The sequence below is a fragment of the Mytilus trossulus genome, chromosome 7 (genome assembly GCF_036588685.1).
Source record: "Mytilus trossulus isolate FHL-02 chromosome 7, PNRI_Mtr1.1.1.hap1, whole genome shotgun sequence".
Classification (NCBI taxonomy): Eukaryota; Metazoa; Mollusca; class Bivalvia; order Mytilida; family Mytilidae; genus Mytilus; species Mytilus trossulus.
The window spans coordinates 16,145,756-16,217,844 of record NC_086379.1 but is presented as its reverse complement, the minus strand read 5'-3'; the positions used below and the strand labels follow the sequence as shown (position 1 = coordinate 16,217,844).

General features: G+C 30.9%; 1 protein-coding gene across 4 annotated transcripts; it reads left to right on the top strand.

Moving 5' to 3' along the window:
* The first annotated feature begins 14,203 nt into the window (after positions 1-14,203).
* Positions 14,204-66,232, top strand: LOC134724703 (pro-neuregulin-1, membrane-bound isoform-like). 4 transcript variants are annotated; one of them, XM_063587880.1, is made up of 9 exons: positions 14,204-14,754; positions 31,747-31,921; positions 33,074-33,183; positions 49,317-49,400; positions 51,682-51,784; positions 58,583-58,650; positions 60,863-60,965; positions 63,529-63,688; positions 64,564-66,232. In XM_063587880.1, exons 1-9 carry the CDS (start codon positions 14,310-14,312, stop codon positions 65,368-65,370), a joined length of 2,055 nt encoding a protein of 684 aa, XP_063443950.1. In that variant the 5' UTR covers positions 14,204-14,309; the 3' UTR covers positions 65,371-66,232. The 4 variants fall into 4 exon arrangements, with proteins under 4 accessions (XP_063443950.1, XP_063443949.1, XP_063443951.1 ...); XM_063587879.1 differs by lacking the exon at positions 58,583-58,650 and adding an exon at positions 57,023-57,099; XM_063587881.1 differs by lacking the exons at positions 14,204-14,754; positions 58,583-58,650 and adding exons at positions 22,899-23,051; positions 57,023-57,099.
* The last annotated feature ends 5,857 nt before the right edge of the window (positions 66,233-72,089 follow it).

The following is a 72,089-nucleotide window of genomic DNA, read 5'->3' as shown; positions in this document are numbered from 1 at the left end:
CATTCAAAATAAACTGGAAATCTGGTAAATTGCATTCAATATAAACTTGATATCTTGTAAACCGCATTTAGTATAAACTGGATATCTGATAAACTGTATTCAGTTTAAACTGGATATCTGGTAAACACATTCAATATAAACTGTACATCTGGTAAAAATATTCAGTATACACTTGATATCTGGTAAACGTATTCAGTATAAACCGGCTATCTGGTAAACTGCATTCAGTATAAACTTGATATCTGGTGAACACATTCAGTATAAACTAAATATCTGGTAAATGCATTCAGTATAAACTAGATATCTGGTAAATGCATTTGGTATAAACTGGATATCTGATAAACTGTAATCAATTTAAACTGGATATTTGGTAAATGCATTCAGTATAAACTGGATATCTGGTAATAACATTCAGTATAAACTGGATATCTGGTAAACGTATTCAGTATAAATTTGACATCTAATAAACTGTATTTAGTATAAACTGGCTATCTGGTAAACTGCTTCAGTATAAACTGGATATCTTGTAAACTGTATTTAGTATTAACTGAACATCTGGTTAACTGCACTCAGTATAAACAGAATATCTGATAAACTGCATGCAGTATAGACTAGATATCTGGTAAACTGCATTCAGTATAAACCAAATGTCTTGTAAACTGCATTCAGTATGACGTGGATATCTGGTAAAGTTTATTTAGTATAAACTAGATATCTGCTGAACTGGATTCAATATAAACTGGATATCTGGTAAACTGCATTCAGTATAAACTGTACATCTGATTAACTGCATTCAGTTTGAATGGGTTTTCTGGTAAACTGCATTCAATATAAACTGGATATCTGGTAAACTGCATTCAATATAAACTGGATATCTGGTAAATTGCATTCAGTTTTCAGTATAAAGTGGACATCTGGTTATCTGCATTCGGTTTAAACTGGATATCTGGTAAAATTCATTCAGTATAAACTATCTGGTTAACTGCAATCGGTATAAACTGGACATCTGGTACACTGCAGTCAGTATAAACTGGACATCTGGTAAACTGCATTCAGTATGACGAGGATATCTAGTTAACTGCATTCAATATAAACTGGACATGTTGAACTGCATTCAATATAAACTGGATATCTGGTAAACTGCTTTCAATATCAACTGGAAATCTGGTAAATGGAATTCTGGTAAACTACATTCAGTATGAACTGGAAATCTGGTAAACTGCATTCAGTATAAACATAATATCTGGTAAACTGCATTCAGTATGACGAGGATATCTGGTTAACTGCATTCAATATTAACTGGACATGTTGAACTGCATTCAATATAAACTGGATATCTGGTAAACTGCTTTCAATATCAACTGGAAATCTGGTAAATGGAATTCTGGTAAACTGTATTCAGTATAAACTGGATATCTGGTAAACTGCATTCAGTATGACGTGGATATCCTGTAAAATTCATTAAGTATAAAGTTGACATCTGGTCAACTGCATTCATTATAAGCTGGACATCTGGTTTACTGCATTTGGTTTAAACTGGATATCTACTAAAATCCATTCAGTATAAACTGGATATCTGCTGAACTGCATTCAATATAAACTGCATTCAGTATAAAATGGAATCTAGTAAACTGCATTCGGTATAAAGTGGACATCTGGTTATCTGCATTCGGTTTAGTCTGGATATCCAGTAAAGTACATTCAGTATAAACTGGATATCTGGTTAACTGCATTCAGTATGACGTGGATATCTGGTTAATTGAATTCAATATAAACTGGACATGCTGAACTGATTCTATATCAACTGTACATGCTGAACTGCATTCAATATAAACTGGACATGCTGAGCTGCATTCAATATAAACAGGATATCTGGTAAACTGCATTCAATATATTGAAAAAGCGGCAGTTGGAAAAATGGCATTCGGTCTTAACTGGACATCTGGTAATCTGCATTAAGTATACACTGGATATCTGGTAAACACATTGAAAATAAACTAGATATGTGGTTAACTGTATTCAGTATAAACTGGATATCTGGTAAACGTATTCAGTATAAATTTGACATCTAATAAACTGTATTTAGTATAAACTGGCTATCTGGTAAACTGCTTCAGTATAAACTGGATATCTTGTAAACTGTATTTAGTATTAACTGAACATCTGGTTAACTGCACTCAGTATAAACAGAATATCTGATAAACTGCATGCAGTATAGACTAGATATCTGGTAAACTGCATTCAGTATGACGTGGATATCTGGTAAAGTTTATTTAGTATAAACTAGATATCTGCTGAACTGGATTCAATATAAACTGGATATCTGGTAAACTGCATTCAGTATAAACTGTACATCTGATTAACTGCATTCAGTTTGAATGGGTTTTCTGGTAAAATGCATTCAATATAAACTGGACATCTGGTACACTGCATTCAGTATAAACTGGACATCTGGTAAACTGCATTCAGAATGACGAGGATATCTGGTTAACTGCATTCAATATAAACTGGACATGTTGAACCGCATTCAATATAAACTGGATATCTGGTAAACTGCATTCAATATAAACTGGATATCTGGTAAATTGCATTCAGTTTTCAGTATAAAGTGGACATCTGGTTATCTGCATTCGGTTTAAACTGGATATCTGGTAAAATTCATTCAGTATAAACTATCTGGTTAACTGCAATCGGTATAAACTGGACATCTGGTACACTGCAGTCAACTGGAAATCTGGTAAATGGAATTCTGGTAAACTACATTCAGTATGAACTGGAAATCTGGTAAACTGCATTCAGTATAAACATAATATCTGGTAAACTGCATTCAGTATGACGAGGATATCTGGTTAACTGCATTCAATATTAACTGGACATATTGAACTGCATTCAATATAAACTGGATATCTGGTAAATGGAATTCTGGTAAACTGTATTCAGTATAAACTGGATATCTGGTAAACTGCATTCAGTATGACGTGGATATCCTGTAAAATTCATTAAGTATAAAGTTGACATCTGGTCAACTGCATTCATTATAAGCTGGACATCTGGTTTACTGCATTTGGTTTAAACTGGATATCTACTAAAATCCATTCAGTATAAACTGGATATCTGCTGAACTGCATTCAATATAAACTGCATTCATTATAAAATGGAATCTAGTAAACTGCATTCAGTATAAAGTGGACATCTGGTTATCTGCATTCGGTTTAGTCTGGATATCCAGTATAAAGTACATTCAGTATAAACTGGATATCTGGTTAACTGCATTCAGTATGACGTGGATATCTGGTTAATTGAATTCAATATAAACTGGACATGCTGAACTGCATTCAATATCAACTGTACATGCTGAACTGCATTCAATATAAACTGGACATGCTGAGCTGCATTCAATATAAACAGGATATCTGGTAAACTGCATTCAATATATTGAAAAAGCGGCAGTTGGAAAAATGGCATTCGGTCTTAACTGGACATCTGGTAATCTGCATTAAGTATACACTGGATATCTGGTAAACACATTGAAAATAAACTAGATATGTGGTTAACTGTATTCAGTATAAACTGGATATCTGGTAAACAAATTCAGTTTAAACTGGATATCTGTTAACACATTTAGTAAAAACTGGATATCTTGTAAACGTCAGTTTAAACTGGACATCTGGTAAACTGCATTCAATGTAAACTGGACATCTGGTAAACTGTATTCAGTATAAACTGTAAATCTGGTAAACTGCATTCAGTATAAACATAATATCTGGTAAACTGTATTCAGTATAAACTGGATATCTGGTAAACTGCATTCAGTATGACGTGGATATCCTGTAAAATTCATTAAGTATAAAGTTGACATCTGGTCAACTGCATTCATTATAAGCTGGACATCTGGTTTACTGCATTTGGTTTAAACTGGATATCTACTAAAATCCATTCAGTATAAACTGGATATCTGCTGAACTGCATTCAATATAAACTGCATTCAGTATAAAATGGAATCTAGTAAACTGCATTCAGTATAAAGTGGACATCTGGTTATCTGCATTCGGTTTAGTCTGGATATCCAGTATAAAGTACATTCAGTATAAACTGGATATCTGGTTAACTGCATTCAGTATGACGTGGATATCTGGTTAATTGAATTCAATATAAACTGGACATGCTGAACTGCATTCAATATCAACTGTACATGCTGAACTGCATTCAATATAAACTGGACATGCTGAGCTGCATTCAATATAAACAGGATATCTGGTAAACTGCATTCAATATATTGAAAAAGCGGCAGTTGGAAAAATGGCATTCGGTCTTAACTGGACATCTGGTAATCTGCATTAAGTATACACTGGATATCTGGTAAACACATTGAAAATAAACTAGATATGTGGTTAACTGTATTCAGTATAAACTGGATATCTGGTAAACAAATTCAGTTTAAACTGGATATCTGTTAACACATTTAGTAAAAACTGGATATCTTGTAAACGTCAGTTTAAACTGGACATCTGGTAAACTGCATTCAATGTAAACTGGACATCTGGTAAACTGTATTCAGTATAAACTGTAAATCTGGTAAACTGCATTCAGTATAAACATAATATCTGGTAAACTGTATTCAGTATAAACTGGATATCTGGTAAACTGCATTCAGTATGACGTGGATATCCTGTTAAATTCATTAAGTATAAAGTTGACATCTGGTCAACTGCATTCATTATAAACTGGACATCTGGTTTACTGCATTCGGTTTAAACTGGATACCTAATAAAATCCATTCAGTATAAACTGGATATCTGCTGAACTGCATTCAATATAAACTGCATTCAGTATAAAATGGAATCTAGTAAACTGCATTCGGTATAAAGTGGACATCTGATTATCTGCATTCGGTTTAGTCTGGATATCCAGTAAACTGCATGCAGTATGACGTGGATATCTAGTTTATTGAATTCAGTATAAACTGGACATGCTGAACTGCATTCAATATAAACTGGACATGCTGAACTGCATTCAATATAAACTGGACATGCTGAACTGCATTCAATATAAACTGGACATGCTGAACTGCATTCAATATAAACTGGACATGCTGAACTGCATTCAATATAAACTGGACATGCTGAACTGCATTCAATATAAACTGGACATGCTGAGCTGCATTCAATATAAACTGGATATCTGGTAAACTGCATTCAATATAAACTGGATATCTGGTAAACTGCATTCAATATTTTGAAAAAGCGGCAGTTGGAAAAATGGCATTCGGTCTTAACTGGACATCTGGTAATCTGCATTAAGTATACACTGGATATCTGGTAAACACATTGAAAATAAACTAGATATGTGGTTAACTGTATTCAGTATAAACTGGATATCTGGTAAACGTATTCAGTATAAATTTGACATCTAATAAACTGTATTTAGTATAAACTGGCTATCTGGTAAACTGCTTCAGTATAAACTGGATATCTTGTAAACTGTATTTAGTATTAACTGAACATCTGGTTAACTGCACTCAGTATAAACAGAATATCTGATAAACTGCATGCAGTATAGACTAGATATCTGGTAAACTGCATTCAGTATGACGTGGATATCTGGTGAAGTTCATTTAGTACAAACTGGACATCTGGTTAACTGCATTCAGTATAAACCAAAAGTCTGGTAAACTGCATTCAGTATAAACCAAATGTCTTGTAAACTGCATTCAGTATGACGTGGATATCTGGTAAAGTTTATTTAGTATAAACTAGATATCTGCTGAACTGGATTCAATATAAACTGGATATCTGGTAAACTGCATTCAGTATAAACTGTACATCTGATTAACTGCATTCAGTTTGAATGGGTTTTCTGGTAAAATGCATTCAATATAAACTGGATATCTGGTAAACTGCATTCAATATAAACTGGATATCTGGTAAATTGCATTCAGTTTTCAGTATAAAGTGGACATCTGGTTATCTGCATTCGGTTTAAACTGGATATCTGGTAAAATTCATTCATTATAAACTATCTGGTTAACTGCAATCGGTATAAACTGGACATCTGGTACACTGCAGTCAGTATAAACTGGACATCTGGTAAACTGCATTCAGTATGACGAGGATATCTAGTTAACTGCATTCAATATAAACTGGACATGTTGAACTGCATTCAATATAAACTGGATATCTGGTAAACTGCTTTCAATATCAACTGGAAATCTGGTAAATGGAATTCTGGTAAACTACATTCAGTATGAACTGGAAATCTGGTAAACTGCATTCAGTATAAACATAATATCTGGTAAACTGCATTCAGTATGACGAGGATATCTGGTTAACTGCATTCAATATTAACTGGACATGTTGAACTGCATTCAATATAAACTGGATATCTGGTAAACTGCTTTCAATATCAACTGGAAATCTGGTAAATGGAATTCTGGTAAACTGTATTCAGTATAAACTGGATATCTGGTAAACTGCATTCAGTATGACGTGGATATCCTGTAAAATTCATTAAGTATAAAGTTGACATCTGGTCAACTGCATTCATTATAAGCTGGACATCTGGTTTACTGCATTTGGTTTAAACTGGATATCTACTAAAATCCATTCAGTATAAACTGGATATCTGCTGAACTGCATTCAATATAAACTGCATTCAGTATAAAATGGAATCTAGTAAACTGCATTCAGTATAAAGTGGACATCTGGTTATCTGCATTCGGTTTAGTCTGGATATCCAGTATAAAGTACATTCAGTATAAACTGGATATCTGGTTAACTGCATTCAGTATGACGTGGATATCTGGTTAATTGAATTCAATATAAACTGGACATGCTGAACTGCATTCAATATCAACTGTACATGCTGAACTGCATTCAATATAAACTGGACATGCTGAGCTGCATTCAATATAAACAGGATATCTGGTAAACTGCATTCAATATATTGAAAAAGCGGCAGTTGGAAAAATGGCATTCGGTCTTAACTGGACATCTGGTAATCTGCATTAAGTATACACTGGATATCTGGTAAACACATTGAAAATAAACTAGATATGTGGTTAACTGTATTCAGTATAAACTGGATATCTGGTAAACAAATTCAGTTTAAACTGGATATCTGTTAACACATTTAGTAAAAACTGGATATCTTGTAAACGTCAGTTTAAACTGGACATCTGGTAAACTGCATTCAATGTAAACTGGACATCTGGTAAACTGTATTCAGTATAAACTGTAAATCTGGTAAACTGCATTCAGTATAAACATAATATCTGGTAAACTGTATTCAGTATAAACTGGATATCTGGTAAACTGCATTCAGTATGACGTGGATATCCTGTTAAATTCATTAAGTATAAAGTTGACATCTGGTCAACTGCATTCATTATAAACTGGACATCTGGTTTACTGCATTCGGTTTAAACTGGATACCTAATAAAATCCATTCAGTATAAACTGGATATCTGCTGAACTGCATTCAATATAAACTGCATTCAATATAAAATGGAATCTAGTAAACTGCATTCGGTATAAAGTGGACATCTGATTATCTGCATTCGGTTTAGTCTGGATATCCAGTAAACTGCATGCAGTATGACGTGGATATCTAGTTTATTGAATTCAGTATAAACTGGACATGCTGAACTGCATTCAATATAAACTGGACATGCTGAACTGCATTCAATATAAACTGGACATGCTGAACTGCATTCAATATAAACTGGACATGCTGAACTGCATTCAATATAAACTGGACATGCTGAACTGCATTCAATATAAACTGGACATGCTGAACTGCATTCAATATAAACTGGACATGCTGAACTGCATTCAATATAAACTGGACATGCTGAACTGCATTCAATATAAACTGGACATGCTGAGCTGCATTCAATATAAACTGGATATCTGGTAAACTGCATTCAATATAAACTGGATATCTGGTAAACTGCATTCAATATTTTGAAAAAGCGGCAGTTGGAAAAATGGCATTCGGTCTTAACTGGACATCTGGTAATCTGCATTAAGTATACACTGGATATCTGCTAAACACATTGAAAATAAACTGGATATATGGTAAACTGTATTCAGTATAAACTGGATATCTGGTAAACAAATTCAGTTTAAACTGGATATCTGTTAACACATTCAGTAAAAACTGGATATCTTGTAAACATCAGTTTAAACTGGACATCTGGTAAACTGCATTCAATGTAAACTGGACATTTGGTAAACTGTATTCAGTATAAACTGGATATCTGGGAAACTGCATTCAGTATAAACTGGATATCTGGTCAACTGCATTCGGCCTTAACTGGATATCTGGTAAACTGCATTCAGTATAAAATGGACATCTGGTAATCTGCATTCAGTATAAAATGGACATCTGGAAATCTGCATTAAGTATACAATGGATATCTGGTAAACACATTAAAAAATAAACTGGATATCTGGTAAACTGTATTCAGTATAAACTGGATATCTGGTAAACGTTCTGGATATCTGGTTAACACATTCAGTACAAACTGGATATCTGGTAAATGTATTCAGTATAAACTGTACATCTGGTAAACTGCATTCAATGTAAACTGGACATCTGGTAAACTGTATTCAGTATAAACTGGATATCTGGGAAACTGCATTCAGTATAAACTGGATATCTGGTAAACTGCATTCAATATAAACTGAATATCTGGTAAACACATTCAGTATAAACTGGATATTTGGTAAACTGCATTCAGTATAAACTGGATATCTGGTTTACTGCATTCGGCCTTAACTGGATATCTGGTAAACTACATTCAGTATAAAATGGACATCTGGTAATCTGCATTAAGTATACAATGGATATCTGGTAAACACATTGAAAATAAACTGGATATCTGGTAAACTGTATTCAGTATAAACTGGATATCTGGTAAACACATTAAGTATAAACTGGATATCTGGTTAACACATTCAGTACAAACTGGATATCTGGTAAACGTATTCAGCATAAACTAGACATCTGGTAAACTGCAGTCGGCCTAGACTGGATATCTAGAAAACTGCATTCAATGTAAACTGGACGTCTGGTAAGCACATTTAGTATAAACTGGATATCTGTTAAACTGCATTCAGTATAAAATGGACATCTGGTAAAATGCATTCAATATAAACTCGATATCTGGTACACTGCATTCAGTATAAACTGGATATCTGGTAATCTGCATTCAGTATAAATTGGATGTCTGATAAGCACATTCAGTTTAAACTGGAAATCTGGTAAACTGCATTCAGTATAAACTGGAATTCTGGTAAAATGCATTCAATATAAACTGGATATCTGGTAAACTGCATTCAGTATAAACTGGATATCTGCTAAACTGCATTCAGCCTAAACTGAACATCTGATAAACTGCATTCAATATAAACTGGATATCTGGTAAACTGCATTGAGCCTAAACTGAACATCTGATAAACTACATTCAATATAAACTGGATATCTGGTAAACTGCATTTAGTATAAACTGGATATCTGGTAAACTGCATTCAATATAAACTGAATATCTGGTAAACACATTCAGTATAACTGGATATCTGGTTAACTGCATTCAGTATAAAATGGATATCTGATAAAATGTATTCAATATAAACTGTTTATCTGGTAAACTGCATTCAGAATAAACTGGATATCTGGTCAACTGCATTCAGTATAAACTGGATATCTGGTAAAATGCATTCAATGTAAACTGGACATTTGGTTAACTGTATTCAGTATAAACTGGATATCTGGGAAACCGCATTCAGTATAAACTGGATATCTGGTAAACTGCATTCATCATAAAATGAATATCTGGTAAACTGCATTCAGTATAAACTGGATATCTGGTAAACTGCATTCAATATAAACTGAATATCTGGTAAACACATTCAGTATAAACTGGATATCTGGTAAACTGCATTCAGTATAAACTGGATATCTGGTTAACTGCATTCGGCCTTAACTGGATATCTGGTAAACTGCATTCAGTATAAAATGGACATCTGGTAATCTGCATTCAGTATACACTGGATATCTGGTAAACACATTCAAAATAAACTGGATATCTGGTAAACTGTATTCAGTATAAACTGTATATCTGGTAAACACATTAAGTATAAACTGGATATCTGGTTAACACATACAGTACAAACTGGATATCTGGTAAACGTATTCAGTATAAACTGGACATCTGGTAAACTGCATTCGGCCTAAACTGGATATCTGGTAAACTGCATTCAATGTAAACTGGACGTCTGGTAAGCACATTCAGTATAAACTGGATATCTTGTTAACTACATTCGGCCTAAACTGGATATCTGGTAAACTGCATTCAGTATAAAATGGACATCTGGTAATCTGCATTAAGTATACACTGGATATCTGGTAAACACATTAAAAAAACCTGGATATCTGGTAATATGTATTCAGTATAAACTGGATATCTAGTAAACACATTAAGTATAAACTGGATCTCTGGTAAACGTATTCAGTATAAACTGGACATCTGGTAAACTGCATTCGGCCTAAACTGGATATCTGGTCAACTGCATTCAATGTAAACTGGACACTGTTAAACACATTCAGTATAAACTAGATATCTGTTAAACTGCATTCAGTTTAAAATGGATATCTGGTAAAATGCATTCAATATAAACTGGATATCTGGTAAACTGCATTCAGTATAAACTGGATATCTGGTAAAGACATTCAGTATAAACTGGATATCTGGTAAACTGCATTCAATATCAACTGGATATCTGGGAAACTGCATTCAGCCTAAACTGAACATCTGATAAACTGCATTCAATATCAACTGGATATCTGGGAAACTGCATTCAGTATAAACTGAATTTCTGGTTAACAAATTCAGTATAAACTGGATATCTCGTAAACTGCATTCAGTATAAACTGGATATCTGGTAAACTGCATTCAGTGTAAACTGGCCATCTGGTAAAATGCATTCAATATAAACTGGATATCTGGTAAACACATTCAGTATAAACTGGATACCTGTTAAATTGCATTCAGAAACACAGGACATTTGGTAAACGCATTCAAAATAATTAGGATATCTGGTAAACTGCATTCAGTATAAACTGGATATCTAGTAAACATATTCAGTATGAACTGGATATCTGGTAAACACATTGATATCTGGTAAACACATTCAGTATAAACTGGATATCTAGTAAACACATTCAGTATAAACTGGACATCTGGTAAACGCATTCAATATAAACTGGATATCTGGTAAACTGCATTCAGTATAAACTAGATATCTGGTAAACAAATTCATTATAAACTGGATATCTGGTAAACTGCATTCATTATGAAATTGAAAAATATTGATTTTAGTTGAAATGATAGAACATTTTTTGAGTGAGAATTCACTTTTGTTCACCAACTGTATACCTTACAACAAAATTGTTTTCATTTACCTGTGTACATCATTTTATTTGACGGCCTTTTATCCAATGTTATTGTTGTCTTTCTGATATTGTTTGACATCTCACCCTTTATTTAATTGATTTTGTATTTACATTGTGTCAAAGATCAAATTATTCGTTCAATGTATGTTCACTTGTTTGTGTTAATATGTCTTTTGGTTGAGTTAAGCCATTTCAATTGGTATTTTATTGTGTGTCTTTCTATGTTGTGATGTTACTTACACTCTTGTTTCAATCAAGGGTGAAGGTAGTTACATATTAAACCCATTAATAGCTTGCTGTTTGCTCTGAGCCAATGCTCCGTGTTGAAGCTAGACCGTACTTTGACCTATAAAGGTTTACTTCTACAAATTGTGACATGGGTGGAGAGTTATTTCGTTAGCATTAATACCAAACTCAGCCACGTCTTCAAGGATGACCTCTCTCGAACCAAATGTTGTACCTAGCATCATCTTGTTTTAAGAATTCCCAACTTGTGTAACATTTTGTAACTTGAAAATAAGCCAATCTTAATTAGAATTTGTTCTGCTCACACTGAACGCTTGGGTACATGATATTAGTTTTTTTCATTGTTTGCACTGAAAATCCATTATTCAATTTTCCTTTTCTTTACCACATACTTAATCTTACTGTGTCTAGTGAGTTACAATCCCTTAGTTTACTCTGCATACTAGTATTTGGAACTTTAGACACAGCTGAATCAAAAGATCAAAGTTTTAGAGTAAGACCAGACAACAATTACCTCGGGTTATTAAGAATTCATATTTGATATATGTCGTAATTTGATAATCTTGTTTTACACTTCTCTGTAATTTAGTCATCACTGATAATTGACTTTGGAGTAATACTTATACACAATTTAAAGGCTCCTGTCGGTTACCCCTTTTTGTATAGAAGTCTTAGGCCTCCATATAGTCTGCCGTAAAATAATATCTGGAAAGTCTTTTTGATATCGGAAAGGGGTTGGTTGATTGTGTTTGGATAACAGGATAAGAAGACTTCCAAGTGCTGCACGAAACCTCTTCTTAAATTATTAGTATCAATGTTATTTGCAATCACAGCCAGGTTTCAATGTTATTGAAGCCAACTACATGTATTTTGATTTATGCTAATTTACCTAAATATGCAAAACGGACGAGACAAAATTTGTATAAAAATACTTCTCCAAGATGTGTGCACTAAAAAATAATTCCAAATATGTTCTGGAGTGCATTCAATCTAATATTCTTTCTTCTTGCAATAGTATTAGAATATTTGACTTTTCTACACGTAACACAAGTATTCCTCATTTCCAAACTAGAAGACAAATGAAAGAGAAAGTCCTGCTTTGTGTCATAAAAATGGCCAAAGTAGATACAAGTATCTTGTCTGAGGGAGAGATAGATCGTACTTTGTAAAACATTCCCTGAAACTGACATCATTAAGATGCTTGATTTCTTGATGGCAACATATTTGTTATAATTTGGGTATGCGTTTTCAACCCAAAAAAATAGGCGTCCCAATTGAAACCAACTGTGCCCCTCATCGTCAAGTTTACGTCTGCTTCAGATCTTGGATAACCATGTAATTGAAATTGACAAAGAGGGTCGGTTGTAAACAAAACTTTACGACAAAAGAGGTTATTTCGGCTTCCCAATTGTGGATTTTTCCAAAGGCATAGAAATTCTGCCCAGTTTTGTTTTGGCAGCATGGATGAAATGTAACATGTAGTTTTACAGTTTGATTATGAAATAAATTACCAAATCCCCAAAGCGCCCGAGCTTTTAATTAAGCAAAGAATAATTGATGGTTAAACGTAGCTTTCTTGTCTGTGCTTAATCACAAGATTAAAGCACGATCTACAGATTTGTCACGGCTACCAAGATCTATCAAGGGTTCTCCATGCTGCCTATAATCAACGAATTGTTCAATATCCATTATTTTGAAGAAGAAAAAAGGGTCATTGTGAGTAGTGGAAAGGGGGGGGGGGGGCAAAAATGCAAATTTAGAAGTGGCATTTGTAAAAGATGTATGCACTACCCATATATGTAGCTCTATAACCCCTCAATTACCACTTATCTTTGTCCGTGTCGTTTCCATATTTTTAAACTCTCGACTTTGATCAACATTTTCTTTCTTTCTATATAGATATCGGAAGATGGGGTTCTATGAAGTTTGTTCTTTGTCATTTCAAGTTCTTATACGTTTTTTAGTGTGTAACCGATGGGTGTTCAATAAACGACATCCCAATAAAATGGGAATTACATACTAATATTATGTTCGAGTAATAAATTATTAATCCAGTCCGAATTAGTGATTGATAGATATACCATTTGTGGTGCGTACTTTTGTCGCCTTGCACGAACGTCATACAGTAACTACTTGTAAACAGGTAAAGAAAATTGAATACTTCCGAACATACGGAAATTTAGTCTAAGTTATACAAATTTATTTTTCGGATGTTTTAAAAGTATTTTGTCACGTTCAAAGATTTTTACGTAGACAATCAACCCTCTATTCCGTAATATCTGTAAAAATATTCATTTTCATTTATAAATAAGTTTTGCATTTGAATTTCTTTATATTTAATGTGACATTTTAATTAACTATAAACAACAACATTTCCTATTCCAATCAATCGTGTTCATATTCAATAAAATGTGATAACATAATTTCTCTCAAAGATAGTTAACTGTTAAATAGCCTTATTTCCTATGCCGCTTTTAAACCTTGCGCATGACGTCACGTCTATTAAGTCATGCATGGGGCATTCCCAATACTCAATATACATCGGGTCAGTGAAGCATTATGTGTTTGTATTTTGTTATGGACGTACAGTTAACATCAAATATTGAAAGATGAAGTTATTCCGTTTCAGATTTATAATTTTAGGGCTATTATTATGTATATTTCATGTTTGGTGTCGGACTTGTGGAACCTTTTTCACTGATCCTGCTTCAAGTACATACTTAGCAAATATTGTGATAGAGGGGATAGTAACTCAAAAGTTGCCCGTGGGGCAGGATTTTTATAGAGTGGTGGTGAAAGTGACGAAAGTAAGAAAAGGTGACAATTTATTACCAAAAGGAAAAAGAACAAGAACTTTAGTAATTGGAGAATTCAGTGATACTGTGAATTATGAAAGCTGTATACCAAATATCACATCCACACGTGGAACTGGACAAAAATATTTCTTCTTTTTAAAAAAATCATCAAGTGATCATTTTGTTAATTCAGCATTCCCAGTTTTAGTTACCAAAAAAACTTCAAGAGCTGTACGAAAATCAGCATGCCGAAAATGTGGTAGGTAAAAATTGCAGACGAATTTATTTTTATAAGATGCCGGTTTAATTTTCTTCCTGGTTAACAAAATGTGTTTCTAAACAACTCAAATATTTAAATACGTTGAACAATTTAACACAATTTAGCACATTGTATGTATTTGAATATTGTCTTTATTTTGTCAGGTAAAAAAAAGATATGTCGGAAAATTTAAAAACTATCTACGTTTGTACAAATACGTTTATTGCATTTAACTTCTCAATTACTTTAAAATGTTGGGCACAAGATATAGATAACCCTATATTTAAAGTAAATAATTAATGATTACAAGTATTGTAAAACATTATGTAAGAATTTATTTCATTGTGTACATGTATATACACAATGAAATTAGTTGTCCAAGATTGAAGTAAAATGTTGAAATTTGCAATTAACTAAAAAATTGTCTGATCTGTTGCAGGCTGCTATTTTATTTCATTTTCTATATTACCAGAAATTTAACTTCCAAAATCAATTATATTGAAACTGCCAGAATTGTTTTTTATTTAATCTCTCTGGAGAATATAAAATATGAAAATATGATTGCACATCAAACAAATTATCTATTACCTGTGTCTTGTGACCTTTGTTGGGAAAATAATTGATATACAAGTAGCTTGTGTTGAATAATTGATCATTAAGAATCCCTAATGAGTAGTGTTAGGTAATTGATCATCGATAAATGTATGGCATGCATTTCCTATACTTACATTTATATACAAGATCATGAATGGGGAATTAAAATGCAAGGAATTACTCCTACAATTTAACATAAAGATTTATGACTTTAGGGAGATAGAAACACACGATTTCTAGGGGTATATAGGTACATAAATGAGAACATCTACATTTTGTAAAATTCAACAGGCATTCTTCAACAATAGACTCGTGTGTTTTAAAAATATATTTTAACATGTTTAAATTATTAGGATATTTACAACATTAACATGATTAATGATCATTAATCTTCTATAAAAAATGTAAATTAATTTGTGGTTATATGAAAGAATAGAATGTAAGAAATTTGTGGTTAAATGTATCTTATAATTCAAAAGCCCTTAAGTTTCCTCATTGCCCATGTCTGTTTAAGTTGGATATTCAGATTATAGCATAGCATGCATTTTTAGCGGCTTTGACTTTTAAACAGGTTGTGTGACAAGCTAAAATAATTGTGTAATAGGGCTAAGAATTTTTAGAATGCATTAGGGATAAGTGTACACATTTACCATGTCTACCATCACAACGTAAAATATTCATATTCAAATGTTTTATGTCCACTGTAAAAGGGAGAGGGGGAACACTATTGTAGTCTTGACCAGCATGTACATGATGTATTGAAAGATAATATTCAATGCAGTGATTTACAGGATTTTTAGAAATTCAATGTAACTTTAATTTAATGTGGTTGATGCTTTAAAATAGCTTGAAATACATGTATAAAAAATGTACTAAGGAAAAATAGTATATATAGCATTATATATTTATAATAAAGGATGATTGCATATTGAATGAGAATTATATATGAATGAAGATTATTCTAATTTTGCAATATGTAAATTGAGTACACTGTACAAACATTAATTCATCCCTTTAAAGTCCTTGAACTTATTTACAAGTGTTTGTTTCTTTTAAAAAAAGGTACTTGAAGGTAAAGCAAGGATTGGTTGTTTAAAGCTTAACTTTATCTCATTAGTCACTCCTGATAGAAACTGTGTGGGCATAGTAAAAAATATCCCAGGACCTCACTAGATGAAAAGCCTGGGATTTTGAAAACAGACCCTTGATTTATTGGTAAAATTTTAAGTCTCTAGTTAAATCAAATGCAAAAATTCAGTAAGGTTCTTTCCAACAAATCTTGTGATGATCATGAGACAATTTATGTAATAAAGGTTAAAAAGTGGACCTTAAGCATTTCATTTGACAAAATATGGTATGAAGTGCATTCAATTTAATGGTTCATTCATTAACAAATATAGATTGAAATTTTACAGTATGAAGGCCAAAAGTATATAAATATTTTTGTTTCTCAGAGGTTTTCTTAAAGTTTCTTTCACTAGTGTTTGCATATAAACTCTTGAGGTTTCATTTGCTCATACTTATATGTGTAATTTCTGTTATGTTTTGGTTTAAAAAAGGTTCTTTTAGCCAATATTTGCCATAATGAGTTGCTTTAAGTCTTTCTTGATGTTCATTTTGCCAACATTTGACATGATGTGTTGCTTTAAAGCATTAATTTCTCATGGTTCTTTTGCCAATATTTTGTGTTAAAAGTTAATAAAGCTTTTGCAAAGGTTTCTTTTGCCAATATTTTGTGTTAAGTTAAAGCTTTCGCAAAGGTTCCTTTTGCCAATATTTGACATAATGTGTTGCTTTAAAAGCTTTTTTGAGGTTCGATTTGCCAATATTTTGTTTTGCGTGAAAGCTTTCTCCAAGGTTCCTTTGGCCAATATTTGACATAATGTGTTGCTTTAAAAGCTTGTTTGAGGTGTTTTTTTGCCAATATTTGCCATAATGGGTTGCTGAATAAGCTTTCTGCTAAATGTAAAGGTTTGAATAAAGATATTCTACAGAGTTCATTGCATAATTATTCATAAAAAGTTTCCCAAATGTTAAATACTTAAATCAGGTTAATTATACCTTAACAAAAATGTATTTTAAAGGGTTAAATACACTATTATATGTTAAATGAAAAAACCCTGAATGAATATGGGCCATTGCATGACAGAAAACATTAAATATCAAGTTGTATACTAGCATAACAAATTTGATTTTTGAATATCAGTACAATCTTTTCTACTGCCGTTGACTGGCCTCTTTCTGTGGCCAGTTAAACCTGTTTTTGCAACTAGCTCTTTTTCTGTTGACAGTTAAAACTGTATTTGCAACCAGCTCTCTTTCTAGATATGTTGCCAGTTTTAATAGCATTTGCATAGACCTCTCTTTCTGTTTTTGATAAGACTGCATTTGCAACCATCTTCATTTCTGGTGCCAATAAAATCAGCATTTGCAACCAGTACTCTTTCTGTTGCCAGTTAAAAAATGCATGTTTGACAATAGAAATTAACCATCAGTTAATTTTTCTAATCAGGTACTATCAATAAAATAATAGTCAGTTCTGAAATTTTTTAAAGCTATTTTGTTGTACATGTATTTGTTTTCTTCTGAATTCGAACCCAGTGAAAACTACATGTAACATATTTCTCATGCAGATTTAGGGTGAGATAACTATTTTAGAAAAAGTATATTTTAAATCTTTTTTTAAGGATTGCCTTCTCTTGATGAATGTTTCCCTGGACCGTTAAGAATATATATATAGTTTGTAAATTAAGGTATGCTGACTTGTTATGTGTATTTGAATCCCATCAGAATTATTTAACCTTCTACCAGGTAAAAGTTGTCTTGGTCTATAGGGGTGACTGACCGATGATATCATCCATGGAGGATTATCTTCCATTTAACTACTTTGAAAGAATATTTGTATACTAAAATTGAACTCATTGAAATATTTATCTCAAGTTTTAACTAGCTGATTGACTTTTAAACTTGTGGGAAATTGAAGATTAAAAGTTTTAAGTACATACCTCCAGCATGAAGTAAGGTGACTTATAAAATAGCTTATTGTGCAAAATAATAAAGATGTTCTTATTTAGATTTAGTTTTTTATTTTATACCCCATGCAATAATTGTGTTCCTAATCTTTTAAAATTTGAAATTCCATGTTACTCTTTATAAGCTTATAAACTTCTTGATGGGTGACGGCATGCTTCCCTCCACCCTTGTTGCAACGTTTCCTCAAATTATAATCATGGTAATGGAAATGTATATCTATGCAATAATTCAAAGTAATTCTTTTCAAATTAGCACATTTATCAGTTATAATGTAAATAGAATTGGTCCCTTTGCTCACCAGAAATTATGCAATAACCAACTTGCTGGAAAACATTCTCATCAAGAGATCAATAATTCACAATATTTTATTTTACCTATTATTTAATTTCATCTTGAGAGAAAACGTTGTTGTATTTTCATTTGATTAGAGAAGATTTATGGCTATTTTATGTTACTTAGCTTTTGTTTGATTTCATTAAAATTTAATGATTTGTCCGATATAATATCACCCACGCTTTATTTAATTCTCATATTTTAAGCTTTTCTAAAGAAATGAGTCCAATAATACCCTTAAATTAAATAAAACAACCGATCAATTCAACTTTACCTGTAATTAATGGGTTACGAGAAATCGAAGGTTGTAACATGAATGTGTGGTTAAAATGTCGATAATTGAGGGATAATATCAATGTATTGAATAGTAGACCAAACATTCAATGAGAATTTTAGACTTTTTTTTTCTCCTAGATGAATGACTTAGTCGTTTACTCCTACTATTAATCCAATTAGATGACACTTAGATGGAAACATGGCTTTGAATGAAATAGTGTGGGCCCCTATAACTGTATGCATCATGACCACATGTCAGAGATTTGCAAATCTATATTTAAATATTGGTGACATGTTCAAAAAGGTTTTTATCTTCCTTTCTGCAGGCCTATTAAGGTTTTATTATAGAATGTGAGTGGGAAAACATTTATAACATATTTTGATTATATTTTTTTATCTCCCTTGAATTCTCTTTCCATTGCAATGTTTTGAATGTTCTCAGCAATTAGTAATCTATTGATTGATTGATATTCTCAAGAAATCATTCTGGTAAAAAGTAATAATGAATTACAAATCATAAAAACACAGTATCTTATAATGTTTTCATTTCCCTGTCAATAAAAACAAATGTAATGAACAGCAGGTTATAATATAGGAGAGTCTAGTGTCAAATTAGTTTAATGTTGCTATGCAGACAAATTCCTACAAGATCCATAAATTTGCAGGGGGCACTGGTGGCCCAAGAGGGGCCTTCAAGTCATGCTTCAGTGATTCCCTAAATAATGATTTTTTCCCACATTTTTTGGGGGGAGAACCCCCCCCCCTCTTATTCCGTCTCTGACCTCATTACTTACTTTGGCTGAATATGTAACAGGAAAGATGGATAGAATTTTGGAAAATTTATCAGTTCTTGGAACCATTTGAAAATAATGCTTTAACTTAACTCATTTCATGGCGTGGGATTGACCATGCATAAACACTCGATTAATTAATCATTAGACTTTTTGAGAAACGAGGGCCAAGACTATATCTTTTTTTGTCTTAATTATTTATCAATACAAAGGGGTTCATATATCAGGAAGCTTAATTTCCCATGGAAATAGAAACAGCTTATCTAGATGATTGTCTTGCAATGGTAAATAAATGGAAATGTAAAAAGTCTATTATTTCTGGGAAATCTTACAATAGCAAATAAATGTAAATGAAAAAAGTCGTATTATTTCTGGTAAATCAATGTTGTGATATAACAAATGCATGCCAGAATTCAATGCACGGACATAAAATACTGCAGCAGTATAGACACAGCCCGCCAAAATCAATGTTTTCCTTTACAGTTGTAACCATATAGAATATGTTTAATAATACTCTTGTCACAAGAATCATTTACTGACATGTCAAGTCAAATAAGTAGCTGGGACCAATACTTAGAATTGTTTATTACTAACTTTTCCAATATAATCCAAATCAATTCCGTTAAGGAGACAATGATTATTGATTCCAGATTCCTAGTTCCCAGTTGGAAAATATCCCAGTATATTTAACCGCTATGCGTTAATTTCCTTTGACAAGATTTGATTGGAAATGTTTGCTGTATACTTTATTCTGTGAATTGTTGGGTATCCATCACTGAAACGAGACAGAATCTTGTTATCACAAGTTTTCTTACCAAATTACGTCTCGGTGCCAAGTAAAGCAATGTCTATAAAGTCATATAATATATAAACAATCTGATTTTGTTGGAAGATAATTGGTCTAACTATATTGAATGGACTTTTACATGTTTCCATTATTTTTGTTATTGCACAATAAAGAAACATGTAAAATTAACTGCAGATATCTGCAATGACAAACTAACTAAACATCATCGGTGTCTGTCAACTGGATCAAAATCCTAGACTTGTTCTTCAATTTCTTTTGGCAATAACGTAATAGATAAGATGATTTTTGCTAAAAATTATATAAGGTTACATATGTTAAGAGTAAAATAATATATATAATGCATTTTTCAAGTTCAAAGATTTATTTCTTGAAAAGTATATAAGTTAGACAAAAAATGGTTGATGAACTCCCGGTGAGTGTTGTCACCGTAATAATTGTAGCCAAAAAAAAAGTTATGGGGCAAAAGGTGACATAAAATGCAGTTTAAGGTTAAAACAAAGTTACTGGTAAAGTGCTAAACAAATAGTTGTACTGTTGTAACCTTATATAACCAAAGATGACCACTTTTTCAATGTTTTTTTTATTTTCCTTCAGTAAGCAAAATTTCTCCTTAATGTCCATTCATGCTTAGCACACCTACATCTAAAGTTAAGTGTTATATAACAAATATATTTATCATTTAAATTTGGTGTTCAGTATAAATCATTGCTATTCAGGATGTCATATTTTAAAAAATGTTTAAGATATGCAAATATTTGATAGGGATCTAGAGGAGTGGGTTGTATGTAGCTCTAGTGGTGATGAATTATGACTTTTGATTTAGGTCCAGTTGGTGTACTTTTAGTTACAATGTAAAAAAAAATACAAGTCATTTTTGTTACCTCTCCTATTTTTATATATTTTTTCCCATTGCAGTTTACCACTATTTCAAAATGAGAAGTTGCACAAAATTTTTAGATTGATATAAATTTTATTTTTTTATTTTATTTTTTTTTGGGGGGAGGGGGGATTTGCAGTATACATGCAAGACAGATATTTGTTTTAAAAGAATGGCTCATTAATGAATATATAATTATTTCGTAATTTCTTAGTGATTGTAATAGATATATTTTGATAATGCGTTAAAGAAACAAGTCTTCTATAAGTTCTAGTTGTTTTGGCGAGTTTGTCAGTAGAGCAGACAGACATTGAATGTTTCAAGTAAACTTGGCAAATTGAGTTATTATTGCAGAAACATTGAATAAGAAAAAGTCTGTTTAGTCTGTGATCCTTTATTTACAAAACTGCATAGTAATTAGAAAGAATGTAAGAGCTATTTCATTTGTGATAGTTTCCCCACATTTTTTCAAATGTCAAATGTATTTTGAGATGATAGCATTACATAATAAAATTCTTGATGTATATTATCCATAGATTCTTTAGTATCAAGTATTATTTATTTTAAAATTTTTCTATAACCTAAGTATTTGTTTCAGATATTCAATATGCTCTGCATTTATGAATTTTTAAAGTATTTTGTGATGCTACACCTACAAAACATCTGTCGTAACTACTAAAACTGAAAGAGCTACTCAAATGTTTTGTTAACATGTTTTATTATTAATCATTTAATTACCTTCCTTAATTAAGAGTTGTATCACGTTGTGACATCTGTCATTACTGCTAAATATAGAATAGCTCCTAAATTGTTTTATTATTTATCAATTATCTCCCTTTGAAAAGAGTTCTATCACTTTATCACAGTGTAAAACAGGCAAATTTAGCATTTAAAAAAAAACTTTGATGGCATTTACTAGCCATTATAACATAATTTGTGGAACTATTGTGTAATTTTTATTAATGATTCTTTTGGCTTGATTTTTGCTGAAACATTGTCCAATTATTGAATTCAGATGATATAAATGTATTGGTGAAAACTGTCTCACAGTTTTAATTAACATTCATTTAAAATTCTTTTTCTTATAAACTGAAAGCATTCATATCCAACTATAAAGTGCCTGTCACGCAGGTTATAAAATATCACTTTTGACAAATCTCTTGATAGTAAAATTTAACTCTTGTAGGTAGAAATCAGATATAAAACTAGTAAAATTTAACTCTTGTAGGTAGAAATCAGATATAAAACTATTTAAATGTTACCCACACTTAGACATATTTTACTTGATTGAATATACCATTTAAACCCTCTTTTGCATTTTTTACATTTTTTTTTAAACTACCTTGTATTTTCTTATCATGCTTATAGAAAGTGTACATAAACCTCAGTTGGATATTAGTTTCAACAGGATAGTAATCTGTTGCATTATGCCCAATGTTATTTTAATATTTCAATAGGTATTAAGACATAATAATTTTTTGGCTAGCCACATTGACACTAGAAAGTTTGTAAAAGTTCATTCTTTTGGATTACATTTATTGGATATTAAACATGAGAGTTTACCGTAAAGCTAGAAGCGAAGAAGGTATGGAATATCATAATAATGTAGGAACAGTTCTATTGAGAGGGATCTTTTAGAACTGAGGATCAGGTTTAAAATGTGAAACGTTACTAAGGACAGTGTTGTTACTGTCAAATTTTGAAATCGTTGTAATTGAGATTGAAAGTCTCTAGTTTTTACTCTTTGGTAAAAGTATAATCAGAATGATGATGTAGCATAATTTTCATCTGACTTTTAATAAAAGCCTTAAAAAATAAGTAAAATAATAAAAAAAAATCAATTATAAATTGCTAAAAAATCTGAAAAAAGCATTGGAACAGAGGGGTCAGCATATGAAGTAATGGTGATGTGGAGTGATTTGACTTGCCATGTAAACTCTTTCTATCAGTCAATTGACTTTCCATTATGAAGCAGAAACTCATTTTTGAACAGTCATTTGACTGGCCAACAAAGCTTTTGTTTTGTATCAATCTTTAAAATTTTCTTGAAAGCTCTTTGCACTAGTCATTTGACTGGCCATGGACACTCTTAAATTTTTCGTATGAGTCAATTTCAATAAAATTCTTGTTAACATATTTGACCGCCAATAGATTTATATGGTATCTTTCATTTTACTTGTTGCAGAAGCTAACAGCTTTCAATGGAAGCTCTCTATGATATGATCTTTGAGGCCAGGCCCAGCTTAAAAAATGTTTGTTTTCTAACTAAAACAAATGTGACAGGAACATCACACTGTGATGTTCCTGTCACATTTGTTTTAGATTGTTAGGTTAAAGTAGGCAATTTGTTTTAAGGGGGGTAGTCAGATTACAATATTTGTTTGATGTAAACTGCATTTCAGAATCTCATTGTTATATCTGGGAATCAAATAAAATTGAACTTAATATCACCAACTCTAAATGTATAAAAAGGAACAAAATGGCCAAAATTTGTAGAAAATAGGGGGGTGGGGGGGGGGAGGTTCATTCTAAGGCCAACCTTAAAAATATGTTTGTTTGCAGTTTTCCGACTGTACCTTCAGACTGAAGGGTCGGTAGGTAGGGAAAATATTTTATTTTATCAGCCAAAATACAGTTTAAACAAGCAGTTACACTAAACCAAGTTTCTTGTGAAGAAAAAAAAAACATTTTAAAACAACAAACCCTGGACATGCTGAAAACCAACATCAAATGAACAGGCATTTTCAGATAAAAAAAACTTTTTAACCAAAACTGAAACTTTAACATAGTGTCATTATCCAAGTAATGACATAAAATATATTATAATTATTAAATACTGGAACACTTATAAACAAGGAATGTCATTATGACTAGAACTGTTTTAAAGAAATATATTCAGACATGTATGCTTCTTGACTAGAATGTTTTCATGAGTAGAGTATTTTCATTAGAAAAATGTATATAATATAGATTTATAAGACAATTATTAAAGAGTGTATTTTTAATAATAAAAAAAAATTACCATTGAATCTTCCTCAATTGAAATAAAAGGCAACTTGAAAAAAAAGTATTAAGACATCCGACTGTTTTCATATTTCTAACAATATTTAATTATATGTGATAAGGTTATATTTTTGCCAGGCTTTAATGAAAACCAAAGAAATCTAAAGTTTGGGGTGAAATCCATATAGCATCCCATTTAGAGTAAATGGTCTGTACTGAAATATTTTTTTTATGCATAAATAAAATTGGCAGCATAGCTCCTAAGGACATGTTTTAATTGAATTCACACAGGCCACACAGTTTAGGTATATTTAATATTGTAAGAAAGAGAATAATTGCAATGAGTGGGGCAGCCCACTTATCCTAAAGGAGCATACTCATTGCAATCGAAGATAGATTTAATATAGAGAGAGTATATTTATTTTTCAAGCTAACCATTCATTTTCTCTACATCTTTGTGTAGTTAGGGTTGCTTCTTATTGATTTGGCATGATTTATATCCATTAACATTTCAAGTGAGCCCTTCCTCCGTACAGGCGTGTTTACAGATATCCATGAAGATTTAAGTCACGGAGGAGTGGTTTCATCTTTGTCGTTTTCACAACGATTTGTAGAAAATATGCCATACTTCAAGCTGCTGTCGAATTATTTAACCACTGAAATTGGTTCCATAAAGTCAGGCTCCACATGCAGATTCTGAACCCGATTTGTTTGAGACAGAATGGTTATTGTGTCAGTTATAAATATCCGCTGCATCATCGTCAATGATATCATCACACATCATTACATGTGCCTGAATCTGTATGAACAGTTTACTAATAAACTTTTTTGTTTGTTATTTGTCTTAAAATTGACACGAGACTACAGCGTAAAGTACTCCTCAGTGACTTCATGGATACCTGTAAACAATTTCCATGTGCTTTATCATTAAATGGTCACATGAACGCTTGACGGGAAGCTAAGAAAAACCGAACTTGAAATTTGTAATTGACCCAGACTTTAAATCATTTCCGGAAAGGACCCAAAGTTGCGGATCGCGTCAAAAGAGGTATTAAAAAAAATTTCTTCAAATTTAAAGCAATAAAATTTTCACAGTCGGGAGGATTTTCAAGGGTCGGTCGGTAAACTGCAAACAAACAATATTTTAATTTAAGCCTAACATAGCATGTTTAAAGAATGTAATTATGAGATCAATTAGGTGCATTACAGAATGAGAAATGATTTGTAGCGAGGTATTAGCAGACTATTATGTAGATTATCAAGTTATAAGAAGATTAATCAAAAGGAATAAGGAACCAATAACAAGTTACCAAAGTATGTACAAAATGTGTAAGCTTTTGTCATTTAAATTTACAACTGATATATTCAAAAAATTAGTTATAGTTCTGGAAAAATGCAATGGTTTTTGTTTTTGATTTGTAGCAGGGTTTTCGTCGATTTCAATGCCATTTTCTTATTTTAGTTAACCACATTCCTTTCTGTAGGTTTCATTTTTCATGGGGGAACAAATCTTTATATCTCCCCCAGGAAAGTCTAAAGGGAGATAAATGTATTATTCACTTTAATTGAATTTGTATAGATTGTAGGTGAATTAATATTAGATTGGTGTAGATTGATTGAGAATCCCTCTGAACATTGAACAAAACTTTATATTCCCTTCTGACCCTAACGTAATTGGTCCTGTGTTAAGTGATGGTAAAGTCCATCTGTCCACTTTATCTGAAACTGATTTCTCTCTAAAAGTCAATACCCTTTGTGAAATATTGATTTTCTTGGGTGAATGTACAAACTTCATAACTCCCTAAGGAGATGCAAAATACATGTATTAACAAGGAATTGTTTGAATCAGGAATAATTTTTAATTCTGGAAAATTGATAAGAAATATGGATAATGAAAACTTAAACCAAACTAAATGGGGTAACCACATCATCTTATTTTACGCATATATGGCTAAGTTTTAGACAACTTTCACTGATATTTCAGTATCTTTTAAACCATGTGCATGCATGGCTAACCCTCTTCAATTGGATTAGTTTTCACCCTATATTATTTATCAGTTTTCCGGGGATCACAATTATTCCTTATCTATAGTCATGGTAGTATCCACCCTAGTAATTTTCTTACATAAAGTGCAATAGTACAACTGTATTGGACAAACTCAACAGTTGTGTGAAAACATACATTAAATTAATAAAGATAAGCTACATTTATGACAATTTTTTAAATGATTCTTTATTATTTTAACAAGGTAATTTAGCCTAAAATTTAGGATATTTGGTCCAATATTTCAGACTATTGTTGACTTTATTAATCCTCAACATTTACTTTGTGATTTCTTACATTAATATTTACACGGTTTGGATTGTGATTATGATGGAATACCACAATGGATTAAATGAAGTATACGTCCACATTAAAATCATATTTGTTATTTTGTTTTTATAGATTATGAGAATATAGTCAGAAAAACCACAGGATATGGGCCAAAGTTATCACCTCAATTTTTAATACAAATAATCGGTATAACAACAGATACAAAATTCAAGATACATGTACTTCACAGCTTTGTGTGAAAATCTCAATGTCCATATATAATACTGAATCATGTAGCTAATAGTTACAGAATAAAACTGTCTGTGTTAGGGAAACATTCTAAACTTTTGATTTTTAAAAACACCATCATGTCCATGCTTGGTTTTGGTCATGTAGTAAAGAAAGGAGGTAAGATGCTTTGATTTAAATTTAATTTTATCAGGAAATAAAACACCTTTGAAAACCATTCGGTTTATTTGACAGGCTGCGAAGACCATTCTGAACAGACTTCTCAAATGTTTTCCCCCTCTCAGAAACCAGAGATATGATTATATTCAAGGATTATTATTTAACATTGATCTAAATAAAAATAAAAAGTACTATGTTAAAAAGATATTCCTTTATTCTCACCTAATCCTATTTTTCAATTTTTTTCAAATTTTTTGTTCTTTAAAAAAAAAAATGTTTTCATGATGTTTAACATGCCATAAAAAAATTGACATTAAAGTTTTTTTATTGAGGCTGGCTATCTTAAAAATCTAAACGGTATTACTTAAGTAAAATAAGAGAGTAGACAGATGATAGTTATTGACTTTTACTAGTATTTTAATGTAATAAAGTTACCAGAGTAGTTTTTATTTCATTCTGAGTACGTTGACTTTTGGTTCTCCATATGTAGGAACAAATACTCAGCTCAGCGAAATATTTAATTAAAGATCTAACTAAATTAAGATGAATGATATCCAAATAAAAGGCTATTTGTCCAAGATTGGAAAATCTTTATTTTATTCTACACCAGAAGTCTATAAAATCATTAAGGAAACAAAAGAATTAGTCAATAATACTAAATGTAATCTCTTGATGGAGAATAAATCTATCAGTTTCTTTAATATTTAACTCCAATAATAGATTGATTAGGGCAATGATTAACTATTTTATTGGTTTCCTCTGCCTGACTTTGCATGTGGTCATACTATTTACGTTGTTGACCTTATGCAGTCTGTAATTATTTTATAACACCTGTGTGTTGTAACATTAAACGTGTTTAAGTGTAATTATAAAACGACTATTTGGTTTCTTTCCGGTTTCATTCACTTTGAACTTGTTGAAGGGCATATGAAAACAATAGAAATGTGATATAAGTCATTTATGCATAAAAACGTAATGAATTTTGTTATAATATCATAATTCATATGAAGTTATTTTTGCCAGAGGAGGGATAGGATTATTGTAGGCGTGTAGAACTTCTGGTTCAAAAAAATATAAGATGAATCAAATTTGTTAATTTGTGTGTTTCTTCCCCGTCGGAAATGAAACTTTTGGGAAAATCAGATATGAAATTAGTACAGTTGTGCATGTCATCTAAAAGGAAAGAATCAACCTACACATCAGAAAATTACCTTAGCTGTATTTGGCAAAATATTTCAACATTTTTGCCATTTGTTGGTCCTCAATGCTAAGACCTGATTCAAGCATCACTGATGAGTCTTTCCATATACAAAACACCAGTTGGCACATAGAATTTAAATCTTGGTAACACCTTATATGGCTGTGTTTCAGTTTTGTTGGTTTCATTTTGCAAATGCAGACCAAAAATAAATGAAATGAAATGTTAAAATAGATGTGGTTCTGTTATTTCTGTTGATAGAGCTATTAAAATCAAGAAATACCATTTTTTTTGTAACAAGTGATGGAAATAGTGATGGATAGTAAATATTGTTGTCTCTTTATTTAATTACTGCTAAAAAAGCAAACACAAATGTTATACATTATTGAATAATTTGATTTATGCCTTTCCTGTCTCCTATGGAATTAGCATATTATGAATAATAAGTATATGTATAGATAAAAGATAGAAGACACATAAAAGTCAAGCAAACAGTTTGACTTGTCTACTATATGTACTGCCTATACAATTTAAAAGTCTGGAATACTGTGTTTGATCTAAAGCTGTTCGGAGAGTCTCAGCAATTACATTTTAAATTTCCGTTGTTTTTTTTTTCTTTTTTGAAACTTATTTTTTTAAAGTAAGATGTTTAAATGTGATATAAAAAAAAATTGTTGAACTTTCTATTTTTCAAAAAAATGTTTGTACATGTATATCAATCACTGTAAATAGGATGGTTTAATAAAGAACAAAATAAAATTCCAGTGTTAAAAAAACCCAAATTTTTGCATTCACATAACTTGTACTCATCTGTTAGCTCAAAGCACTAAATTTATGAATAATTGGGTTTTTTTTGCCAGTTTTGTTTACAAGTATTTAGGATTGATCATTTTGTGTTTGATTTTATAGTTTTTCTCTGAGGCAGATAAAGTAAATATTTTTATAATTATGACTGTTCAAAGTGCAATTAAGTACTTGTACTGATGTCTTAGTAAGAAACATGTTTCCCTGAAAACTAGAGTACAAGTACAAACTAACATTTTCTAAGAACAAAAAAAATTTGAATGTAGATTAAGTTCTGTTTTGTTAATTTTAGTGCAAAATATGAAAAGTACATGTTGATGATGTCAGAATATAACGGATGCACTTTAAGAATACATGTTGTTATAATCATATTTATGACGTAAAATTTAGAAATGATGTAAGAAAGTGTCAAAATATATTAAATTGGCCTGTAGAAGTTTATTGCATAGTTCTGCTCGTTTACTTAAGATGCATTAGTTTCTGATTTACGTTTTTCTTCCTTTAATTTATAAATTCTAATCACTGGCACTTATCATTCATCTTCCAGGACATCACTCCCCCTTTTTTTCTATGTAACATTGATATAAAAAAAAATATTCAAATTAAAAAAACAAAGTCTTTTAAATAAGTACTGTAAGATAAATAATAACTCCACTGAACAATTGTGTTGTCAACATATATTTGGTCTAATAAAAAGTCCCTGGAAACAATCCATAATATCTAACTTCCTTACGGAATAAATATTGTATACCTTTTATTCCGTAAGGAACAAATACTGTAATATCTGTTCCAGTGGAAACAATATTACAGCATCTTTCTTCCACTTGGAACTTATATTATGATGAAACTTAATTTTCGAGACAGAGTTATGTAGCTTTTTCAAAAGATATTATGCTGCATATCTATCTAGATATTATATAATGATAGAATCATTGTATCTAAAAGAAATAAATTTTCAGCTAATTTCTGCCACTATTAGACTGGTTTTATCTCTGTGAAATAAATTGTTCAGGTTTTTCTGTCATTATAGGGGATGACAAACGATTTTGTTTTTATCACAGCTACTGTTTTTAGTTGATATGTTAACAAGATAATTAATACTATGATATATTAGTGTAAACATAAATCTCGACAGGTTTTATTGTCAGTTCTTGTGTAACTTGTCATCATATAATTGTTTCTTATCAATGAATCGTGGGAGATCTTTAATAGATATTTGTAATATTCATTCATTAATTGTGATATATAACTAAAGATATTTTTTCTCAATGAAAGTATTTAAAGCGCTTAGGGAATTATTTTTTTTGGTTTTTCTCTTCTTCAAAAGTCTTGTTGCCAGTTTTTAAAAGAAAAAAAAAAGAAAAATAGTTGAAAAGGTACAAAAATACATATAGTCAGACTCAGTGACTTCTTTGGTCTGATATTTAGTGTCATTCATGGAAAAATATCTGTCTGGACGTGTTCCCCCAAAAAAGGGGGGATGGGGGTATTAAGGCAGTCCGTCCCTACATCCATTTATATCTGACAGAGAGAAGAACATTGACTTTTCCTGACTACAGAAGTTAAACTGTTGATGCCTTATCAATTTGAACTAGTGTAACATGCCTAATCTGACACCTGAGCATTTTAACATCCTGCTTTAACTGATACATTTTAATGGTCCCAAAATATGCCTATCATTGCAAAAAAAAAACCGGAGTAATCGGACTCTCTGCTTGATCCAACATTTTTTCCCTGTCCCCATGTGTGTCAGATAACACACGTTACACTGTATAATACTTTATCACAGTTACAAAATATACCATTTATCTAATTTAAACATGTCCTTTAAACAGAAGAGCAAAATATTTTCTTTGAATGAGTTCAAATAGGTACAGGTTTCATTTCAAGGATGTGTGTTGACCAACAATTCGATAAAAATAGTTAATTTCCAAGAAGTCTTACACGTAAACTGAAGAATTGAAAGCGACAGTGTTTAATATCTTCATAGTAAAGTAACAAAAAAATAATTGACAAATTAGCATGTTTGTAATAGATATGAGGAAATTTATCTTTTCTGTTAGAAAATAGGGAAAATAATTACAGAATTTTATAGTTTTCCCAGTTTTTAATAACTTGTATAATTCTGAATACTGTTACATTGAAGACCCATTGATGGCCTTTGGCTGTTGTCTACTCTATGTTTGGGTTGTTATCGCTTTGACAGTCATTCCCCATTTCAATTCTCAATTTTATTTTATACATGAAAAATAGAATAATCCCTAATATGCCAAGAGGATATGTGTTTGAATAATGGCCTGTTGAAATTTCTTCTGGCACATCTTTATGTCTTTTGATAAAAGGTTGTTGCATTATAGTATTAATGTTATTTTATTCAGTAATATTCATTACTTATTGAACATTTTGAAAGTCATCCAACTTTAAAAGTAAAATTATGAAAAGCCCATATACACATATAATTAGTAGAATTTACACAAGTTTTTTAGACCTTGGCATCAGAGCCATAGTTATATTTTTGGTCAGTTGATAAATATGGTTCATTTGTACTTTCAGATAAAGCTCCTTCATTAAAAACAATAAAAGTGAACAAGAAAAGATTTGTTGAAGGCAGAAAATTTCAGTTATCATGTCGGATACGATCAGCACGTCCGCCACCAGAAATGTTATGGGAGAAAAATGGCAAAGTTATAAAAGCTAGTAAAAAAGGCTTTTCTATTAAAAAAACAAAGTAAGTATAATAGACTTATCAATGTTTTTTCATATTTCAGTAATTCAAATTGTTTAAAGTTTATTTAGAGTTGTTTACATATACAGAAGAAGGTGTGGTATGATTGCCAATGAGAAAACTCTCCACTAGAGACCAAATGACTTACAAATTTACAACTATTATAGGTCACCGTACAGCCTTCAACGTGGGTCTCATTGGGGTCTAAGCGTGACGCGGGATTGCCGATTTTTTGTAAGCGTGACACGTGAAAGTCAAATTATTGTGTCGTGAAAACGGGAAATAGGTCTAGCGGGACCCGGGAAATGACAAAAATGAGAATTGCTTACATACATAGTGTAAGCGGGATACGGGAATCTGACAAAACAGTAAGTGGGATCCGGGATCGGGACCCCCCGATAAGACCCCGTCAACATAACCACAAAGTCAGCTAAATCTGTTTTTTGGAAGGACAATATACATATAATACAATGTATTTCATATAGAATGTAATGAAAAAATTTGTGGGCAATATTTTGTCATGGAGTGTAAATATATGTCATCAATGATAAGATATGTTTAAAATAGTTCTGAAAACTTTGCTGTACAATTAAAAAGTTATTCAATGAATATTGGTGAAATGATGCTTCATTGAGCATATATATAGCAATGACTAACTTGTACAATTGAAAAATTATGCTATAAACCAATATTATTGCATACTTGCTGTCAACAAAATTTTTTAGAATTATGATTTTGCTTGAGCAATAAAAGTACATCGAATATGGAAATTTTACAGAAAGATAAAGTTGAGATAAATGAATTGGGGTATCCATAAACTAGACAACCTTATAATTTTCTTTTGTTTTATATATTACCTAAAATGTACAAGATAAAAGTATATATTGCTATATGTTAGTTTGGTATGGTCAAGATGTTTGGTTATTAAAGTTAACATACTTTTAAGAGAGTGACTCTCTCCTTAACCAGTTTTTAGTATATTCATATGCAGATTGCATTCCGTATTTGTATTATATGTTAGTTGATCTTGTTCTCTTGATGTTTTGTTACCATTCCATGTAGATGTGTTTTGAAGAATAGAATTTGATTAACTTGAACATTATTTTATTTTCTATGCCATAGTAGAGCATTAAAATATATATTTTTCATTCAAAGACGTGGTATTGTTCTTCGGAAGAGGAAAGCCACACTAGCAGACAGTGGAACATATGTGTGTGAATCAAAAAATGTGGTTGGCAAAACCAGACAGGAAGTCAAAATTGAAGGTAACTACAAACTGTATTTGAGTTACTGTGGATTCATTATTATTCGTTGGATACCAATTTTCGTGGATTTCGTGGGCACAGTTAAACCACGAAATTAAATGTTCAATGAATGATAAATTTTCTATAGATTTGTATGCAGACTTCATCAAAACCACGAAATTAAATATCCACGAATATGCAAGTTTTTCTTAATCCACGAAAATTGGTACCCACGAAAATAAACGAATCCACAGTAATGCTGGATATATCACTTAATCTCTTTTACCCTTGGACTTAAGCTTAATTTAGCACATGTAAATCCATTTGAAAAGTAAATATCTTTGATAAAATTTGGACACCCTCTAATTTTAGTAATCAATTTGCTAAATTCTTGGTGGATCAAGGCTTTTATTTTAAGATTTAGAAATCTACTCAGGAGGCCAGACTCCTGACAAGCAGGTGCAATCTCCCATTAAGGTAGGAAAAAGTGTATTTTTTCATGAGTATAAAAATGTTGAGATGTGTATGATTTACAATTAATCAACTATCCACCAGAACTTAAAAGACATTGATAAGCAATAATGGGTCACGGTTATTTACTCACATCATTTTATTGTAAACATATGGAATAATAAATGTAACTACAACTGTGTAGTAAAAAAATCAATGTCCATATAAAGCTGCTAATTTCAGGATAAATCTTTTCAAATTATTATCAATGGAACCGTTGTGATGATTGATTGCCATGCTTCCGACTTTGTACAGACACTTTGCAAATGAAAGTGATTGGGTTGTTATAAGCAGTAGCTAATGCTGTAAAGCCAGCCTGTCTTAAGTTGTTTACATCCGTCCTTTAGTCTGTGGTCAAGATAGTTGTCTCATTAACAGTCACACCACATGGTATTTTTATATTGAATGCACAATATAGATTGACTGAGCTATATGACATTTTGTTTAAATAAATTAGTTTAGTCTTGCAATACTATAGGGATTTTCTGCAATGTTGGCGGTTGAAATTGATTTTTGTCTATTACTAGTAAGCATATTTGATATGTATGTAATTCTATTGTATTTTACTATTCAGTTGTCTGAAAACAAAATACATATAAAACATAACTTCTTATAAAAAAGGAAACTGTCAATTCTCTTTTCCATGTCTCCACAAATCTATCACGCAATGATTTAGGCTTGACTGCACACCAAAATAGAAGTTATGAATATAATATTATTTTTGATATTGACAGAAAGAATTGTTGAATAAATATACAAATATAGCAAACTTGATGCAATGAGACAGACATTTAGTATATTATTATGTACTTTTGATATCCTTCGTAAGTGATTTATGCAGTCACGTATAAACTTCTACTTTGCATGTTTACTTCATTAAAATCATGGTACGATATTTAAAGTTACGCTTAAATTAAATTCTTAAAATAGAAATCAATATGAAAGAGAAAAAATGACAGTGTATTCTTTTTCTACTTTTAAAAATATTGGACTACATGTATAATTTATATTTTATTCTATAAGTTTAAGATATTACACATGTATTAGTTTATGAGATATTGTTGGAAGTCTTTGTTGTGTCATATTGCAGAGTAGTAGGCCTTAAGCAGGGAACATTAAAGAACTATCTCAGTTGAAAGGTTATATAAAATTAACTTTTTTTCGTTGAGAGGTGAAAGAAATGTTTATTTCATGTTCAATTATACTAATTAGGTTTATGTACCAGAGTCTTGATGACCTGAGTCTTGATGGTCGTTCTCAACATGCATCAAATATTTACCACTGGACGTTGTTGTTATTGGTTTTGGTAAACGGCTTACTTATGTAGTAATTGTGCCTTTGACATTTATAGTAGCTTGCTTGGTTACAGTTTTAGAAAAATTTGAATATTGCTCATTGTTGAAGGTTTAGGTTTCAGAAGCAATTTGAAGAATAGTAGTGAGAAGAAAAGAGGTTTTAATGCAGAACTTGTTTTTTTCAACCAACATTATTATTGGTTTTCATCACTTTTAGAAATCTCCCGAGCGGACCACTTTCAGATTGATGGACTATAATGTTGCTGATGTTCAAAAAGAAGTTTTTTCGACAACAGCTAAATTTAGATTGGCTTTATACTTGTAAATTTTAATGTAAGAAACTTGTAGTTGATACCAGTAGAGTTATTTGAACATGAATTTTTGTGGTACAGTTTATTGAGTAAGTTTTTCCTTGATAGATAAGACAGACATTTTAACATATATTTTACACTTTTCAAGGTTTTGAACAAGAACAGGTGATGGATTTAATGAAATGTAATCGTGTAAATCACAGTTTAATGTTTGACAGGATAATCATATTAATATTAAATCGTAGATGATATTTACACGAGTATCTCTAAGAACATACAGACAGATGCTGTTTTTTTACGTTACTTCAAGACTGTTTAGTTAAGAAGATATAATGAAAGCCTGTTTTTAAAGAATTTTATCAAACAGCTCAGACTGACTCTAGTCTATATTAAACATTTGGGAATTGAAAAAAATACATTATACACTTGAATAAGGTGTCAATTCCGTTCTCCTTTATAAAATATTATTTTGTCTGATTGTTGTGCAAATTTCTCCAGTCTAATGTCTGAACCCTAGCTTAATGACAGTTCTGTGTTAGAAATAATTATCTGAAATAAAACAATTAGCAAACATCAATAGTTATATCTAAGTTGTAGTAGAAACAATTGACATTTGCATTAAGAACTGTACTTGATTTTGATAGAGTTGTCTTGAGTTTCCTAAGAGACAAATGAATGTATAAGATTGTATATCCATTAAGTTAATATAGCAGGGGCTGATCCAGCCATTTTAAAAAGGGGGGGGGGGTCCCAACCCAGGACAAAAAGGGGGGGGGGTGTTCCAACTATATGTCCCCATTCAAATGCATTGATTGGCCAAAAAAAGGGGTGTTCCAACACCCAGAATAGTCCCCTGGATCCGCCAATGGATAGGTGATGGTGCATAGGTCATAACATACTTTAAGAAAGATTTTTTTTTTTTTTTTTTTTTTTTGCATTTGGCTAAACTATCTATTGCGGAATAAAACACAAACTACACATAAGAATTAAAATAAAAATGCTGTATCTCTTATTTTTGATATTTCACAAAATAATGCAAAAAATTTTTGATTTGTAGAAATTTTAAGTTTTCCCCCCAACTTAATATGGTCTTGTCAGGAATCCATCGGAGCTTAAAATACAATATTGTTATCTCCATTTTAATGAAACTGACAGAAAACAACGTTAAAACATGTATTTAAAATTTGTCATATGTCGTCTGCGCTTGCGCGACGTCCCATAGCATCAATTGTCAATTGATGCCATCGTATATAAGTGACGTTATCCAATCAAAATGAACGTTACAAACATTGTTGCATTAGAATGTTCAGTAGTAGTCGTTTGTTGATGTGGTTCATAAGTGTTTCTCGTTCTTGTTTTTTTACATGGATTATTAGACCGTTGTTTTTCCCATTTGAATGGTTTTACAATAGTAATTTTTTGGGGCCTTTTACAGCTCTTACTGTTTGATGTGAGCCAAGGCTCTGTGTTGAAAACTGTACCTTGACCTATAATGGTTCACAATTAAATTGTGACTTCAATAGAGAGCAGTCTCATTGGCACTCATACCACATCTTTCTATATCTATTTCACATGGAAGTGTAGATATTATCCTATGAACTGACATTATGTGAATTCATTTTATTGTTGAACACCTTGGGGAGAGCTTCTTTGTTAGTTTTCACACTGTATATTTAATTTAGAATAATACTTCATACAGAATAAGGAGATGTGATATAATTTCCGATGAGAACTTATCCATAAGGGACCAAATTACATGGAGGTTAGTTATACTGTCACTGGCCTTGTACACTCACCCCTAGCCATTTCAAAATTCCATATTAAATTAGTATATAGATTCCAACAAATGTATTAAAATCATTACAGTTTTACCCAAAAATTTGAAAGAGAGCAAACTACAGAATAATTTGCCATCATCTAAAATGTTCATGGAAGAAAACAACGTAGATAAATCTGAATATTTAATATGTTCAAGAAAGATTGGTAAGAAGAGGACTCTTCAGTTAGGAAATATTTAACTTCTGATATATTTTCATGTTGATCTCTTCAAAAACTTGTTAAAGGTTATACTGATTCCTTATTAAAATTGAGAATGGAAATGGGGAATGTGTCAAAGAGACAACAACCCGACCAAATAAAAAACAACAACAGAAGGTCACCAACAGGTCTTCAATGTAGCGAGAAATTCCCGCACCCGGAGGCGTCCTTCAGCTGGCCCCTAAACAAATATATACTAGTTCAGTGATAATGAACGCCATACTAATTTCCAAATTGTACACAAGAAACTAATATAAAAATAATACAAGACTAACAAAGGCCAGAGGCTCCTGACTTGGGACAGGCGCAAAAATGCGGCGGGGTTAAACATGTTTGTGAGATTTCAACCCTCCCCCTATACCTCTAACCAATGTAGAAAAATAAACGCATAACAATACGCACATTAAAATTCAGTTCAAGAGAAGTCCGAGTCTGATGTCAGAAGATGTAACCAAAGAAAATAAACAAAATGACAATAATACATAAATAACAACAGACTACTAGCAGTTTGAAAAATTCTTCAAGATTTCATATATATTGTCATATTAAGAAATGTTTGAACTTTCTAACTTCTGTTTGGATTGTCTTTTACTTTTATGTTTCTTTGTAAAACTTCACTTTTAACTTCATTTTAACTCTAAGCATTACTTGCTCTGTTTAAGATATTTTCATAGATTTGCTTGAATTTGAAAGAAAATGTAGTTAATTTTTACTGAACTAGTACAGAATTTTATTTAGGAACCAGCTAGGCCACCTTCAGGTTTGGGAGTTTCTCGATGCATTGAAGACCCATTGGTGGCCCTCTGCCATTGTCTTCTCTTTGGTCAGGTTGTTGTCGCTTTGACATATTCCCCATTTTCATTTTAATTTTTTAACAAAATTGAAACAGCAGCTAAAGATAAGAGATGTAGTTATTTCTTGCTTTGATACAAACTCTATTTTTTATTGTATAAAAATAGCCGGACAAATTAGGGGGACAAATGCATTCTCTTATGGTCATTTATATATTCAAAACTTGTTCAACAATAATTCAATTCAATTGCTTGTTATTTTGTGTAGAAATGATTTAGAAAGAGGATTAAATATAGAATCACGTCACTTCTTTATAAACTACTTAGCAGAGACCACCAAAGCCTTTGATAATGGTACAAAATCTGAAGAAAAATAACATTCAAACACATTCTGCGGTGACTGAAATACACTGGAACTACCAAAATAAATGTGAAAAATCTATTTGAAGTAAATTCAATTATCGAATACAATTAAACTGATTAAACTTGCAGATTCTTGTACGACATAATTACATAAGATACTCTTCAATTCAGTAAACAAACAGGCTTGTCAGGATAATTACCAAATTTGTTTACGTTTATTCTAACTTATATGCTTTGAAGTCAGCGGTCTTAGGGAAAACGTGCTGCCATGTAACCCATATTTTATAGCCTTTCTGGTTCAGTCTTTGGTTTTGCTGGACCTTTTAAAAGGATATCAACAAATACAAAATCCTTTTCATGATTGATAGTTTTAGAAAAATTATACTTTTTATACAAAGGAGTAGGTAAGGACCGATTTTGGCCTCAAATTTCAGTTTTATCTGACGAAAGATTTTGACCACTTTTTAAACACTGTGTCTATTTCATTTGAATGAATTATTTTTTGTAAAAGATTTTAACTCATTTAGTCACAAAAAACGATCCGATTCAAGCTAAAATATGAAAAATCTATCAAATATGCGAAAAAATTTCACTTTTCAGATGTTTTTTGTCAAAAATGAAAGTGGCCGCATCCGTGTTCATCCTCAATCTTTATATATGTTATGTATTATCATCAAATACAACTTCCATGTTAATATTTTGGATGAACACGGATGCGGCCACTTTCATTTTACACGGAAACCGTCTAAAAATTAACTAAAATGCTTGAATTTTGATGATTTCAGTAATTTAGCATGACTTAATGGTGCTAGTACTCAATATATGTGCATTGTATTGCCAAAAACAGCCAATATTTATGTAGCAGAATCATTCTACTATTTAATAAATAACTAAAAGTTTACATTTAAACAATTTTGTAAAACTGCTATATTTTGGGGCCAAAAAGGGCTCTTACCGGACCTACTCCTTTTTAACCCAAATATGGAAATTTCAATAAACCATGCAGTGCCGCAGACAGGAACCCAAATAGATGAATCTAAGATAAAAAAAAATATTCAACCATTAAGAATATACTTTTAAAAGTTTATATATGAAGTAAGAAAGGCCTTTATGAGATCTGTATCTAGTATAAGTGCACAGAGATGTCCCAGAATTCTACCTGATGGGTTGACTTACAATGTGTTAATGATAAGCACCTTTATATACAAAATTAGGCTTAAGTGATGAATATACATTGCAGTGCTGCAGCGCAGACCATGGAAACTATGTGATCAAAGGGTTACTAGTTTAGATGTTTATATTCTTTAAGAGATCCTGGAGTGTAGTGAAATAAAGCACATTATTTGTCATAATTAGGGTCAAGGTGGTAGGATATAAACACTCTTTTAATTACTAGTAAATAGATATATCTTTTTATGAAAATGTTTGGTATACTAGGGTATTAATTGACCTTAAAATATTTGTCTTTGGATCTGTGATGTGTTATAAGTTCTTCCTGAATAAGAATTAAATATTTGCCACTGTTAATTAACAAAACTCATTATTTTTTTTAAAGGAGGGTGGGCCGACAGGTTAATTCAGAAAAAATGATCTAGAATATTAAACAATTTAGGCAAAATATTATTTGGATGCTTTAATGTTAAAAAAATTATATTCCTAAACTAACTGCCCTAGGGGCAGATTCAGCTATTTTAAAAGGGGGTTCCAAACACAGGAGAAAAAGAGGGGTTCCCAGGGGGGGTCTCCCAAAAGGGGGAGGGGGGCTTCCAACCATATGCCCCATTCAAATGCGTTGATCATCCAATAAAAAAGTTGGGTTCCAACCCGGGGAACCCTCCCATGGATATGCCACTTCTCCCTTAACCGCTGCACAGCATTTATTGGCTTAGATTTTGATTAATGAAAATACCTATTACCAATAATTCAGAAGATTACAATGACTTTTTTTCCAGATTAAATATTTCATAACAGTAATCCTTCAGTATTAATTCATTGCTGACAGTACAAAGACCACTGGTTTCTACTAACATGCGTAAATAAGTAGATTAAGGTTCACCCAGTACAAACATTAGTACTGTAATAAGTACTAGATAAGTATAATGTACTACCACTAATATACTTGTTTATATTGTGGTTTAAGTGGCTTTATGAATTTGTTTATGTTTAGTTTAGTACAAAAGCAGATTATTTACTTGCAATTTCGTTTGTATTATTGTTTTGATTGGATATTGTCAGAATTTAATAAAAAAAAAAAGGGGGGGGGGGGGGTAACAAAAAATAAGCTAAATATTTTTTGGTTTGTGTTTCATTCATTATGCTTCCTTAGCAACTTCAATCATTCTGAACTTTTCCACTCAATTAATTTACTGTTAATCTTGAAGTATATTACAAAATGCCTAGCTTTATATGTTGATCATAGGATGAAAAATTTATGAAAATGAGTATTAGAGAGAGAAAAATAATAATTAATATTTCAACAGTCTCCCCATACCTAATGCCTGTCTGAAAAATTTATTTAAAAGATTAGACAAATTTGACTCTTACATATAGATTCTTTACTTCTTGGAATAAATACCATGGGTATCTATGATTTTCATATGTAATTTTATACTGTGACTTTTAATACTTTTAAATATCATTAAGGTCGTTATTTAACTTAAGTAAAAGCTCAAATTTCAAATCATGATTATGCAGAATTTTTGTCAACATTGAAATAACTGGTTAGAATTTCACCTCACAGACAGCAAATCTTAAAATCAGGGAAAGTAGTTTTGTATAATAAAAGATTTTACTTGTCTGACAACAAATACTGGTGTGAGAACCCCAACAGAGACAAAATTGTTACATTACAACAACTAAAACAAGATCAAATAACATGTCTCTTTCATTGAACACTGAGCCCAGGACCCCCTACACATGGAAAAATACAATACATGGTAAAAGACGTGTCCATAGTACCTTTCATACACAAATATACAATGAAATGTACCTGAAGTGTCATATTGTTTTCTAGTCTTTGGGTAATTAACAATGGGTGTAAAATTATCAAAAAGAATCTTCCATAAAATGCATAAATTAAAACAATTAGAAGATAATGTATTACTGAGAGTTGCATTAAGAAATAGAAATGAAAATATATTTTGTAACAATTTATTTGTCGTGTGTAGTTGTTTTAAATCTTTGTTTTAGTTTTGGCTTATGTTACTGATCGATATATTTGCTCATTTAATGTCCAGCCGCAAATATTACACATGTGCAAGGTGAAAACAAATTAACATTACATCTCCATTTATTCCTTGCTAATAAGAAAATATTTTCTCCAAAACTTCTGCTTTTCATATGAAATATAGCTTGAGATGTTTAAGTGAAAACAAACACTGCTAATTGCATTTCATCAGGTATCATAATGTTTGTATAAGAAATATAATATTATAATGTAATTTGTTAGCTGTCTAATTGATGTGTAAATATGTAATCTATATTTCTCTGAATTTTATTGATCTATCAGAAGCTGAAAAAATAGACAATATTCTAAAACAAATAAATAAGACCCTGCCACATTCTGTATGTCTGTTCCAAGTCCTGGATTGTTGGGTTGTCGTTTGTTACTTACTGTATCATTTGTTTTTTGTTTAAGCGTTGGTACATAAATCATGCCATAAAATTTTTGTTTTGAATTTTTTAGAGTTTGTCTATTTGATGCCTTTTATAGCTTTACTGCGCTGAATTGGTTTTGCTCATTGTGGAAGGCTGTATAATGAGCTATAGTTGTTAATTTCTGCATCATATGGTCTTTAGTCTCTGGTGAAAATTTTCTCATTGTCAATCGATTCCTTGCAGGGTGAACAGTTTTGTAACTATATATTCTATTTCGCAGTATTAATTATGCCAAATAAGCAGTCAGATGCTATTTCATATATTTTAGAAGGTAAAACAATAATTCTATTAAATTTACGTTTCCCTTTCAAAAGAAAGCTTTGTACCCATGCATTTAAGAATAGACCACCTGCCAAGAGTTAACACCAAGGATATTTTGTACTTTGTTTATATTAATTATGTACTGAAGGACCTAAGATCAGCACATGTCTTTATAAGTATATTGTTTCAAGCATATCCTGCCTTTCAATAGGATCTTGTGTTGATCAAATATAGTATGACCTTTCTTGCCTTATTTTCCCCTTTTGAGCAGATTTTATTACAACAGCCAATCATTTAATTAAATTATTGCTGATCTTTGACCTTTAGATTATTTGTAGGACATTCTTTTATTCCTAATGAGATATCATATTAATATTAAATATTTCGGAAGTTTTATTTAGAATATTTTAGTCCCATGTGTTGATTGGTGTCGGTTGACTCCATTGAAGATATTTTATGATATTTTGATATAACATGTCGTTAGGTGAACCCCCACAAAGCAGTACTTGGTATCTAAAAAAAAAACGTATGGAAGAATGGGATCATTGGTTCTATTTATAAATGTTCTCTTGCAGAGGTTTTGTTTACAAATAAGACTAAATTTAAAATGCCTTGTTACGGAAGTCTGGCAGTTACTATACTTTTGCTGCCTTTGTTGAACTAATTTGTTTATATATATTTGTTTTCACTCTTCAATGAGTTGTTGCTCTTGGGAATCAATTACATTGAAAGTATCTTTTTTCCTTTTGTTGTTATGACTTTAACTTTGGTTTCTGAGAGGATAAATTACTTGGCTGATATTGAAAGTATGAGAAGGAAAAAGTTCAACAATATGTCACCCAAACATTGCAAAGTGTTCTACTTATGTCGTAAAGTACCAGCAATTATATCTATTGACAAAAACTTTATTTTTTTCTTTGCAAGAGAGCACTATAAAAATTACTTAAGCTGAAAGATTGATTGTTCTTTTATTTGGATTTAAGAACAGACTCATCATACTAAAGAGTATTAATTATTAAGAAGCACTCAGCCTGATTGTTCATTTTAGATCTTTTAGTATTCCACAAAGATGTATCACCTATAATAATTACTGAAAAAACAGAATAATTGTTCTGGGTAAAGCATGAAATTAATGTTCAGTAGCACAAAAACCACAAAGACTGTAATGGTATAAACATCGATTAGTAATGATTTCAACAGAAGTAAACATTACTAACAGGTAGCCATGCTGGAAAGTGTTTTTTTTATCGTTCTGCAATATTCAACCTTCTATTAACTTGAATTCAAAAGTTCAATGACCTTGGATATAAAACTGTATTATATTCGTATTTTAATTTTGTGTTTTTTAGACAGAAGTTATATGTACTATAGTTCCATATCTACAGAAGGAGTATTCTTAGAGAACCTTGGAATAGTAGCTTGCATAAAATATGAAAGTTAAGAAAATATTCTCCCAACCCTGGTAAACACACATTATGAAAGTTATGAAAATATTTCATCATTATACTCTAAACCTTGGTACATACATTTGAACCTAGGAAAAGTGCAGTTGTTCTTGTAACACCATTGCAAATGTATGATGAAATGGTGTTAAACACCAATCATTCAATCAATTAATCAAATAAGTTATCTTTGAACTTTATGCTTAATTGTTTGTAGATAGATTGTCAGGTCAAAGGTCATATTTATAAATGTTTTGCTGTTGTTTATGGAATTCTTTTTGCTAATGAATGAAAATAAAAGTAAGAAGACCTGAGATATGATATTATTGCCAACTATTATACAAGAGTCCAAATGAAGGGGATTTAAACAACTAAGGTCATTTGGGGGTATAACCATCATAACAAAGCAACTAAAAAAACACAAAGGTTAAACCACAAATCTTTAGTGAATGACAATCGTTGTTAATATCCCCTGTTAGACCTTGTGGTTAGATTTTTGTTGGTAGTTTTTTTACTGGAATCATTTTGTATACATTCAGATCAACAATCGTACTAATCCTTTACACCTGTGGAAGTAGGTTTTCATGTAGATATCGATATTTATATATTGGTCATTACGGTGAACGTGTAAGGTTGCTCGATCGGTGAATGTGTTAGGTTGCTGGGTCGGTATACTGATTAGATGTTTCCTGATAGCGCCATAATTAACGACTAAATAAAATTGAATAAGAGAGGATAATAAGACGATTTTTAAACAATTTCCTGAACTGCCATAAAAAGAACTATAATTAAATTACACTTGATCATGAAATATTGGCAGACTATCAAATGATTGGTTAATGGAAGAGCATCATGATGTCCCGTTTACGTTTATTAAGTGCCGATTGCCATCTTTTTCATGTTGATCTTCAATTTGGTAATTCAATCAAAATTGTTTGAACGTATTTAAAACTTGAAATGCATCCAAAATATCAAACTTTTTTAATTAACCACCTTGTGCAGATAAAACAGTTGAATATCTGTTAGTCTGATCCATTTGACTGATAGCCTCACAGTTTAATCTCGTCTAGAAATGAACATTTAAAAAAAATTGGTTATGTAATGTTTTAAGTTATTCTTTGATCGTAGATTAATATTCATTCATAATGTTTGATGAACAAAATTCTTTATAATCTTAGTGCAGAATTTATTTTGTTAAACTAGATCATTCACATGGTCAAGGTCAAAAGAAGATTTTTTAGTATTATGAACTAATTAAAAAGCTGAAACCAATCTAATTTTCTGTATTACCTAGTTTCAAACAGAGATTTGTTAAAATTTGGAAAACCTAATAATTTTGATTTTTTTAGACACTTAATTAAGAAGTAATTAAGTTTCACAATTATGTAGACATCAGAATCATTTTATGAGCACAAGAAATCAAATAGGAATTCTGCATATAAGCAAAATAAACATGCAACAATAGAAATGAAAAAAATGGGGAAAAAACCTGTTGATAACATGATAATATAAAGGAAAAGAGGAAGGAGTTGAGGTACATAAAAATAAATAAATGGAGGTACATTTTAGCTTAGTAATAAATTATGTTGAAAATCTATATTGCTGTGTTTAGTGTCACAAAAATTCATGTCTATTGTTGATCAAATTCTTTGTGACTTTCAAAAAAAAGGTCAAACTGTTCTAGGTCTTCTTCTAATCTGTGTCCTCTAAGTAACTTTGTTATCTTATAGGATAGTGCCAAACTTAAATCAGACCTAAATTTCTAGGTAATTTGTGATGGTTTGCTGTCTCAAAAACAATTAACAGGGCCATATTTAGATTAATTCAAATATTTAAAAGCAAAGTACCTTATACAGTTGGACATTGTGTATTTCCGATTTTTATTGATTAATAGAATTCTATTGAAGGTGTGTCCCGAATAAATAAAAACCATGTTGAAAATAAATATCTGCCCTATCATGTGGTTATAAATACGCATACCTTAAAGGCTGAATATGTTACACCAAATTTTATCAGAAATAAATCAAAAGAATTCGACAAATAAGCAAGTCATTATTAGTAAACAAATTCAAATCATGTTTTTCATGATTCAGAGTTGGGATGCAAACAAACTTTCCATTTAACCAAGTTCAACTTAATTACATTATTTCTGCTCTGACACAATCCTATTCAAATGAAATCTTAAGCTTTATTCAAATTTTTTACTTTAATAAAACAATTCCTTTTTAATAAACCCATATCATATAAAGTATTTTGTAAACCGTAAATTTCTTAAAACAAAACGTTTCAAAAATTTTAACAGTACAATATGTATAATGTATTTTGAAACCAAGGGATTAGAATTCTGGAATGATTTAAGTACATTCCTGTAATTGTTGATTTATAAGCATATTTATTTAGATTTATTAAATCAGTGATTAAGATTATAAGCCGAACAGGTGACAAGTAACTTTAACATTTGTAAAGGCCATGTTGATCGGGTATATATTTTAAAAAAATTCTCTGCGGGCCGAAGGAAAATGGGTGCAATGCAACAGATTATTACTAAATCAGTTATGAACATTACAAGAACCTTTAAATTCAATGAACAACAGAATAAGACTGACAATGGCAATAACACAAATGAAGACTTTGGAAGAAACAGAACTAAAATTGTGGAACACACTTGTTTTTTTGAAGTTCGTAAATTCATTTCAGGTATGCAATAACAATTTCATGAACATTTATTGATGTTGCAATAGTTAGGGCCCCGCCGAAAAGGCGGGTCGCCCTATAGTGATCAGTCTGTCCGTCCGTCCGTCCGTCCGTCCGTCTGTCCGTCTGTCCGTCCGTCTGTCCGTCCGTCCGTAACACTTTCGTGTCCGCTCCATATCTAGAGAACCATAATGATTTCATACTTTATACTTTACATGTATATTAACCACCACCAGAGGGTGTGTCATGATGTATGTACAACTTCCTAGGTCAAAGGTCAAGGTCAAAAACTTTGGTTTCAGTTGACAACCCTGTGTTCTTTGGTGAAGATCGTGTCCGCTCCATATCTAGATAACCGTTATGATTTTATACTTAATACTTAACATGATTATTAACCAACACCCAAGGGTGTGTCATGATGTATGTACAACTTCCTAGGTCAAAGGTCAAGGTCAAAACCTTTGGTTTCAGTTGACAACCCCGTGTCCTGTGGTGAAGATCGTGTCCGCTCCATATCTAGATAACCGTTATGATTTCAAAGTTTATACTTGTCATCCATTTTAACCACCACCAGAGGGCGTGTCATGATGTATGTACAACTTCCTAGGTCACAGGTCAACGTCAAAAAAACTTTGGTTTCAGTTGACAACCCTGTGTTCTGTTGTGAAGATTGTGTCCGCTCTATATCTTGAGAACCATTATGATTTCAAATATTATACTTGACATCCATTTTAACCAACACCAGAGGGTGTGTCATGATGTATGTACCACTTCCTAGGTCAAAGGTCTGTCTGTCTGTTGGTCTGTCCATCGCTAACAAATTTGATCCACACTATATTTTCAGAGGACAGCTGTTATTATTTCATACTTTATACCTGACAAACATTTTCAACTTAACATATATATTAAATGTGTCATAATGTATGCATCCTAGGTCAAAGGTCAGTCCGTTGGTCTGTCCATCCGTTCGTTGTTCTTAACAAATTGTGTCCGCTTTACCTCTCGAGAACCGTTAATATTTCATACTTTATACTTGGTGGGTCATAATATATTGAAGGCATAATTCTAAAAATATGTGACAAATATCAATTGGGCAGCATCTTTAAACATTGTTCAAACATCAATCCATATATCCAGAAGTCACCTTAGAGTAGTCAACAATGAGTTCACATCATGCAGTCATATCACTATTATACTATGAAAGTAAGTTGAGAATATTTATCAGTTTTAACTTAAAATCTTAGATTAAAATCACATGTGAGACTATGTAATAACTTCCAAATAATGCTTCATATCAGATTATCCATACAACTTATTTACCCCACATTATTGACAGCGGGGCCCAAAGAGATGGCTCCCATCTCAATGAAATCTAGTTCATCTTTGTTTGCTAGCATACACAGATTAACATGACAAGTTCACAATATATGATGTCTAAATAGCTACAAAGACATTTTTAATACAATGGGGGAGGCACACACACTAAGAAGGTCAATTTTAAGACAATTACTTTTTAACAATGGCGGTTATCTCCCTTGAATATTTTGACTGCTCTGAATTTCTATCCCTCCACTTTCTCTTTTAATGATTACCAACTTTGATTCCTAATTCAACAAAGGATTATGAAAATTGAGTTTATTTTACAGGCTAACATATTGGAGGTCCATTACTGCATTAATTTGCATTTTAACTACAAATTTCCTGCAGACTCTGCAGTGCAATTATCTTGCATTATTGAACAATGTGCATTTAATTTGTTGCACTTCAATCCAAAATTATTGTGTGGCGATCCCTTTATATATGCATCCACTAAATTTTGTTGACTTTTTTGTATTGTAAAAGATACTTCTCTTATTGTTATTTTAGTCAGTAGAAGTTATTTCATCTGTTATTGTTATGTAAGTCTGGGTTTCTAGTACTTAGACGTAAACACTAAGTTTCAGAATAGCGGAACAATAGGGAGGAAATAAATGTCCAGTAATCCATTGTGTTCCCGATATATAAATGAAGATAAGCACTGATTGACCGTTTATCCATTAAAACAGACTCTGAAAAGATTAAGTTCGCTATTACTCAGATCGTTAATTAGTTTTTACGGAAGGAAAGTACATCAGTGCATTACATTACAAGAAGGTAATCAGACTATGTAATGTCTGGTGGTGTATTGTTAGTAAATGAAGCACGGAGAAGACAACACCGTACACGTGCCCAGCAGATATTGGGTGTTAACCTGCTACGGCTTTGTGGTTTCAGGTTCTTGGGTGGCATATTATTTGTTTCATTATTGTCTGGTTCAGTATAAAGTGAACTTTGCTGCACAATTCCTTGTTATCAGTTATAAAATTTGTTTATTTTATTATTTTTTTGGCTTTAATTAGTGGTTTATTTTATGCTTTATATTCTTTTCTTGGGTAAAGTTTTTCTTTAATAACAGTAGCATTTGAATTCAAATACAAAGACAATGTCATTTTGCATTTATAGATCCAGGATTTTCAAAGGGAGGTGGGGTGGAGGGGAGGGGATCAGCTTTAAAAATTTTAGGGGCTGAAAAAAACCCAACAGATTTGACCTCGAATTGGAAATCACTTTGATGGAGTTACTTTAATTTACTTTTATTTCTTCTTTATGTTTTAGTGGAAGAGCTATGATGAATATTTGATGACAGTTAAACAAAAATTGTGACATGAATACATTAATTTTATCATCAAATATTCTTTTGGCACTGCATGAAAATTTATTATTTTTTTATGTTGTCTGCACTATGCTTATTTCTTTTATTTCATAACTGTACAGTCAAGAAAAAACCTACAAAGCCTCCTAAGAATAAAAACCCTAAGAAAACTACAACACAAAAACCAGCCATTGAAATAAATGAGGGTAAGTATTCTTGTCATTAGAGTATTTTCTTTCATGTTTTGTTTTATTTTGTGCACTTATACTGTTTTTTTTCCTAATTTGTATTTGCAGGTGCATCAATCATTGTCAATATTACATTAAGATCTATATATCTTAAGATTCCATAATAAAATGCTGCAATATATGATATTTCATTGTAAAAAACAGCAGAGTTAGCTGTCAATAGTCCATTTGCCAATTACTGATTTGAATCCGTTATTTCACAGTTTTTCAACAAATTACTTCCCTTTGTCAATTGTAGAGTCTGGTTCTAAGGACCGAACAAAATCGTCTTTTGTCCGCACAGAGAATGTTTACAGTGAAAAATCGGCATTTTAATCAATTTTTAGTGAAGAATAACTGATGGTATCAAAAGAAATATGCTTAACACAATTATCCTAAGAAAGCCTACTTAAAAGGGGATCTCTAATTACAGAATCAATAACATATTATTATTTAGAATTGGCAAACATACTATTGTTTATAAACATTGGTAGTTGGCATTATTCATTCACAGGTTTGGACCACTGACCAAAATGGTAATACCTGAAATTGGATTTATGTAATGTTACGGTGGGCATGAATGAGTTTTAGAGGGAATTTTATTTTTAATGTTCCTAAAGTGATCACATATCTACTACTGCAGATTTTTGTAGATTTTTATAGATTATATATAATTCAGTCAACTTTAAGCAGCATTGTTGCATGTTAACATGCAAATAAATTCTCTTAAACGCATAAAATACTAAGATCATTTTCATTTTAATTGTTTTTCAAATTATTAGTCAAAAGTAATTTGAGGCTTTTTCCCATTTAAATTGTTTATTGTTATGAAATTGCTAGGAAAATGAATTAAAAGGTGGAAAAAGATAAAAAAAAAAATAAAAAAAAATAAAAAAAATAGGTAAAAATAGAAATAACAGACCTAAAATTTAAATAATGAAATTTAAAAAAAAAATAGATACGTAAATTTAAGATGAAAAATATTAAAAATATCTTAACCTGTTTATATTGGACTTAAAAGAGTGATACATTAAACCTTTAAAACAGAAATTGTTTATCTTGGACTAAAAATTGATACATAAAATGTTAAACCTGGAAATTATTGAACCAGCGTTTGAATACCTGTGCTGTGAATCAGTTTATGGTAACATGAGCAAGTTACGACTTTTATATGAACTTATTTTTAGTTTTTAATGTTATAAAAATAAAAGTCTGTTGAATATTTTGCGGGCGGGGGTGTCATTTAGAATGCAGAGTACTATATGCTTCCGCCTACCCGAGTGTTACTTTACATATTTAAACTATTCATTCAGTTTTATTGAATGTTGACTCAAGGTGAATTAAAATGTCAAATTTACCTTCTTTATTAAATATATAGATAAGCAGACACAAATCTGATGGCTAGAAAAATTGAAATAAAGCATCTTTGTTTTGACTCTTTTATTTTCCTATTGGGTGGGGATTGACTTAAGGGCTAATTTATCATTATTTTTAAGTAATGACTAAAGTATGTTTCTTAATCATGTTTAAAAGGAAGACCGTGTATCTCAATTTAGGAACATTGTTGGAATTTTAAATGTGCTTATATTAATTTATTCATTGACAGGGCAGTGTGAAATTACCGGTATGAGTCTTTAAATAACCAAAAACTTGAAATTGTCAGACTTTCATAACATTTATATACTGATAGCCATTTCTTTTTGATTAATTTGCACAGAATAAGAACAAATGTCTGATGCACAAGTCTGATGCTAGGTGTAAAATGCAAACATGTCTTATGGCCTTAAACAAAGAACAAGTCTCTAAAATGTTTGACAAATGCTGGTTCACCATGAGTCAAGAAAAATTGTGAATAACTCAGACTACCATTGATCAGTCATCAATACAAAACTCTACATGCAAAAAGCTAAGATTTATCTGAAGAAAATTACTGATAAGGTTCCAACTAGGCACAGCCTCATGAACATGAGCTTAACTATAGTCGTTAGAGCGGTCAACCAAAGTTTTTCCTTTTCCTCCAGAGTCAAGATAAGGGTGGTCTATTGTTGCCCAGTCAAGCAAAGCTTCAATACTTAATTAAGTGGAGTGCTTTACGGCTGTAGAGTTGTAGCATACTCGGTATATGCTGCTCAAAGTTAAATATAATAATAACATATAATATGTTACAATTAAAACTGGCTACTCTCGAGTTGACCAAACTCGAATATATATATGCTTATTCAACAACAATAAAAAGAACTGTGTTGTTATGTACTTTCAGTGACACCAACATTATTTTATAAATGTCCACCAAAACATGATGGCAGATGTTTTAATGGAGGTACATGCGAAATCATTGCAGATTTAGGGATACCAAGATGCCGGTAAGTGTATTTGCACCAATATCTTAATTAAAGAGTTTAATGATAAAAACTTTTTATAAGCTGTAAAATTGATGATTTCTGTTGAAATTAAAACATTCTGGATTAGAACTGATAAAATTATGTTAACAGATTCCTATTTTTTTTGGATTATCTTTTAATATAATCTTAAAAATTTTTTTTGAAAAAAAATTTGAAAAAGTTATGTTAAGATAAAACTTTGGCTTTCATGAGAGCTCAGTTGTGATTCATGCAGGTTTTTTCTCTCATTTTTTGTGGGTTTTGATTCAATTTTTGATTCGTAACTCTTGAAATTCTAATATTCTGATGTGGCATCCATGACTTTCTGATAGTTAGTATAATCATGATCACCTAATTACCATTGCTCCTCGTCTATTGATCATATTGTTGTGTCTGTGTTAAGTGACAAAGCTAGCCAATAAACAAAACCTAGACATATGCAGCTTTTATACCTTTATCAATAAAACTTTCATGCTTTCCTATCCATTACAATTTATCTACCCTAAAACCATTGCTATGTACAGCCAATTATTGCTTATCAGTGCAAACTAATCCTGCTTTTGAGCATAAATGATTACATTTGGATGATATTTTTCTGTCAGATGGTATATTATTTATTGACTGTATTTTGTACTAGTTTTGTAGTCTGGGTCTGTTTATAAGGTAGTCTTTAAATTCTTGAGACACAATAGGTAGATTAACTTGTAAATGGTGTTTTGAAGTCATAGCATTAAACATGGGTATTTTTTATTTTTAAGTTTTTAGGAATTTTCCTAGCTTTGGATGACAATTTTCATCGCTACATAGCACACAATGTGGTTTTGTGGTTTGAAATTAGACATTTAAAAAAACAGTAGAAGTTTTCTGTTTTATAGGATTTTTCATTACATTGTGTACAATTAAAACCATAAAACAGTTGGTTAATTGGTCAATTCATTCACAGTTTTGTGGTATCGAAATCAATATTACTATTGGTTACTTCATCTTAGATAAAATTCAATTCTGCCTAATCAAATTTATTAGTGAATTTTTATACATCCGTGTTTTGAACATACAATCGTTATAGTCTTTCATACTTTCATGCACTTTTTATTCTGATCTTTTCCTAAATTCTGACTTGAATTGAGTGAAACCTTGAACCTTTTTTTTGTCTTATTAAAGCCATTGTGCAATATTTTAATTCTTATTTTTGAATACAAACTATTTTTTTAGTGTCCTTAGTAAATTGATTGTCCTTGACACCATTTTCAACATGGGACATAACTCCTCCTAGAACATCTTCAACATGGGACATAACTCCTCCTAAAATACTGACTGTATTTCAATGATTTCTTTTATATCATGGGCGGATTCAGGGAGGGGGAGAAAACAGGGGTTGGAACCCCCTTTTTTTGGACGATCTATGCATTTGAATAGGAGCATATAGTTGGAACCCCCCCCTTTTACTCTGGATTGGGAAACCCCTCTTTTTAAAATGGCTGGATCTGCCCCTGCATATTAGTATCCCCTATTTTTTTAAGACTGTACATTGAACTATAATTGCTTATATCCACCTGATTTGAACTATGGTGGATAGTTGTGCCATTAGTTAATCATACCATTATCCTTATGTTTATATTGTTTCACTTGTAAATGAATCTTTTAAACTGTATGAACATAATAGATCTCATCTGAGACAAAAGTACTTCTATAGTTCATTCTTTGATTGCTAATGTACGGTTTACAGATCATCATCTTGTGGTAAGAGTGGGTTTTTGAAAAAAATGTTTAAATTGGTAATAACTGTCTTTTTAACAATTCGCACTTTGAAACTTACGTATTTAAGTTTGTTGTTTGTCATGAAAGGGAGTGAAAATAAAAATTGAACAGAGGACTTTGATTAAAACTTGTATTAGCTACAGCTGATCTAAATTAATTATCCTTAAAGTCAGTGCATCTACCCACAGAAAGCTTCAATGTTTCAGAAGAGAAAATCCCCCAAAGATGTTTTTGACAGGAAACTGTAGATTTCTTTACAATTTTAATTAAATCAAAAGCATTATTAGTAAAAAGGCCTTACAGATAGTTATACGAGATATTGATCACAATCTTATTCTTATCAAACCCCTATTATCATCATACTGTTAATCATTTCTGTAACACTCTGTTTACTATTCAACGTTTTCAACAAATTGGCCAATTTTCTTGGCTCTGATAGAGTTTATATATCAATACAACTAAGTTATTGGGTAGAGTTTTATTGATGTTTGAAATCGTATAAAACAGATGCTGTCTACAACCTCTTTATTATTGGAATCAGTCCAGGATATTCGGTTTACGTAAAATCCTCTCTGGCGGGGGATTTTGTAAATGTCTTATAGTTAGTCAATAATATTTTGTATTTGAAGAAGTTATAGAATGTTTCCGTCACCTGTCAGACTCACTATAGCAATTCTGAAGCGCTAATCCAATAATGGGAGAGGTCAGGATCTGTAATATGAATACCAGTTTTCTTATTTGTCCATCAGAGGGATATTATTTTGTTAGGCAGACGCATTAAGAAGGTTTCTATGATGTAACTACTTTTAAGATCAGACAAATTTTCTTGGAAAGTGAAAATTCTGTCTTTCTGTTCTGTTACTGACTTGTCACATGTCAGCAGTATTAAAGGTTGAAAGTAATAAAAGGTAGACTTGAAATTTTACACAATTAGATTGACTCACTGTTACAGATTCATCAAGTATGAAAGAGTAAGGACAATTGTTCTACCCCCAAAAAGCCAGCAATTTCACCCCCCCCCCCTCTAAAAAAAAACCCAACAAAAATGAAAAAAAGTGATTTTTTTTGGCAATTCCGAGCCAAAATGATACAGATATTTTATTAAAGAAGTTGTTCATTTTTTTCAATGCTTACTATCAGGAATTCTATTGAGAGAGGAGATTCGTTAGAAAATATAACCAAAAACTGTTGTGTGTAAGATAATTCATTGTATTGCATGATCATTGTCTATTTGTATAAACAGGATATTTTATTTATGTTTCCCTACACATCCAAGTCTGTCATAACTGACAAAATGGTCTTTTCTTTCTACTTATATCTTATAAGAAATCCAATTTTTATAGAAAAAAAAATTCAGATGAAAATCATATCCTGGTTTTAAACCTTTTTGAATAATTCATAAAATGCCAGAATATTTCATATATTGGCAGTCTTGTAGCCCAGAGGCGAAAGGAATAAGGATTAGTGCAAAACTTGTCGGTTTAAAACCTTTTTGAATAACTCATAATACGGCAGAATATCTCATACTTTGGTAGGGGAGGTTATAGTTGTTGTAAAACTCCTCAGTTTACACATATATGTAATCATACATCAAAACAATCATATATGGTAAGCCTAGGGTAAATGTAACAAAACAAAGTTATGAACAAGACTGTGAATTTATTTTAATTCATGATGGTGGGAGTGATCGTATCATGTATGCTAATTTTAAAGTGTTGAATTTTGATAAAAACATAAGGGACATTAAAAAAATTCAATAGGTACCAACGATAAACATAAAAAAATTGACACAACATGCTAAATAAGATTATCTGCTACCCAATGTAACCAGTTGACGATATGAGTTCCCAATTTTTATGTTTTAAAAAGTTGCTTTAAGAAAAGAAGATGAGGTATGATTGCAAATGAGACAACTGTCCACAAGAGACCAAAATGACACAGACATTAAAAACTATAGGTCACTCTAAGGCCTTCAACAATGAGCAAAGCCCATATCGCATAGTCAGCTATAAAAGGCCCTGATAAGACAATGTAAAACAATTCAAACGAGAAAACTAACAGCCTTATTTATATAAAAAAAATGCCTTGATAATTAACGTTTTATCTATTTCATTTGTTTAGAAATAAAGTCACATTTTGCCTATAAAGCCGTAAATCGGTTAATACTCACTAACCCAGGAATAAATTGATTAATCCTAATAAGGAAGTTATAAAATGAAAAGCAGTATAATTTTATTGCAAAGAAACATACTAATCTGAAGAATCAGATATTTTAAAATAAATTCCAAAGCATGCATTTGTATATACATGTAGGTATAAACGGTTTCAGTTTATATTTCAAAAATAAGTTTTGTTGTAAATTCAGACCCAGTTTTGTAAAAATTTTATATTTGCATGTGATATTTTTGAAGATATTTATATCTTATTTGAAAAAAAAATAATACCATCATTACTGTTGTGATTTACTGTATTATCATTTTTTTTTTTAATTTACTGTGAAATTACTATAATTAAGATAAGAAACAGGTGATGAGACAGCAAGCCATAAATAAAGGCATAACAAGGTACCCTGAGAGGTTAACAAATTTATAAGGTCTCTTTTGTCAATCTCTATGTGCAGTTCTTTACATGATTCTTATAGTTGGAATAATATCAGATAGAATCTGTTTATATGTCTGCAAATTTACCATCAATGTTAGAACCCCCTCTCCTTTTTATGACGATCAATGCATTTGAATCCTTTATCCTGGGTTGGGAATCCCCCTTTTATGGCTGGCTCCCTCTCTGAAAATAAATCAGATTGTCTTAATGGATTGACCTCTAAAGATGTGAATTGTGGTGTTTAGGTTGCTGTCTATTTTATATAATGCTAACTAATTTTATTCTTAACAGAAGGGAAAGCTATTTATCATATTCTAACAAGTGCTAAGAAGTCATATCTTATCATGCTGTTGGGAGGCAAACATCATATCATTTTAGATAATATAAGATATATAGGTTTACTATGTCTTCTAAATAGTTCAAAGATAGGAATTTTTGATTTAGTGGTTATTTTTTCATTATTTTCTTTTTATTTAAATTTTAATAAGAACTTTATCTAAAAACATTTTATAGAAGTCAATAAATTAGATAAACATTCTAATCATAATGAAAATCAAATTGTAGTACTCAATCAGAAAGTTGCACATAAGTTTTATGAAAATGTAAAATCAGTACTTGAAATGATATATATACATTGTATAAAAATGTACAGTCTGCGATAATGTAAATTTGTGATTAACAAACCGGTATATGGAATCCACAAAAATTGTTATCCCACAAATAACAATGAATCCACAGCAATAAAAAACATGCATTCATCATCCTTATGTAGTAAAAAATAAAAACCATTTAGTACCAGATTTGTTTGTGACTTTACAAGTTGAAGAATGTTATTTCTATGATTTGTCCACTGGTTTTTAGCTGCCCGGATACGCACACAGGTGAGAGATGTGAGCAGAGGAGGCTACCAAAGAACATTCCAGCAATAGAGGACTGGGGTAGGATACCCTACAGTTTTAGCATTCAAGTTCACCCTGTTGCTATGGTTTTCTTTAGCATGGCATGCATTATTTTCAAAATTGTTCATATTTTTTTTTATTTTATATATTTTGTGATAGGATGATGTTTATATTATTTTAGTGGTTTAAAGTGGTATAATAAGGAATTAATTCTCTCAATTAATCATTTTTTTACAAATTTTAATACATCTGATGAAAATTCTAGTTCAGTTTTAAATGTATAAAAGGAATAATCAAGAACCAATTTATTTAATTTTGAAATGCCGTCATATAACCAAAATTAACCCTTGCCTGTTAAATCAGATTTTCATATGCAGTTTGCATGAAAATACAAATTAAAAGCATGAAAAAGTATAAAATTTCCCAATACTAATAATTCAAGCTTGATTGACAGAGTTGAAATTTGAAATTTTGTATGCATTTTACCTCCTAAAATTGTTTGAATGACTGCATTAGCATGAAATTTTATGAAAATTTAATGGACAAATTAAAATGTATGAATGTGAAAGTGAAGTAGATCATAAAATTGTTTTATTTTACGGAAAATACATTTAGACATATTGAATTAAACTGTAATGTCATAAAACCAGCAAAGATAGTTTGTTGAAAAAAATGCATAATGAATATACTGTTGAAATTTAAAAAAAAAACTAGTGTGAAATATCAATGTTATTTCAATAGTTAAAACTACTGTACCCTTATTTCTCTGAGTCAGTCTTGATTTGAAAGACCAGTTTATATTGGTGATTTAAGAGACCAGTTTATTTCTCGATTTAAGAAACCAGTTATTTTTAGATAATTAGTCCCAGGAAGATAGCTTCTAAAATATAAGCTGTGGCAATTAAGTTCTTTAATGGAAATTCAACATGCATGTTTTGTTAAGTTGAACTAAAACAATAGCTAATGAACTTGAATGCAGATAAGCGCCGACTGGAAAGCTTACAGACAGAGGACCACTATAATATCCCAGCACCTATCACATAATACCAATTCTAAAATATTTAGATGGAGTTCAAGATTTCAAAAAGATTTTTTGGATGAAGTTCAAGATTTCTAAAAAGGAAAAGATTTTTAAGAAATATTTTTTAAAAACAAAACTGTTTAATAACAGAAAGAAAAATTAGAACAAAGCCAAATGCAAGTTTTCTTGAGTGGACAGGTATTTTACATCTAAATTTGTAGAATTGGTATTAATAATTATATTGCTTATGTTTGCATATTACTCTTGCCAGATGTCTGCACTGTATTAATGCACTTTTGTTATGAAGTTCAGGAATATGAATGGTGTTTGTTGCACTTTGGGTTGAAAAGTTTCAGACCATATTGTTTAAAAAAAATGTGGGAGAAAGAAAAATGAACAACAGCCATAATTTCTGGACTTAATAATAAAACCTTTTCTCATTCTTCTTGATTTTGATTGGTTTTTATTTAATATCTGAACTTTTTATCTCCCACCTGATAGGTGTCCCGCCACGCACCAAGGGGACCGATGCGAGTACAGGAAATTGATTTTTGGCAAAGTAGCATCCAGTAGGTATATTATACATATGGCAAGGAATTAAACATAGATTTGAATTAAACAGGGATCATAAACAAATCTTATAATTTTAAATTAAAATAAACTTTGAAATTACAGAGATGGAATATCACATTTCAATTTTTATGTCTTCCTGACATAGATGTGTGTGGAGATGCATTGAATTCTCCTGTCTGTCTGTCAGTGCAGAATCTACAGACCTCATTGTAAATGTAGTTGTGCACCATCTGGTTTTTTTATTACTAGAACATGTTTGGGGTATCCTATGGCAAACCATGAACTCTGACTATTTTATATTTGGGGAAGGTTGTCAATAAAAATCTTTTCATTTTGTTAGGATTAGTAGAATAGACTAAATTACTTCAAATAGTAGTAGAACTCCAATTTTAAATTCAGACAAGATTTAATTTGGCGATTTTTTTCTTTTCTAAGTTTGTCAATGACTAATCTATTCTAGAGTATATTGGGATGGACTAAAATAAACTAAGATTTAATTCAAAACATGTGCAGTTGTGCATTTTTAGAAGGTCAGTTAATTTCAAGAGCAAGAGGAAACAGACAAATTATGTTCTTGTGTCAAAAGAGAAGTTTTAATTAAAAAAGCGTGCAACCTATGCAGGATTATAATTGATTAATTTAATTTAACTCCTAAATTAGAAAATAAGTTTGAGGTTGGAAAAAATTCCATGAACATCAATTTAACTTGGGTGGGCATCAGCACAGGACAATCTTTATCAAATACAACTTTCATCAACACATATATATAAAGGTAAATTAAAAATAAAAACATATTCAAGAGATAAGAAAAGAGAATTTACACCACAATCTTAAATTTGGTACATGTTGGAGTCCAGTATAAGTAAGGCAAGTGAAAACTGTTGTAGGCAAGCTTTAGCAATCCAATTATCAAAGAGGGGTTCTGATTTTCAAATGTTGATTTCAGGGTTATTTTACTCCAAAAACTTTCCCTAATAATTGAGATTTAGTAGGATTTAATAATTTAAAAATTTGGTTGAGTAGATGTTAAAATGAAATGAATTAAGTTGAAATAAAACTCATTCATCCTGTTAAAGTCGATGTGATATGACTTCAGTGTTCATTGTCAAAGTATTTAAGGTTTAATTTAATAATTTAATAGTTTGTAGTTACCAATACCAAAGATCATTGTCGTCAACACTTTACCACAGAAGGTGAAATCATTGATATTAAATTAATATCTTATTATATCTGTATATATAATCAGAAAACCTCTCTCATATATATATAACTTTTGTTTCCATAGAAACTTTTCAACTTTTACCAATATCTTGTGTTAACGTGGTACACTGGAGATTCGAAGGGACACTTATGGTTCAAATATTTTCCCATTTCTATCCATCTTTTTGTAATCTGTGTGAGCTATTATACAGTATCATCTTTATGTTGTTGGTGTATACATATTGTGTTCCTTGTATCACTTTATAACTGCACAAAAAACAGGTGAACAGAAAACCAGGTGAAGGAAAAGTTGAAATGTTAAACATTGCTTTGATTTAGTAGCGCTTGTGTGCAAAAATTAGATTGAATGAAATTTATCAAGCACATTAAAAAGATTAGTATGTAAAAATATGTGTAAATGAAGATCAAACCTGTCAGCAAATTGTACATAAAGAAAACGATAAAATCTTTGAATGATAAGTTCTGTTAATTCTCAAAATTTTGAATTTTTTATGATAAAATATAATAAAATAAAATAATGAAAAGAGAATAAATTAAGTTTTTTTTTTTTTTTTTAAATAATTCTTGTTTATTTGAATTTCTATAAATCTTGTACATATTATAGAAGCAAAATTTGGAAAAACTCTTGAAGTCTTCTAATTCTGACATAATAAAATGTATTCAATTTTTCAAATAATGAATTAGACAGTATATTTATAATCATATAAATGGAAAAGCATTAGAGATCATAGATAGAGGACCTGTTTAAAAACAAGCATTGAACATTATCTAAAACAAAAAACCCAATTATTACAGTAATACATTGTAATAGATTATAAAATAAAACATGTAATTGTGATATTTGGATATGATAAAAAAAAAAGAAAAGGCCAAAATATTGATAGTATTTTAAAAAAAATATATATAACTTGCTTTGTATAGAATTATTTAAAAAAATACTGGAGTTGATCTTGAAAAGAGAGTACAAAGTATTCATTTCTATTTCAGACCAGAAAGCTTTGGAGAACGATCGCAGATTAACTATAATTGGTATTGTTATTGGTATCTTAGTCTTTGTTTGTATCTGCATCGCTTCATATCTACTTGCCAAGTAAGTACAACTATTATATATACACAGGAGTCAAGGCCAGGGTGGGGGTTCAAGGTCATTAGGTGTTATTGGTATCTTAGTCTTTGTTTGTATCTGCATCACTTCATATCTACTTGCCAAGTAAGTACTGGTATAATATAAACACAGGAGTCAAGAGGGTGAGAGTTCAAGGACATTAGGTGTTATTGGTATCTTAGTCTTTGTTTTTATCTGCATCCCTTCATATCTACTTTCCAAGTAAGTACTGGTATGATATATACACAGGGGTCAAGGCCAGGATGGGGGTTCAAGGTCATTAGGTGTTATTGGTATCTTAGTCTTTGTTTGTATCTGCATCGCTTCATATCTACTTGCCAAGTAAGTACAATTATTATATATACACAGGAGTAAAGGCCAGGGTGGGGGTTCAAGGTCATTAGGTGTTATTGGTATCTTAGTCTTTGTTTGTATCTGCATCACTTCATATCTACTTTCCAAGTAAGTACTGGTATAATATAAACACAGGAGTCAAGAGGGTGAGAGTTCAAGGACATTAGGTGTTATTGGTATCTTAGTCTTTGTTTGTATCTGCATCACTTCATATCTACTTGCCAAGTAAGTACTGGTATATTATATACAGAAGGGTCAAGAGGGTGGGGTTCAAGGTCATTTAAATAGGTGTAATGAGGAGAAAAATGTATTTAAGACATTTATATTTACTTATAATGTAATTGTTCTGGCTAAAATTATTCTTTTGCACCCTTAAGCAATTTAAGATGTTGAAATATGTCGTATTAAGTATAGGCAATTATTGTTTGTAGAAATTTGTATTTTGACCTCTAGATTGATTTTCCAAGAACCAGTAATGCATTAGGAAAGAAACATAATGTCTCCTGTTGTCTATGAAATTGACATATTGTAAAAACAATTATCTTTTTGTAGAAAATTTTATTTTGACTCTGAACTTCATTTTGACCTCTGGATGGATTTTTGGGTAATTGGGTTACTGTCTCCAACATATCAAGAATCTCCCCTTTGTTCATTTGTAAATACATACACATACCTGTCAATTTTTTCAAAATTTCAATTTGGGAGCCTCCATGGGGGATATCCCCCACAAATACGTGACTGTTGGCGCTGCAGGTATGCATACAATCAGACTCAATGGGTCCAAAAAATATTATAATGAAGAAAGATAAAAGGTGTTTGAGAATTTTCCCCAAGGTACCCATAATGCATCCTGAAAGAGGCATAATGACCCCTGTTGTCTAGAGGGGTATATAACGTTTCCAGATAATTAATGGCAGAGAGTGTACCAACACATTAGGAATTGTAGACATTGTAAAGGGGCTTTTTTTTTGTCAGAGATAAATGCAGTTTTTAAAAATACTAATGGACATTCATTCAAGATTGAGTTAAAATATCCATTGCCCTCATTATTTGACCTTTTTTTTATGTCACTGTAGAACATTAGAATGTTTAATGGCTTTTAATAAAGCCTCATTAAATGTAGAATCTCGCTTTTCAGAGAGAACAGTCAGGGATAATAATGTTTAAGAAAAATAATGTATGGTTAACCTTCATGATTTTACATATTGTGAAATCTTTTGCTATATAAACTTAATTTTCCAGACAGCTATGCTATAGGGCATATCTGTAAATATATAGATTCTTTTGAATCTATTGACATCTATCTGAAGTTTTAATGTCAAAATGTAGGATTTCTTTATGAATGGGTGTGTTAGCATCTGAGATCATCTTAGTTATCGTGTACTGAAAATGAGCTCTGGATTTTTCAATGGCCTTTTTTTTTTATATAGAATATTTGATTCTTTCTGGTTTTATCCAGAAATTTATGAAAAGGGATGTCCTCCCTAGAAAAGTGGGGTTTCAGTCAAATTTTAATTGATATTAAAACCTGGGCCTGTACGTATGCATAAAACAACTTAAGTTAAGGTATCCAATCATAGTACTAATTTATTGTAGGAAATGTTGAAAATCTGTCCATTCGGAAAAATTCTTAATTTGAGTTGAATTATGCATTTATAAGGGCCCTGCAGACTAATCAGATCACTACATCTTTCAATGGTAACCTCTTTTGGATCTATCAGCATGTGAAACATATGGAATTTTGTAGGGCACCTTTAACTCTGACTTGAATGGATTTTTACCCCATTAGGACAGTTTATATTAATGAATATCATAGAATCAAAAAGACCTGATCTGGATTAACCTTTATCAGTAACACTCAGAGCAGAATATTTGAAATCTAGGGCTGTATAAAAACATGAATATATGAGGAGCTAATCATCACCAATAGGGAATAAAAGTGACTTATGCTTGAGATATTGCTATTAAATAACAGTATTTCTTGAGAATATCCTCATATACAGCACACTGAATAGGGATTAACACATATTTTCTAAACTTTAAACTTTTGTTTAAAATATTATATCTTAATTTACTACATCCTTATGGTATATGATTTTTTTTCATAAATATAAAAGTTTTCCTAATCAGATTGAACTTTGAATAGCTACTGTTTTATGTACATTGTAGTAATAGTTTCATGTTATGTTTTTAGGAGAAGAAGAAATAGATTCTTTCGAAGGCAGGCAGAAAAGAGGCAGCAAAATAATCAAACTAAAAACATTCCACCTTCGTACAGCAAACTACCTAGTCTAGATGAAGTCTCAGAGATTTCAAAGTTCAAACTGTATGAACGTGTTACCATGAATCACAGGGTGAGATTATATACATATAAGTGTTGATTCCATGGGTTAAAACAGTTCACTGTGTTGCAATAATTTGGGGTTGAATATTAACAGGACTCACTCACAGTACATGAAATTGAGAATGGAAATGGGGAATGTGTCAAAGAGACAATAACCCAACATGAGAGTAGAAAACAGTTGAAGGCCACCAATGAGTCTTCAATACAGAAAGAAAGTCTTGCACCCAGAGGTGGGCTTCTGAGCTGGTTCCTAAACAAAAATGTGTACTAGTTCTATGAATACGGAATATAAAGGACAAAGTCAAGCACTTAATTAAGCATGTACAAAAAGCTGAGAAGGCCACAAAAGTCACAAAATAGGTGTTCTGTCTGTAAAACAATGCTACAGAGGGGTTTATTCTTGGCTGTGTTTAAACTTTATCGTATAATTATGCAGAAATATAATGATGAAATTAAGATTGTAAACCTGATACCTCAAAAGTGAGAGAAATGCTCTGTTTGCTCAATAGTATTTGCAACAACTCTTTATTAGTTCTTAGACCAATTTTGATGTCATCTTGAAATTGCAGAAATCTTTCTCACTGAATATTTAACAAACCACAACAAGCAATACATAAATGTTGGGCAAATACTGCTGATTATAGACCTGTGTATGAGTACCATATGATGAAAATCTAAGTGATGAGGTTAAATACTGCTCTCTTCTCTCTTTTATTGAAAAAATAAGGGAGTATACTGTACCTAAATAAAAATGCTGTCTGTTTTGATAAAAATAATCTCAATGAAGATTAAAATGTTTTAGTTGTTTCTGTAATACTCTGTATATAAAAACACCATGATAAAAGGATTAAAAAAAGTAATATTAAATTTAAATTTATTTTGTAGGAGACCCAGACGGATGAAACAAGTTTTGTCACTCCCAACCCACATACAAACTTGAATCTGTATCTCAATCCAATGGATAATGAGGATTTTATAAGGAATGCAGGTCCAAGACGTAATTCTCGTTCAAGGTTGTCAGGTATATCAGATGGTCGAAGAAGTCAGCCTTTAAATGGCTCTGAAAACCATGAAAATCGGAATAGTTCTAATAATAATATGACAAGCATTGAACCAGTTATAAAAAATGAGAAGGAATTAATGGCATATAAAAAACCAAAGGTCCCTAAATTTAGTGAAGGTGATTTAAGTAGTGATGAAGAACAAATTAAAAATTCATTGCCATCCCTTCACATCAGTGAAGAGGACCAATCTAGTGCACCTTTAGTGAGGAAGTCTAACCAATCAAGTGTTCCTTCTATGGAGTTATCTCCAGACTCTTCTCCCAAGAGAGACAGTCCTGTTGGAGTTCACAATCCTGTGGTTGTTTACACTCCTACAAGTAACAGTGAAGATAACTCTGAAATCTCTTCATCAAGTGAGTGTTCATCATGGAGTAAAGAGGAACTCCGACATTTGAATAAAAGTAGAAATTCAGAATCTAACATTCATAATGATAGTAATTATTCATGGAATGAGAGAGGTTCACCTGAACTGGTCAGAAAGACAAATCGCCGTAGAAGTTCAAATGATTTGAGAAAGAATTCAATTACTAATCAGAATGAAATGTATTCTCATTTAGCCACCAGTGGTGCCAATTTTCACATCTATGATCTACGCGATGACGACATACCTAATTCAATACCAGTGTGATTCTTGGACATTTTCATTTCGTAGGGCACAACAAAACAACAGTATTTAAATATTCTTAAATTCCAAGCAATGTATCAAAAATTCATAAAGACATAGTACTTAAGCATGTTTAGTATTACAAATACTATTATTATGGCCAATTTTATCAGGGTTATGATTTCATTTGTACATTTCATTTATTGTTCTTTGAATTTTAAATATCTCCAATATTCTTTGTATAACTCAATTAGTTAAATTTAAAGTTTTTTGTTTTCTTAATTTGACAAATTTATTTTGTTATAACTTTAGTTATAAAATTGTGTTTAAAAATTTGATGTAAAAAATAGTTGTACACAACTGTGTTTTGTATGAAAATCCTGTCTCACTACCAAAATCAGTTACTATTCTCAAAAATGTTGAATAAGTAAGAAACTCAAGATTCCTTTTTGATCATTCATATCTTTTTCTTCATTTTACAAAAGCTATGAATTTGAGTGATGTAAGAATGAAGAATATATGGAAGTCAACTCTTAGGGACCAAATATTAGTTTTAATATTTCATTGTTGTTATGTTTCACAATATAGAAAGAGTTTCTTTCAAGTGTGTTTATGAATGACTTTTGATTTTAATATTAGAACAAAAAATGTTTGTTCTTTTTAATAAGTTTATGTTTGCTTTTTTCCGACCTATATCTTAATCATAGAAAGTGTTCATTTAAAAATACATACAGGGTTCATTCATTACAGTAATTATATCTTGCAGTTACTAAGCCACACCAATTTGATATTAATTTCAAAAACCAATTGTTAAGTCAAAATTTATGTTTTTGATAAACTTTTCTTCTGAATCACCTGTATTAATAAAAAAAAACAAACACAAAAAGTGTGCTCTTCCAATTTTTGAAATAAAAATCCATAACTTTGGCCAGTCAGGATGCAAAATGATTTTTGGATTCAAAAAGTTACTACTCAATCAATCGTATTTATTCTGAAATAAAAAATAAAAGAACAAAAAATTGCTTTGGCTTTGTCTGATTATTTTATTCTACAACAAATCTTAGGTAGTCTACAATTTTTTTCCCTATTAGGACGGGATTATAGTGACCAATGGTCACTCATAGTTATTTTAGATTTTGTGCTTTACAATAATTTTAAGTTATTCCCCTTTGAAAGCCATATTTTATTTTATTTTTAAAACTATTTTAATGGATATCAATTGTTATCATGTTTGTTTCTTTAAGATTATTGTGTTTTAATTGTAATAAAAATAAAGCTGAACAAATACACTGTACTTGTATACTTGCAATATTTGTTTACTTGTTTGTTATCAATGTACCGGTAATGTATTTACATGCAATGTGACATTTGTATAACATTTAAATATCACATATTTTTACTTTGCGAAACACTTTAGAAATTATATTTGTCGAATGTACTACAGTGACTTTTACTAGAAAATATTGTCTATTTATTGAATGGATATTTTAAGGAACTTTTATGGTCTTAAAAAAAAGCACCATTTATGTAATCTACTTGTAATTTTAAAAGTACATTTGTTAAGGTTTTCAACAAAAGCATTTTCAGTGATCATAAAGGAGATATTATACTTATTTCTCCAGAAATCCATCAAAATCTCATTAATTTCAAAATGAAATATTATATTATTTCATTTTTTCATTAAAATTGTGTGAGCATGACTTTTTCAAAAAGCATTCATAAACATTAATAACTACATTTAGTTAATTGCAGTACTTAATTGACTTATAATATGATACTAGTGAAAGCTAAATGGATTTTTGCTACTTTTGATTTTTTTTTATACCAAATTAGAAAAACAAATGCTTTAAAAAAAGAACAAAGTGTTAGAATTCTGTCCCAATATAAAGTTCAGAAAAAAATATAATTTTGTTTGTGACTTGTAATTAAAATCTAGTGCTTTTTATATATAAAAATCCAACCATCCTCATGAGAAAATATTAAGGCTTTTTTATTATATAGAGCTACTTTTCAAACTTGAATAAAGAAAAGAAAATACCCTGCATTCGGTATTTTGTTGGCAAAAAGAAATTAAGAATAAGATTATAAATTTTGCTTGGCCTCCTTATAGTTTTTTCTGCTGGAAGTGTTCTTCATTTAGTATTTGTTTTTACTCTAGAGGATTAATGAATATTGATTTTATATAATATACATATTTACTGTCACTTTGTGGAATTATGAATTATTGAAAAGAGTATATTTGATAGCAGAGAATGTCTGCAATTGTTATTTAATAAATATTTGATATGAAATTAACATTAGATATTCTCACAAGGTCATATGAAAGGTTGTGGGGATCGCCACTTACTATGTAATGTGTGTTAGGGAAGAGTCGCTGAAATAGGTCACTATTCTAAGCTTCATGAATATATGATGAGGTCAAGAAATTAAGATGAAATATACGACAAGGTTACTGATTGAGTGATAATTAACTATCTGAAACTGTAGTTCAAATGCAATCAGCAGAGAAAAAAACCCTCAGTCTTTAATGCATCAGAAAGTTGTCAAATCTTAATTAACTCTTGAAATAGTATGATCTTCATAGCTGAAGGTATATTGCTTGTCAACACTACAACATTTATGTTAGAGTGTATCTTTTTGTTATTAAAAAGCATGGAAGGGTTGGGTACTGGATTTATCTATAATTTGTACATTTTCACTTTGATCTTACTGCCATATATGTAAAAGATCATTGACTAGATACTTGAAAATATTGGGGCAATGATGTTAGTATCAATACAGCAACATCACACTCAAGTTTATCCCCTAAGGCTTGCTTGATGTTAAAAACGAAATTACCTTTATTCTATATGTCTCAGCACCCTATCACAGTCTGCTCTCCCTTTTTGAATATACAAGTGTTTAAAAGATTTAGTTTGTTTGTTTGTTTTTGTCTGATGATGCTTGCATTTTAACAATATGATAGTGATCAGTTTTATTGGTCATGGTAACAGTAAAAAAAAATCACACTGGATCTAATCTGATTGGATACACCAAGATCTGGGTCCATCAAGTATATAACTCCATTTCCATGTGACTTGAAAATATCTAAAAAAAAAAAAAAATACCAGTTGACGAAAATGGCCAAATATAGCTCTGGCTAGCTTTATTAAAAAGGATATGTTTTTAATTGACTTTTAAAACATCTTTTTATTTCTAATTGTTTTAAGCCATTGTAGCATATTATATATCAACAAAATTTCTAGTCAGACTCAAGATTGAAACCATTCGTGAATATAAACCCATATCTCCATTTTAGTTAACAGTGCTTTGTTCATGTTTTTCATCCTCATATTGTTCATGGATTTAATCTAGATGTTAGTTATATGTGAACTGTTATATTTTCATTCTTTTTTTATTGTATATAATCTTGACATTCCTTTTCTTATTTGTATATATTAGATTCCTATTTATTAAAACTCTTATATGATAGATAAATCATGCTTGAAGAAGCTTAATAATGCATTTTATAGTTGTACAAGATTATGTGATCATATTAATTTATTTTGTTAATTGTCAGGTTCAAGCAAGTTGTTGTTTAAAAAGTATATGCTATGCAACAATTTATCTCTATTACTGAATGTGATATTTTGGAGAGAACACAAAAGTCTGTTTTTGTTACGTCAGTTACAGATGGAAGTATTGAAGGAAATTAAAATATTTAAAATAATGTTGTTTTTTTTTATCTATAATAACTGATTGAAATGTTTTATTAACATAAAAAAATGAACGAAAAACAAATAAGTAACACATACACAAACGACAACCACTGAATTACAGCTGGCTCCTGACTTGGGATAGGCACATACATAAATAATGTGGCGGTGTTAAACATGTTAGCGGGATCCCAACCCTCCCCTAACCTGGGACAGTGTTATAACAGTACAACATTTGAACATAAGACATTTGTTATATCTTGGTAACAAACATATAGGGACTCAGAGGATGTATTTATCATCACTATGAATATAAATAGAGGTGGTATGGTTGCCAAAGAAATAACTATCCACTGAAGTTCAAATGAGCCTCCAATAATGAGCAAAACCCATACCATATGGTCTGCTTTTATATGACAAAATTTGAATCAATCCAAATGATAATCATAAAATCAAAATAAATAAAATAACAAAAGAATTTACTGAAGAGAAACATGAACCAAATACAACCACTAAATTATAGGTTTCTCAGTTTGGGATAGGCACATACAGAATGTGGCAAGCTAGGTTAAAATGTTTGTGAGTTCAGGTATTATTATATGGGGAAACAAATTTTGTTAGAGGATTGGAGAAGCCTTATAATGTGTTAATTATCGGACTATAACTGGATGCAGACCCAAGAAAACATATTACACTCAATACGGATTAAAGTCAGGTTGAAAAACAAAAGCTTTATAGGGGTATAAAATAGTCACTGGCTTAACAGCTTGGTCTAGGCCTGATCTATGCCTTACAAAACACAGTGCAGTGAGGTGAACATTATATACATTCTATCCATGCCCATGTCATGAAATTTATTAATGATTTTATATATTCAGATATTTAGATAACAATACTTTACTAATAAAACGTAAGGCTATTGAAAATTACACATGATGCAAAATGCAGAAAGCTAAGTGCATGCATGGCATATGAGTCTTATCTGTTTTACCTGTAGTTATATATATATGGACAAAGGAAGATAATTCAATATTTATAGATTATTTATGTTTTTTTTAAACGAGATGCATTTTCTCATTCTCATCTCATCGAAGGGCGGAGCCCTGAGATGAGATTAGAATGAGAAAATGCATCGAGTTTAAAAAACATAAATAATCTATTTATCGCTATTATTTGTATTTTCGAATATCACTTAATTCAAATTTCAGTAAAAACAAAGTATCTTATACGATAATAATGCATTTTCTTTTGTGGTACTATTTTTTTTGGCGGAGGCTTATTTGATATAAATATGTAGTCGCTCGGGTAGTTCATTCATTTGAAAAAAGATATCTCATCTGACCATTCGGCGTGTTCAAATATGGCAAAGACCATTTTCACTGTTGATAAGCTGTAATTTGATGTTTCTACGTATCAAAATGAAGCGAACGGTTGAATATATAATGTATTTTCAAAGCAGACGAAGAAATATATAATGTATTTTCAAAGCAGACGAAGAAATATATAATGTATTTTCAAAGCAGACGAAGAAATATATAATGTATTTTCAAAGCAGACGAAGAAATATATAATGTATTTTCAAAGCAGACGAAGAAATATACATGCATGAAGAAATGTACATGCAGACAGACCTACGATGATTTGTCTAATTGAAGTCGACATATGTAAAAAGGGACATTTTTTATTTGTTAAAAACATGATTTGATTACTTTAATTAACTTCCAATAAATTATTTAACGGCAAATTCACGGTAAAATATTAAAAAGGGAAATCATCTTGTGTTGTTGACATTTCAGCGCGCAGTCATCAGATTACATTTTTTTGTATAGTTCCGGCTAATCTTTTCTGATTGGCCAACACTCTAGCGCATGAATTACATTAATACGCTGTTGCTTAGGACCTTAGAAACTAGCGATAATTTTTATTCTCACTCTACACGAGTGATATGAAAATTATCACAAAAAAACATCAAAGGAAAAATACAGATAATAGCGATAATTGACCTTAATTCTTCCCATTGCTCAGTTCAGTACAGTTATCAATGAAAAAGGATCACTCAGTGTTCCCAGTGAAGAGCTTTGATTATACAAGGTGCTTAAATTTTCCATGAGGTATTTAATGTTCAAACCTTAATACTGCAGATAAAAAAAAGCATGCACATAAATTATCCGTTATCTGATATCAGCATACCTCCACAAGTCTGGTAGTAATGATTATGATAATCTTAGGCATGCCTCGTATAAAATTTAAAAAAAAGTTTAAATTCTGCTTTGCAATCACAGAACAAATTCTAAACTGAGTCCTGTTTAGTTATTATTTATAATGTTTCTTTTATCCTCTGATCCAAGTATTACTGACAAGAGAAAAACCAAATTTTGATTCACTGTCTGCTAATAGTATTTACAACAGAAAACGTCTAAAGAAATGTTTTTAATACTTTGAAATCCTGGAAGTCCAAACTAAATCATTGCCTAAAAAGATGACAACCAGAAAGAATCTTGGATTTCAAAAATTATATAGTAAATGTCACATTAATTTAAGACAGGGGAAACTGATATAAAGTATAAGTGTCATTTTAATGAATTTTTCAAAGTTTTTAATTAGTGTCACAATTAGACAAACAAGGTTGAAAAGACAAGGATGTGACGGTGACTGTGACCCATACATTTTCATTCTGTGATTTATACACCATCAGAATGATCTGAAAATGTTACTATACAAATCCTTGGTAAAATCATTATCCTATTTCATATTATAAAGGTCAAGGGTCAACAACGTCCATTAGAATATAGAACTAAAAGCTGTTGAGCATTACAGAACTCATGTAATGGTTTAAATTGGCCTGTCTTGTCTCCAAATAATTTTCTCTTCAAATTTGTTCAGAAAACTGAAGAGCAGCACATGAAAATAGAATATGTTTAAAATCAAGGTCATGTATCAAAGTTCAAGGACACTTGTGCTCTGATTATGTAAAAGATAAAGGACAGGGTGGAGACTTTACAATGTCTTTGATCTGATTTCATTACAGCTGTTGATAAGAAATACTTC

Bases quoted from the DNA above. Each gene is read 5' to 3' on its own strand.
- LOC134724703 (XM_063587879.1), top strand. From the start codon at position 14,310: ATGAAGTTATTCCGTTTCAGATTTATAATTTTAGGGCTATTATTATGT. The intron at 49,401-51,681 runs GTAAGTATTCTT...ATGTACTTTCAG, and splicing joins AGCCATTGAAATAAATGAGG to TGACACCAACATTATTTTAT. The intron at 63,689-64,563 runs GTGAGATTATAT...TTTATTTTGTAG, and splicing joins GTGTTACCATGAATCACAGG to GAGACCCAGACGGATGAAAC.